The 72089-nt window shown below is 38.0% G+C and overlaps 1 non-coding gene and 1 pseudogene across 1 annotated transcript; one reads left to right on the forward strand and one right to left on the reverse strand.

The window, feature by feature from the left end:
* Positions 1–29908: 29908 nt before the first annotated feature.
* On the reverse strand, positions 29909–59862 carry LOC126947209 (ras-related protein Rab-9A-like; annotated as a pseudogene).
* On the forward strand, positions 49019–49182 carry LOC126947236 (U1 spliceosomal RNA). Its single transcript, XR_007722972.1, has one exon. It is a non-coding gene; the product is annotated as a U1 spliceosomal RNA (small nuclear RNA).
* Positions 59863–72089: the final 12227 nt, after the last annotated feature.

A 72089-nucleotide genomic window follows, 5' to 3' on the forward strand; every position in this document is an offset into this window, starting at 1 on the left:
CTCCTCAGCTGGCAAAAATTAACGGAAACTGTCAAGTAACCAAATCCCCTATTACTCCTGCCTGGTGAATAGATGCCTGGATTGTCTCTGCACCATAATTTGTATTTGGACTGGCTCACAGCATTCCTTTACCATAATTAACAGGTGTATTGCAGGATCTGGACAGCAGTCCGCGATGCAATGGGGATCTTTATTTGTTCCCAGGTGGATCGGCAGATCAAGAAATAATAGACACACAAAAGATAGTGAAAGGTGGGTCTGGGGTATCACCACCTGCTGATCCTGTGATGCTGCCAATGCACTGGGTATGCCAGCATTTATTATTAAGTTTAGTGAGGGCGGGCATAGGATAGTGAGGGATTTAGGATCATTTGATTATGAGGTGAGATGGTCACATGGGAATGAAGTAATTCTTTAACATAACATCAGTATGCAGAAGTACAGTATACAGAGACAAGAATTTAAAATATAGTGTGTGCATCAGCAATTTCTAATGCTGCCTTAAAACCATTAGAAACCACAGTCTTTCCATAACCTATGTCTTTTGATCTGACTCTCCCTTAATAGGTCTAATTGCTGCCTGACATTCTGTATTAGCATTTTCATTTTGTAAGCAAGCAGCTGAACAGTCACTTTACAGGGATGAGAATCTCAAGTAGCCTTTTGAGCTGTATCTTGCAAACGAGTGATAAAATCTGGATAAATCTCCCTTGGAACCTGTGGAACTGAGTTAAAAGAAGGCTAAGTAGTACCTATGTCTTCTAGACTTAGGTTATGTCTAGCCATGGCAAGAGGAGGGCATTTATAGCCCTATCTTATCCATATAAACCGGAGCCCCTCATGCATCCATTTGTAGGTTCTCTACAAGGGCCACATTCCATTCCCAGAGCTATGAACATCTGCTTTTCTGGGAAAGGAATCTCAGTGACGTGAAACCTCCCTGCTGCACGTCCGTTCAAGGCACTCTGCAAGGGGAAGCACATCATGCACTGTTGGCTCATTGTGGTAGCCCAACCTGGCATTCTCTTTACACAATCCTGCATGCAATTTTGTATTTACAATAATCAGGAGCCTTTCATCTTTTATTCCATTGCAATAGTTTCAGGGGGTCTTCCTCCATCTCCCCCTTTTCTCTGATTTAAATGAACCGTAGCAATCATAGCTTGGCATTGATCACGATTGGATTGAAGAATATTTTTTCCAATGTTACACATGAACAATAAACCAATAGCATAAATTTTACACGGAACAAAATTAATGATAGTGGATCCTACCAAGGATTTTACCCACTGAATATGGTTGAGATTAGATAACCCCTCAGAAATACCATCTAAAACTTCAGCAAGAGGTAAAGCAGTTACGTGTGCCTGAGAGACCTCAAATATCTGTTCTTTTAGCTTGCTTATGTCTAAATATAAATTATCTTCACTTCCTTGAAAATGGCGTTTTACTGATTCCCTATTGTGAACAGACTCATTATATTGGAACGGAGGTATACAAAAATTAGAGGTACTCCAAACACATTGCATTCGTAATCTATGTTCTAGACCCATAATTCTATTTCCCATCCATATAACAGTTTGTCTTAGGTCACTAACTTGATTGGCCAGTTTTTGATCAATATCTGACTGAAAATTCCCCATCGAAGTAGAATTTTTTTGCCGTTTATCAACAAAATGAACAGTTTGAATAGACTGACATAATTCAACTCCAGCAGTAGCAGCATTTGCAGTAACAGCAGTCACAGTAACAGCAATGAAGTCCATTATTACTGAAATTAATGGAAAATTAAATCACTTACTCCTTTTAAGAATTCTCTGTAGGATATTATTAACAACATGGATAGAAGGGGAAGATTCCCAAGGACTATGTAAGACTACGGGGAGCCAAATACCTTCCCTTCTCTGGCTCTGACTATTAGAATACTGTAATATTGATTAAAGGATGAATATCAAGTATGCAAGGTAACAACACAGGTTTTTATGTTGGTTTTTGAACTAATATTCATCTTTCCTACTAATAGCATATATGGTGGTTAACACAACTTTTAAGTGCTACAGTTTTGTTGGACTCCATAGTATATATGTTTTGGGATGTTACTCTTTTTTGTGAAGGTAGGGTGGGGGTAATAGCTTGTATGAGAGGGGTGGGGGGACATTAGCAATGGGAGGGGGTATAATTCCTCATTACCTTTACTATCCCATCTTTGAATTGACATTTTGATGCTTGCCGTACTGATATTTTTGGCTGTGTGGAAATAGTACTGTAAATCAATCTGTTGTTTTTGTGTTCAAGGTGACAAGGTGGATTTACTTGTAACACTTTCTCCTGCCGAAACTCTCATACCATTCATAGCTGTGGTTAATCTCCATAAGTCTGAATGTTCAGGGCCTAAGTGGGGCGCAATAAGCCTTTACTTCGGAGGGGCAATCCCTGCCCCTTTCCACTTAAAAGGAAAAAAGGAGTTAAATCTATGATTATAATAAGGATGTGTTGTCACTACTTTCTTGATAAGTAATATTATAGAGAAAATGTGGACAATCTCTGTGACCTTGAGGGCAACCATTAGTAATATGACATTTGGGAGCCCAATCAGCAATAGTGTAGTGAGAAGAATTAAATAACGCAGTTCCTTCTGAACTAACACAATCCTTCCATATTAATTTGCCAGTATTTGAAGACAAGTTGAGAGGACACGCAGGTCCTAAATGCTTATATTGGGATGTATGAATATAATCAGCGATTTATATTTTGATCTGCCTTAGGGTTTTAATGAGAGCCCTGTTACCAAGTGTCCTAAAGGAGGGACAGAGTGACCAGATGGTAGTGTGACTGTCTACATCTGAATATCTAATGAGAGACATCCATTAGTTGGTCCTAGCCACAAAGGTGGATACCTAAAACCTAAAGTGGTACTGAAAGGTGTTCATTCTGAACGGTTGGGCAGTACAACGATCATCTACAGAACCAGGCATCCAAAGAGTATCATTAACATAGACCTCGATAGGAGTGTTCATCCATGTCATGGCTCTAATAAGATAAGGAAAAGGAGTATAGACCTAATATGTATAGTTTTTAACAATCTGTGGAGTGACAGAGGGTAGAAGGATCAGTGTCATCAGGAGGAGGCAGAGGCTGAGCTGGACCTGGATAGATGGAGACAAGTTGTTCAGGATGATTGACTGGATTGTCTGTTGTAAAGGAGTTAGCATGTTTTTTTATTTTTTAATTTTTTTTCCCACTTTGATGGTTGCATGTGTTAGTTGTTTCCTGCTGTGGCATTTCCTCAGGAAATTTCTCCGTCTCGTTTTTGCATGCATCTTCAGGACACAATTTCAGGTGTGTAGTAGGAATCCAAACAGGAGATTGATGTTCACCTGGGGGAACACAAGCATAGCCTCTTCCTCACGTTAAAACAGAAACTTTTGATTATATATTAGACTGAACATCTTTCCACCATACTTCCCTTCCTTGGTTTACCATGGGACAGTTACCAGAGAAATGTTTTTGGCAGCAATAGCAGAGCTAGGTTTAGGAATATCAAGAAAATTTAACATGAACAAAGTCAAGTTTAGTTGTTTGTGATGGGTAGACAACTCCTTATACCCCTCTTTTTGTTTAACTAATTGTAATTTTAAAGTTCTGTTACTTCTTTCTACAATAGCTTGGCCTTGTGGGTTATAAGGAATATGAGTAATATGTTTAATACGCCACTGATCCAGAACACTTTTAAAAGCTTTAATGCAATAGACTGGACTATTGCCTGTTTTGAGCTCACTAGGAATTCCCATAACCACGAAATACGAAAACATATGTTTTTTTTTTTTTTAATGTGAGAAGTGGCTTCTCTAGTTTGACAGGTAGCCCAGATGAAATTGGGAAAAGTGTCACTTGTGACACACACACAAGCTAATTTTCCAAAAGAAGGAATATGAGTAACATCCATTTGCCAGATAAAATTAGGAGAAAGGCCTCAGGGATTAACTCCAGGAACTTGTGTGGGTAAGAGAAGAACCTGCCATTGAGAACAGTATTGTACAATTTGTTTAGCTTGCTTCCAATTTAGAGAATATTTATGTTGAAGACCTCAGGCATTAGTATGAATGAGTTGATAACATTGTTCTGCATCTGTAATGGCTAGAGAAACTAGCATACCAACTTTATGATTACCACTAGATGAAGATCCAGGCAAATTAGTATGAGAACGAATGTGAGTAATGAAAAATGGGTGTTTTTGGTTTCTGACAGTGTTTTGTAACAAAGAGAAAAAGGAAAACAGATTAGTGTCACCAATGTTGTGATGGTAGCTGTTTCTATGGCCTTAGTGGCATGGACTACATAAGCTGAGTCAGAGACAATATAAAGAGGCTGATCAAAATCTTGTAATGCAAAGATAACAGCAAACAACATGGCTTTTTGAGCAGAAGTGTATGGAGTAGAAATTACTTTATCTTTTGGTCCTATATACTATGCATTTCCATTACTGGATCCATCAGTAAAAATGGTAATGGCTGCCTCTAGTGGTGATGGATGAGTAAGTTTTGGTAGAATTCAGGAAGTATTTCATAGAAATTGAAAGAATTTTGACTTAGGCAAATGATTATCAATATTGCCAGTGAAGTCAGGGAGATTTGTCTGCCAGCATAAAGTTGTAGAAAAGGCATTTTTAACTTTTTTTTTTTTTTTTTTGGACAAAGCAACCACAATGACATTTGGATCAAAGCCAGAAATTTTAATGATACATTGACATCCCAACCCAATTAAAGTGGCCATTTGATCAAGATATATTGAAGGAGTTTTAGAGGCTGAATTAGGAAGTAATACCCATTCAACTAGAGAATCATTTTGTACTGTAAGTCCCATAGGAGAGCGGATGGAAGGAAAAACTAAAAATTGTAAAGGCAAATTTTGGCCAATATAAGAGACTTGGGCCTCTCTCACTCTTTGTTCTACAAAAGGCAACTCTTGCTTTGCTGGTTCAGATAGAGAGCGAGGACGGTTTAAATCTGTATATCCTGATAATGTAGCAAATAGATGAGATAATGCATAAATAGGGAATTCTAGGTTTGGTCTGAGATAATGGATGTCACCTAGTAATTTTTGAAAATCATTTAAGGTGTTTAAATTGTCAGTATGAAGTTAGACTTTTGGGGGCTTAATGGAGCAAGTTTCTAGCTGCATTCCTAAGTACAGAAAAGGAGCGGCTTGTTGAATTTTATCAGGAGCAATGTAAAGTTCTGCCTTGGCAACAGTTAATTTTGAAGGGGTAAAACATTGAATTTATTCATCTTTACTAGGAGTAGCAATCAGTATGTCATCTATATAAGTAAGAATGTAATTATTTTTAAAAGTCTGTCGGATGTAACACAGTACCGACAAACAACTGACAAATAGTAGGACTGTTAATCATCCTTGAGGTGAAACTTTCCATTGATATCTAGCTGTGGGAGCTGAATTGTTAAAGGAAGGTAGAGTGAAAGCAATTTTTTCACACTCCCACTTGTCTAAAGGAATATGAAAAAAGCAGACTTTAAGGTCAATGATTATAAAGACCATTCCTTAGAAATCATGAACGGGGAGGGCATACTGGGTTGTAACACCCCATAGGTTTAATGACTGAATTAACAGCTCTTAAGTCTGTTACAATCCTCCATTTTCCAGACTTTTTTCATATAACAAACACAGGCGAGTTCCATGGAGACAAGGAGAACTGAACAGTGTTTGTGTGTAGTAAATCATTAACAATTTCAATTAAAGCCTCCAATTTGTGTTTGAAAAGCGGCAACTGCTCTACCCAAACTGGTGACTCACACATCCATTGAGTAGGGGCAGAGGAAGAGAAGGAGAGTGAGGGTGCTGAGATGCTGACAGGGGGAAGCAGGATTGCAAGCCTCTGAAAGAAGAGGTCCTGGAGTGTCAAAAGAAACAGTAGGCTTAGAAAAGGAGAGAGGTCCAAAAGGATGAGAGGAAAGAGAAACAGACCATTCTGATGGATGCCACATAGCCTCCTCTGGCAGAGAGGTCATTGGCTTAGTAGAGGAAGAGTTAACATATACAGGTTCTGAGATAGGAGACAGACGGAGGGGATCATGCCCATATTCCTCCTGTTGGGGAGAAAAGAAGGAGAGATTGAATTCCTCCTCATGATTAGAAGGAGGACTAGTAGGTGACCAGGTACCCGAGGTAAAGGCTGCAGCTCACCATCCACGTTAACTTGTGGCAGTTGAAGAGGATCACTAAACGGAAAAGGAAGTAAAGCAACACGAATAAGAGCCCAGTCAGTTCAAACAGGAATAGGAAGTAAAACATTACCTTTCATGAGTTGTCAGAGAGTGGCACCAACTCTATCACCGTCTAACAGGTCCATAGAACTTATGTCAGGGAACGAAGGATAATGTTTCTCAATAGTCTGAAATAAGATAATAAGATTATTGGAATCAGCCTTGATTCCACCATGTTTCAGAATAACTTTAATAAAAGACAGATAAGCTTGGTGTTTAGACTGTGACTGTCCCAAAATATCCCTGGAATAATACCAGCCAACAAACCCGAAAAGCGAGTAGAGTTGGAAAACATGTACCCAGAGACCTTACCATCAAGAATGAGGACTAGTCGTCATGAACCTGCACTTGGAGTACACTGAGCCGAAGAACAAAGACCAGGCTGGGCACCAGATATTGCAGGATCTAGCCAGCAGCACACAATGCAATGGGACTCTTTCTCTGTTCCCAGGCAGATCAGCAGGTTGATAGATAATAGACACACACAAGATAGTGAAAGCTGGGTCTAGAGGGGGTCACCACCTTCTGGTCCTGCAACGCCATCAATGCACTGGATATACCAGCATTTATTATTAAATTAGTGAGGGTGGGGACAGGTTAGTGGAAACTGTTAAAGTGTATGAATGTGATAAGTTTCTGCTACAATAATTATATGAATAATTATTACACAATATGCAAAGTAAAAACTAGTGGAAAAGTTAGAGAAATATGTATCAAAATGAATTCCAGACCAAGCACAGTGGCTCACAGCTGTAATGCCAGCACTCTGAGAGGCTGTGGTGGGCAGATATCCTGGGATTAGAATTGGGGCCAAGCCTGGCAAACATCGTGAAACCCTATCTCTACTAAAAATACAAAATTTAGCCAGGCTTGATGGTGTATACCTGTAATCACAGCTACTTCAGAGGCTGAAGCAAGATACTTGCTTGAACCCAGAAGGCGGTGGTTGCAGTGAGCCAAGATCATGCCTTAGAACTCCAGCCAGGGTGACAGAGCCAGACCCTGTCTCTAAAAAATAAATAAGTAAATATATTCCTAATGTTGTTAAATTAAATTTGGATGCTCATGAAGAAATCCAGCGTATCTAACACAAGATCAGGAAACCAAACTCTGCATTTTCTCACTCTAAGTTGGAGCTGAAAAATAACACAAGAAAACCAGGAAGGAAACATCACACACATGGGTCTGTTGGGGTTTGGGGGGCTAGGGTAGGGATAACATTAGGTGAAATGCCTAATGTAGATGAGAAGTTGATGGGTGCAGTAAACCACAATGGCAAGTGTATACCTTTGTAACAAGCCTGCATATTCTGCCTATGTATCCCAGAACTGAAAGTATAAAACAAAAAAGTTTTCTTTCAAATATTGTTCTAATACCCATTGCAGTGGCTCATTCCTGGAATCCTAGCACTTTGGGAGGCCAAGGCAAGGGGATCACATGAGGTCAAGAGCTTAAGACTAACCTAGACAACATGGTTAAACAGTGACTCCACTAATAATACAAAAATTAGCTAGGTGTTGGGGTGGGTACCTGTGATCCCAGACTACCAGTAGGGGAAAGAGGCCAAAAACAGTTATAGTAGGCAGCACTTTAAAAAAGGAAATTAAGCTACTACAATCTTAAAAAAAAATCCTTTAAGGAATCAAGGGTAGGTATCACGACTCAAACCTGTGAATCCACCAATTTGAGAGGTTGAGACAGGTGGATCACCTGAGCTCAGGAGTTCAATAACATCCTGACCAATAGAGTAAAACCCCATCTCTGCCAAAAATACAAAATGTTAGGGAGGTGTTGGGGAGTGCTCCTGTACTCAAACTACTCCTCAGGAGGCTGAAGCAGAATTGTTGAAGCCAGGAAGCAGAGGTTGCAGTGAGGCAAGATGATGCCACTACACTCCATTTTGGGTGACAGAGAGAGACTTCATTTCCAAACAAAAACAAAACAAAAGAAAACAAAATTATTGTGCTAAATTTCTTGTGTCCTTAAAACTTTGAAACATAAAACTTTGGAATAATTACAGACAAAATATAGAAAATAAAAACATATGAACAACACCGAAAGTGAAATCTAACACAAACTATTGAGTCTGAGTGATAATGTCACGTCACGTTAGGGTTATGCATTGTAGAACATGTACCACTTTGATGCAAGATGTTGACAGTGGGGGAGATTGTGCATGTTTAGGAGCAGCGGGTGTATGTGAATGCCCTGCACTTCTCACTCAACTTTGCTGTTAACTCATAACCGCTCTAAAAAATAAAGTCTACTAAACAGACACACACACACACACACACACACACACACACACCCCCAAAGGGAATGTTTGCTGCAATTGTCTTTAAAATAATAAAGTGAGACTAATGTTCACAGTAATAGTGAAGAAATTAAAAGAATTAAAAATGTACTAAAAATAAAAGGAAAGTCTTTTTAATATTTGAGAACATTACATAAGTTTTTAAATTACATATTTCTCACATATAATTACAAAGAAGAGAAACATCTGAAAAGAGTAGGGGAAAAAAAAGGACAATTTAGAGAACTGGGTTTACCCTCCTGCACTGTCACCTAAAAAGTACTTGATTCACCGCTCCAGACTCTGGTTCCTCATCTCTAACACACAGAACATCTACAGTGTGCCTATCACAGTGCCTACCTCACAGCAGACATTCAGCAGATTAGCCCAGGTCTTATTAGACAACATAAAGGAGAGAGAGATCAATTTTAGATGTGAAACATTTAGAGATTCTATATCACAATTTTATAAAAGACTAAATCAGAGGCCAACAAATTAATTTCAAATTTAGTACCCACTTGTTATATAACAAATATATTATGTGCAGTACAATATGAATGAAAAGAGGATAAATAGACATTGTCAATAAATACTTAGGTATAATTCAGCATTTTACAGTCAGCTGAGGAAGACACTGTTAAGAAATAATTCAAAAACGGACAAGGAAAGACTTTATCCTTTCTTTTGCTAAGCCACTTTCTACAAAAAAAAAAAAAAAAAAAAAAAAAAAAAAAAATTGTTAAAGTGAATAGTCGTAGCCACATCTTTGTAAGTGATGGGCCACTAAGGAGTTAGAGCCACCTAGTAAGAGGCAGTTCCTTTCCACTGATGTTAACTGAGGATGCAGTTCTCTATTCAATACAGGGCTCATCAACACATGAATTAGCTGGTTTTGAAGTTGTGTCTAGCAAATAAAGAAGAGAAAAGAAAGACAAGGGGATGAAATTTCAGCAGGATTATCTCAATAGAGATACAGACAGTGATGTTACATTCACTGGAAACCTGCCTTTTATTTTCATAACCCTTCCAGATCCATGGCCAGAAGTTAGAAACCTTCTCTTGCACAGGTGTTATCCCATGAGAGAAGCAACCCAATGGGCTCTAGAAAAAGCTGTCTTTCCCCAGCTTCCAAGTGAAACTGGTGGTTAGACCGACCCACTTTCAGACTCATAATTTTGATTTCCTAGAAGCCCATTTCAGCAGCTTATAATTGGCATATGAAGCATAGAAAAAAATTCTGCCAATTTATCACACCTCTGAGGATTGTTGGAGAAAGTAACCAAAATGTTAAACAAAAAGGAACTGCTACATATATTACAACAATATCCAAACATAAGCCTGTTGAAAGTGAAAATGAGGATTACAAGAAACCTTTAAGGAAACAGGGTAATGCTCAAACCATAACACTGAAATTAAAAAATGATATGTACACAGGATGTATCTACATATTTTAAATGTAAAATATGCTTTTGAAACGTATATTGCAATAAAAACAGGTGGCGCTAAACCTACACCTGGCTGTTAATCCAAATACAAAGTATACTAACAGATATTTGCTGGCCAAATTAAATATTCAGACATTTCAATACATTTAAGGATAAAATTGTTCAGTCCCAAGACTATTACCAAACAGTACAGTGGTATTTTCTATGTGATGTTTAGGAACCTGTTAGCCAGATTTAGAAAACAAGCCTAACCTTATTAAAAGGTTTTCATTATATCAATGCTTCCTGCTTTTATCTTAATGTCACTTTAATTAATTATTTGAACATGCCTCTTTCAGTTGACTCAAACTCACATTTTCTCAATCTTTTTATCTTTTTTTTTTTTTTTTTTTTTTTTTTTTTTTTCCTGAGACAGGGTCTCATTCTCTCCCTTAGGCCAGAGTGCAGTGGTGGCATATGAGCTAACTGCCGCCTTGACCCCAACTGGCCTCAGGTGATTGTCTGCCATGAGCCTCCAGACTAGCTGGGAATACAGGCACACACCACCACAGCCAGCTAATTTTTGTATTTCTTTGTACAGATATATTTCTTATTTCCCCCTGTTACCTAGGCTGGTCTCAAACTCCTGGGCTCAAGCAGCTGTCTGCCTCAGCCCTCCAAACTGCTGCTATTACAGGCATGAGTCACTATGCCCGGCCCAATCTGTTAAACTTAGGCGCCAAATCTCTCGGTGCCTCAGAGTGCCTTTCCTTACAGATTATATCTTTCATCTTTTCCAGAATACAAAACTTCCTTTCTTATAAACTGGTGTTTCAAGAGGCATATCATAGTCCCTTGCACTTGTAAAAACTTATATTTATAGCACACATACTTCAGGTAGAAGTCTGTGGTCTACAGATCCTTGCTACAGTGTCTCTCTTTTCTAGGTAAGTGATATGAGGTCAAACTGGTTTTAGCTTTCCCCGACAGATGCCTCCTGGAAATTTCTACTGCAATCTCATTACGTCCTTTTTCTTCTCGCCACGCTGTATTGTCCTTAACTTACTGCCAACCTTTGTGAAATCTTCTAGGTGTCTGCTGGTGCTATCTGGTCCAGTCCAAGGCAAGTACAACTTACTCCACGAGACACTCAGGGTCCCTTGAGCTGAATGTGCCATACTTTCAGATAAAGAGAATGTTGTCTTTGTGATTTCATGTTAGAGATTTGATAGTTTTCTTATGAAAATATACTGGATTGTATAAGAAATATGATAGTTACATAATTTGTTTATTCCAGAAGCCACATATCTTCACTAGTGTGTGGTTAACAGTGCCAAGCTTCCTGGCATCTTCCTCTACAATGTCAGGTTTCAGTTAGAAAACAAAACAAAAGAAGAATTCTATACTTCCTGTTCTTCATTTTTGACTCTCAATATTGAATGCTAAAAATATGTACAATTTTACACTTAATTAGGAGTCATGTATTGAAGAACATGCCTGAGAGGTTCTAATTTGTAATTATTGGCCACCATGATAATACAGTTATTAAAGTGAATTTTTTTTCCAGCTGGGAAGGTAGAATCCAAAAGTGCATGTGAAACCTTAAATTTCGTAAGAATTTTCATGCCATTAAAGCAATATGATATAATATGATTTTAGAACTGAAAAATATGGATAGATGAGGTAAATGAAATCCACCATAATTAAATAAGGCTTGTTCAGGAATCCCAGAGATGGATAGAAGCCAGCTGGGGAATATCCTTGGAGTTGTTCATCCTTCAATTCAGCATAGACTATTATGACCTCTGGCATTCCCATGATATTCAGTTGTCTATTTCACCCACCATGAATTGCTGCTGCTTAAGATCTTAAACATATAGTTCACCTGTAGCACGTTGCTGCCTTGAAATGCCACCCATGGAAGTCCAGGCAGTTTTAATGAATCATGTTTTTCATCAGGACCTACTGGGTTAGAAAAAAAAAAGACCCTCAGTTACCTTCAGCAGCACTTCCTTGTTGGGTTGTGCTTGCATTCTTCCCTCCCTAGTGACACCTTGGCAACGGACAGGAAGCTCAAAAGCCGCATCAGAGGTGATGACACTCACCTTTCTCATCAAGAATGGTTCAAAAACCAAGCCTGGCCCAAGAACATGCTGCCATTCAGAGTAAACAGAACTTTAGAGGTTTCACCAGAGAAGAGCCCAGAAATTCCAATTTATGTTTATAATAAATGGAGGGTTTGTTTGCTTTGTTTCTCTCAATGCCTCAGCTGGGCTTTGATGCCCTTTAAGCAGTTAGTAGTTTAAGTTAATTGTAATGTATAATGTTCACTATGTGATACTTTTCAACTTTGCAGGTCTTGTCACCAAAATATGATAGGATAATCTGCCAGGTGTTGCTGTGACATTATTTTCTCATACGTTGGGAACACTACTCATTAAAACTTGTTTTGGGTGCTTGTAGCACTATTGCTTTCTGGGATGCAGTTACTTATATACTATTTCTGTGCACTCCACTGGCCTTGTGGTGGACAAAGGAGCACATTTAAAAATACATTGCTGCATAACTTGATTTCAGTTCTTTCTCCTGCCACCACTCATCTTGTTAAGGCATTTTCCCAATTTGCTCCTAATCCTTCAGGATTGATCATCATTGTAAAGGAAAACACTGCTGTGAGCCAGAAGGAAAAACATACTCTCCTCTAAGGATACACTTAGGTTTTTCATGGCAACATGAGTGAAGTGAAACATGATTTAACTGTGCAAGGGATTTCATTTCAACAAACCACCCTAATCCACCCCGGGAATGGGAACAGCCTCCTTAGCAAGGAAGTTTCCTGTGTCTGCTGTAACTCAATACCAGAAATGGAGGGGCTTTGAATAGCAGAAATTTATTGTCTTACTTCTGAGGGCCATTGTCTGAAATCAAGGTGTCAGTGGGGCCATGTTCCCTATGCATGCACCAAAACCAGAATCGGTTCAGCCTCTCTCCCAGCTTCTGGAAGTTCCTTGGTTTCTGGCAACGTAATTCCAGTCTTCTTGCGTCACTTTTCTTCTTGTGCGCATCTCCAAATTCTCCCTTTTTCTAAATACACCAGTGGTTGGATTAGAGGCCCACCCTATTGCACTATAAACTCAATAACCCCATCTGCAATGACCCTCTTTCCAAACAAGGTCACATTCTGAGGTACTGTCACTTAGAACTTCAACAACAACAACAACAACAAATTTCAGAGGACATACTTCAACCCGTAATTGAAGTGTCCTTCAAAAAATCTTATTTCAATCTTACATGGGAGTAAGATTGCATTCCAAGCTGTGAATTCCTTCTTCACATGATAGTCAGACAGTCCGACCTTCTGTTCACTTTAGCCATTTCAGCAAAGGAAAAGGGAACTCCTAGCTCTGACAGAACTGTGACCTGTCATTGACACACAACTACTTATAGCTGGGGCTGAGCATCATTGCTAGCTACTCCCAAGACCCACTTCCATGTAAGCTCCATGCACTGGAAAGAGACCTCTTGTAGCCATTACAAGTGCCATTTCAATGGTCTCTACTGCTTACATGGTGCTACTTTTCCAAAAGCCCAGCTTTCTCAGCTTCCTCCTAGATATTGAGGACTGCTGTGAATAGCACCTTTTCTTCACAGGATATATATGTATACACACATTTTGTTTATTAATTGACTGTTTCTATTCTTTGAGATTTAGATTACAAATTTCAAAATAAAATAGAATATGAAAACAGATCTCTTATGTTTTTCTAGAAAGCAGCAACAAATGAGAAGCAAAACTTTCTCCCCCAACCCCCACAAGAAAAACACCTATACAACTACAGAATGGAATGCTGGAATTCTTTATGCCATACAAAAATGTTAATCTATTGTTTTTCACACTGTCATCTAGTACAACAATCGTGATCTGAACAAGTTTATAGCTCATGTCGCTCTTGACCTCATAGATGAGAACATGTGGCTGTTGAACAACATGTACTTGAAACTGTGGACAAGTTCAAAGAGCAGTTTGTGTCAGTATTCAACACTGCAGACCATATCCGTACATGTTTAGTATAGATAAACAAAGTTTGGGTTCACAAACTAGAAGAACATGGAACAACACTGCAGACCATATCCGTACATGTTTAGTATAGATAAACAAAGTTTGGGTTCACAAACTAGAAGAACATGGAACAACACTGCAGACCATATCCGTACATGTTTAGTATAGATAAACAAAGTTTGGGTTCACAAACTAGAAGAACATGGAACAACACTGCAGACCATATCCGTACATGTTTAGTATAGATAAACAAAGTTTGGGTTCACAAACTAGAAGAACATGGAACACAGATGCTATGCTCTGAGTCTGCAGACTTTGCAGTCAGGCATAAGTGTAAAAGTTTTCATTTATGGGGCTGCATTTCTCTTATTGGGGGAGGGGACATATTATAAGACAGTTAATTATAAAACTAAGTTTTATACACACAAAAAAGTTTATCTGAATCATATCAGCAGTTATTTTACTTTACTGTATAGTTATTTTCTCACTTTAAAAGCTTATGTGCTCTTTACGATAAAACTAAGCTAATTTTAAACTCAGTTTTGTATTCAGTACTTCCATGATGAATATACTGCATGTTTCTAATTTGAAGACTATTGCATCAAGGAACTTTTATCACTCTACACTACACCACAAGACCAGTGGAGGGCACAGAAATTATGTATAAGTAATTGCATCCCAGAAAGTAATACTGCTAAAAGTACTCAAAACAAGTTTTAATGAGTAGTGTTCTCAACATATAAGAAAATAATGTTGAAGCAACACCTGGCAGGTAATCCTGACTATCACATTTGGTGACAAGACTTGAATGTGTATCCTATTCAAGGCCCATCGTTCTTTATTTGCACCCTTGGCCACAGTCCCTACTGCTCTTCTGGGGCCTTGTTCCATCAATTAACATCTCATTTCTGGGATCTTGGGTCAATCCAGTAATAACTGTAGGAAATAGCCACCCAGGAGAATACTTGTAAATGTCACCTCTTGGAGCTTCTGATTTCTCTTAAGGATACTGTTTTTCTGAAAAATGAGGGCTTCAGATTCTTCTTGATAAGCTGTCTCAAAATCACTTCAGAGCATAGCTAATTCCATCTCATACTCTCTTATAACTTCCCCAAAAAACTTCAACTGCAAATTTATTTAGAAAAATAAGAGTTCCAGTCATTATACTATAAGAACAGTAACAGAGTCTCTCTCCACAGCTGGGCTCCACATTAATGATCTGTCCAAATATATTTTATTGTTTTCATCTACAGTTTTATATCATTTACTGTATTTGTATAACTCAATCAAAAGGCATAAACAAATCTTATTAGAAAAATATTGCTATGCACTATGGTAAAATATCGAGTTTTTATTAAATGTTCCAGGTATTTTTTTAAATATACCTAAGATTAAATCTTTAGATGACAAACAAAAACATGACTCTCGTTATCTGTAACAAGATAAAGATTACCTTTTGACACATCTCTTCCAGAAGTTGCTTTTCTATTTCTCTCTTACATTCATTTAGCTTTATTTTTTTTTTAATTTTAAAAAATTTTTTTTTTTTTTTTTTTTGAGACGGAGTCTCGCTCTGTCTCCCAGGCTGGAGTGCAGTGGCCGGATCTCAGCTCACTGCAAGCTCCGCCTCCCGGGTTCACGCCATTCTCCTGCCTCAGCCTCCCGAGTAGCTGGGACTACAGGCGCCTGCCACCTCGCCCGGCTAGGTTTTTGTATTTTTTAGTAGAGACGGGGTTTCACCGTGTTAGCCAGGATGGTCTTGATCTCCTGACCTGAGATCCGCCCATCTCGGCCTCCCAAAGTGCTGGGATTACAGGCTTGAGCCACCGCGCCCGGCCATTTAGCTTTATTTCTAAAGACTCAAAGTTTATATACTGAGGATAAGCATCTGCCAACTGATCATCATCAGTAAGTAGAAAGTTGTCAGCTATTAAAAAGTAACAGGTCAAATTAGAACACAGAAGCATCATGAGGTACATAAGAGCCCAGACTTCTCATTCAAAAGTAAAGAGTATACTTAGGGGAAAGCATAGGTGTCTCCAATTTACTTTGAAATACAAAAAAACAAAACAAAACAAAACAAAACAAAACAAAAAACACTGTAAGATAGATGAATGAATATGTGGACAGACTAAAATGATGAAGCATATATAATACAGATATTTCACTGAAATATCGGTGGTAGGTATCTAAGTGTTGACTAGAATTGTTTCAATTTTCCTATATGTTGAAAATGCTCAGGCATTTCCCACCATCCACCATGCCCAGCTTATTTATTTATTTATTTATTTATTTATTGGTGAGACAGAGTCTTCCTATGTTGCCTGCCCAGGCTGATCTCAAACTCATGGCCTCAAGTGATCCTACTGTCTAGGCCTTCCAAAGTGCTGAGATCACAAGAATGAGTCACTTTGTTTAGTTATAGCTTTTAAGAATAAATCTGAAAAATGTCCTTCCCAAGCATGTTACAAAACCTGGAAGGAATAAGGAGAAATATTTATCAATCTCACTACATAAAAATTAAAAGTTTACATATGGCACAAAATAAAGAAAAATAATACACCGGAAAAAATACTTGCAATAATATGGAGGCATAGCCAGGACTAAAATGATGACCTTTTAATATTGTTAAGCAGCTCTTACAAATTAGTTAAAGCAAAAGAGAACAAAACTGAAAAATGGGGGAAAACATGCACAGATTAGAGAAGAAAATAAAATGTCAAACAAATATGAGCAAGATTATCAGATGTTGAATAAACATGAACAAAATCATAAATTCAAAATAATGAAACAAAGAAATCATTATTTTGCCTATAACACCGTTAAGATTAAAACTTTGATAACGCTAATGTTGGCGATGGAGTGGAAGTATAGCTATGCTCATTCACTTGGTAGAGGAATGTGTCAGTGCTTATATATATTTAAAATGCAAGTGTGTTTTAATCTACTCATTCCAAATCTGTCAATTCACACAGTCGTACTTTTACAATAACACAAAGGGTGCACGCTGCATATTGGCTGCCTCTATTGGAAAGGAGCAGACAATAAGACGACTAAATCTCCATCAATAGGGGAACAAATATTTACTTTAAAAAATAATTAGTGTCAATATACTGCTACAGACAGATATATTGGTGGATAGAAAAAGCCAAACAACAACAACAACAAAAAAAAACTTCACTTCCCTAGAAGCCCATTTCAGCAGCTTATGCTTGGGATATGAAGTATAGGAACAAATTCTGCCAATTCATCACACCTCTGTGGACTGTTGGAAAATATAACCAAAATATTAAACAACAAAAGACTGCTTTTATGTTACAAACATATCCAAAGGTAAGCCTGTTGCCACTAAAAATGACGATTTCAAGAAACTTTTAAGGAAGCAGAGAAATGTTCACACCATATAACTTAAATTTTAAGAGGATATATACACAGGATATATCTACACAATTTAAATGTAAAATATGCTCTTGAAATGCATATTGCAATGAAAACACATTGAGTAATCCTATTGCTAGCTGTTAATCCAAATATAAAGTATGCCTACAGATGTTTGCTGCTCAAATTAAATATTCAGGCATATCAATATACTTTAAAGATGAAAGTGTTCATTGCCCAAACTATTAAAAAAACACACTAGTGTTTTCTATAAGATGTCAAGGTCCCTCATCCAAATGTATTACAAACCCACTTGCTAGTTTAAGAACCTGTAAGCCAGATTTATAAAACGGGCCTAATCTTACTAAAATGTGTTCATTATATAAATGCTTTCTGCTCCTGTGTTTATGTCAGTTCAATTTGAACGTACTCCTTTAAGTCGACTCAAACACAACATATTCTCAATGGTTTCAAAGACACTGTAATGTTTCAGGATTGAGTCTTGAAACCCAAACATTGGATGAATTTAAATGTGAACTACTTGTTACAGGTTACACTTTTAAAATTATGGAACAGATAAAGCTAATTCTGATACTTCGAGTGTGCCAAGTCTCCCCGCATCCTTCAACGTTTGGTGTACCTTTTCTCCTGCTCATCTTGACTCAACATGTCACACACAGGGAGCAAGTTGGACTAGAAGACAAAATGGTTACAGGTTACCTGGTGGGTAGAGGGAAGATTACCTGGCGGGTAGTTTCAGTGAACTACTGAAAAAAGCCGCTGGGGAAGCCCTGAGAGGCTTAGCAGTGAAACGGGTTTTAAGGAACATCAAGGAGACTTCATTTCCACCTGTCCCCAATGAGGTGCAGTTGTGTATTCCTAAGTCATCAGGCGCCAGCCTTCTCCCATCAACAGCTTCCTCCCAAACCTCCTCCTTCCCCCAGTCACGGCCTGAGTTGAATGCCCAGCCCACAATGGACAAGATGAGGAAAATCTCTGCCCTCAGAGCCTTGCCTCTGTCTCAGGGGAGTAACATAGTCACAAGTTTTGGAGATTGGAATGAGGGCATCTTAGAAGAGAGGCCACATTCTGTTTGTTCCCCACAGCTAGACATTTGGAAACGATCCTAGGTTCTCCTGTTGTCCTTAATTTCCCAATTTAATCTACTATCTAATTCTGTGTAGCTACCTCCTCAGGGCCTCTGGTACAAGTGTTGCTTAGAGATTCTTCAAAGACCCCTGTTTAAAGCAATGGAAAAATCAAGCAGACCATGAACACACACTCATGCCAATACAGGTATATCCGTCATGGCAGTTGCTTTATTTTCATTACATATTGGAATCCTAAGTAATACTTGTTCTGTGGGTGAAGGGAAGGTGGCAGTTGTCACAGACATTTTATTAAAAAATATTGAAATTGGGTTGGGCACGGTGGCTCATGACTCTAAATCTCAGTATTTTCAGAGGCTGAGGTCCGCAGATGACTTGAGGCCAGGAGTTCAAGCCCAGCTTGGGCTGTAGGGTGAAACCCTGTCTATACTAAAGTTACAAAACTTACCCTGGCATGATTGCTTGTGACTTTAATCTCAGCTACTCAGCAGTCTGAAGCAGGAGAATTTCCTGATCCTGGGGCGTTGAATTTGCAGTGAGTCAAGGTTGTGCCACTGGCTTGGAATCTTGGATCTAGACCTGTGCTGTCTATTGCATAGCCACTATCCACTTGTGCCTATGCTGGTTTAATTAAAATTCAGTTCTACAGTTACAGTAGCCACATTTTTAATACGCACTCACTGGCTTTCATATTGGACAGCACAGATGTACAACATTTGCATCCTTGGAGAAAGTTCCACAGATTGGACAGTGCAGAATCTCACCTTTGCCCAATACCCTCAAGTCTTTGCTAAGTGATTGCAGCTATTCCCTTCCCTTCCTGTGACAATGGGGTCATTTTCTCCCAGGATGTCCCACTCTTCCTCTTCACCTATCAGTTTTCTTTGCCAAAATTGAACAAAAAATTACAGCCTTCTTGCAACTTCAGCTGTTTACAAAAGCAAAATCAAATTAACAACACACAACAAGCACGGACTGTGTATGAAGTAAGCTCTGTCTTCTACCCCTCTGTGTAGTTGGAAACAGTACTCCAGTGCAATTGTTTTTTGAGTTCCCTTCTGTCCGTCCTCCTGCTGACTTAGCACCATGTTGCTCACCCATTTGTGGCTTCTTAAATAGGGATGAGTGTGTGGATGCATGCTATCTCCCTTACACACTGACACACCCACACTCACACCCACACACACATACAAACCACACACACCCAAACACATACAAATACACACTTGCCCCTCCTTTTTTTTGGCACTGCTGCTTCAATGTTTGTGCTGAAGAAAGTAACAAGCACTTCCTTTGGCAAACTTCACCTCTAAAATTTAGCCCAGCAATAATTCATAATATCATTGTTTACTTTCTTCAGTTTTGAACTCCCCATCCTTTCTCACATCCCATTCTTTGGAGAATTATTACTAGTTCTTCTAGTTTTTCATAGCTGTTATGTCATGTCATTCCTGCTTATCTTTATTATCCCATTTTTCTATATCAATCTGTTTTTCATCTATTTTCTAAAGCAGGGGCAAAGGTTTTCTTTGGAAGACCAGATGGTGAATATTATTGGCTCTGTGGGATACCCTGGTTGCAGATAAAAACTTAACTCTGTCATTGAAGGGTGAGAATAGCTTAGATGGCAGTGGGAAAGTTGACAAGGCTATAGTCCCCCACCTCACATGGTAGTTCTGGTCACATTGCAAGGAAGTAAGAGCTAGATAGAACCTAACTTCGTTGGATTTCAAATCCCTTGTGTCAGAAATACACACAGTGGGCCTGGCATGTAGCTCAGGCCTGTAATCCCAGCACTTTGGGAGGCAGAGGCGGGTGGATCACGAGGTCAGTTGATCGAGACCATCCTGGCTCACACGGTGAAACCCCGTCTCTACTAAAAGCGCAAAAAATTATCCAGGTGTGGTGGAGGGTGCCTGTGGTCCCACCTTCTAGTGAGGCTGAGGCAGGAGAATGTCATGAACCCGGGAGGCGGAGCTTGCAATGAGCCAAGATCCCGCCACTGCACTCCAGCCTGGGTGACAGAGCGAGACTCTCAACGTCTCAAAACAAAACAAAACGAACAAACAAACAAAAAGATACATACAGTGGTGTTACCATTGAGTATAACCATCCATGTTCCCACCCATCCATCGTTCACCTATATTTTGATATTTTATTTATCTGTGCTAGAAGCTGTGGAATGGCTTATATTTTTCCCCAGTTTCTCATAGATTTATTTCTTTTGCAAATCTGCTGAAGTTTTTTTTTTCTTTTTTCTCTTTTCTTTCTCTTCCTTTCTTTCTTTCTTTCTTTCTTTTTTTTTTTTTTTTGAATCAAGGTATTTTAGCTTACTGCCACCTTGACCCCTGCTGTGGTTATGTGATTCCTCCCTGTCAGCCTCCAGAGTAGCAGGAACTACAGGCACACACCACCACACCCATAAGTTTCAGTATATCTATAAAGATGTATTTTTTGTAGAGATTAATTTCTTCTTTCATGTTGTTGCTTTGGCTGTTCTCAAACTCCTGGGCTCAAGCAGTCTGCCTGCGTTAGCCCCCCAAAGTACTGGGATTACAGGCATAAACTATTACACCCACCCCAATCTGTTAAACTTAGTTGTAAGATCTCTCAGTGCCTCAGAATTTCTTCCTTTATGGATTATTTCTTCCATCCTTTATAGAATACAAAACTTTCTTTTTTATAAATTGGTGTATCAAGTGACATATAATGGTCTCTTTTATTTGCAAGGACATATATGTGTAGCACACAGAGTTTAGGTAGAAAGAAGACAAATAGAGCAGAAAGTGCTACATTGCCTCTCTTTTCTAGGTAAGTGACATGAGGGAGAGTTGGTTTTAGCTTCCCCTAATGGATGCCATATGGAAAATTCTAAGGCAAGCTAATTAATTCCTTGGTCTTCTCACCAATTTGTATGGTCCTTAACTTACCATCTACCTCTGTTAAATTTTGTGTCAGTGCTGGTGCTAACTGCTCCAGTCCAAGTGAAGTCCCGCTTACTCCACCAGACACTCAGGGTCCCTTGAGCTGAATGTGCCATACTTTCAGATCATGAGAATGTTGTCTGTGATTTTATGTTAGAAGTCTTCTAGTTTTCTTATGGAAATACATAGGATTCTACAGAAATATCACAGCTTTATCATTTGTTTATTAGAGATGCCATGCCACTTCACTAGTATGTGGGAAATGGTGACCAGCTTAGTGGTATCTTCCAGGTTTAAATTAGAAAGCAAAACAAAAGAAGAATTTTACACTTCCCTTTAGTCAGCTTTGAATTTCAATACTAACTGCTAAAAATATGTACTATTATTTACTTCATTAGGAGCCACATATTGACTACCATGTCTAGGAGCTTCCACTTTGTAATTATTGGCCACTATTATAATCCAGCTGTTGGCATGGAGTCTTTGCCAGCTGGGCCGGCAGAATCCAAACTGCATATGGAGTCTTAAATTTCATAAGAATTTTTATCATATTGTAATAATACAGTGTAATGTGATTTTAGAATTGGATCTGGTCTGAGGAGGTAAATGGAATCTAACAAAATTAAATGAGGCTTGCTGTGGGGTCCCAGAGACTGAAGGAAGCAAGCTAGGGAATATCCTGGGAGTTGTTTATGTTTACTTAAATTCAGCACAGACTACCAAGACCTCTGACTTTCCCATGATATTCGATTCACTATGTCACCCATTGTGAATTGCTGCCGTTTGCGCACTTAGAAACCTAGTCCACCTGTAGCAAGCTGTGGCCTTGAAATGTCATCCATGAGTATGTAGGCAGTTTTCATGAATCATATTTTTCATCAGGACCTACTGGGGTTCATCCATTAAAATTCAGGCAGTTTTCAGGAATCGTATTTTTTCCTCAGGACCTACAGGGTTAAAAAAGAACCTCAGTGACCCTCAGTGGCACTTCCTGTCTGGGTCATACATGCATGCTTTCCTCTGAGTGAGCACCTAGGCCATGCACAGGAAGCTGAAAAGCAGTACCAGAAGTGATGACACCTGACTTTCTTCTCAAGAATGTTTCCGGAAACCAGGCTTGGTATGAGAACATGCTGCCATTCATAGTAAATAGGCCATAGATTTTTGATATGAGAAAATGTTCCCAATACATTGCTGACATGTTTGCACTGTTTCTCTCAAGCACACAAGTCAGCTTTAATGACCTTTAAGGAATTGATATTGTAAGTAACTTACAATGTATAATGTTTCTGTGTGTGATATTTTTCAACTATTCAGGACTTGCTCCCGAAATATGAGAGACAGAATTATGTGCCAGGTGTTGTTGTGATGTTATTTTCTCTTATTATGGAAACCCTACTCATTAAAACGTGTTTTCAGTACTTGCAGCAGTATTGACTTCCGGGATGTAGCTATAATTTCTATGCACTCCGCTGGCCCTTTGGTGGACAAAGCAGCACTCCTAAAAATAATTTGTTGCATACGTTGATTTTAATTCTTTCTCCTGCTACCATTCACCTTGTTAAGGCATTTTCACAATTTGCTCCTAATCTTTCAGGATTAATCATCATTGTAAAAGAAACCACTGCGTGATCGAATCTCAAAAACATCCATTTATCCAAGGATTCACTCAGGTTTGTCGTGACAGCACGAGTGAAGTAAAACATGCTTTAGATGTCCGAGGGTTTTGGGGGCAGTTGGCTACCCTCCTCCAGTCCAGGATTGGGAACAGCTTCCTTGGCAAGGAGGCTGTCTCTCTTTCTTGTGACTGTTGTAACAAAGTACCAAAAATTTAGTCACTTTGGACAGTAGAAATTTATTGCCTCATGTCTGAGGGCCACGGTCTCAAATCAAGGTGTCAATGTTGCCATGCTTCCTATGCAGGTCCTAAGGTAAGGGTCTGTTCAGTTTCTCTCCCAGCTTCTGAAAGTTCCCTGACTTGTGGTATTGTAAGTCCAGTCTTCCTGTGTCATTTTCCCGCTCTGTGCATCTCCAAATGTTCCCTTTTTCTAAATACACTAGTGATTTTCTTAGGGGCCCACCCTACTCTAAAATTACCTCATCTGAAATAACCACATCTACATGTAAACTGTCTTTCCAAGTGAGGATATATTCTGTGATACTGTGACTTAGAACATCAACAAAGGAATTTTGGAGAGAATCTACTTCATCTCCTAACTGGGGTGTTATTTTAAAACTATATTTTTTAAAGAAAGAATTACATTGGTGTAAGATTGCATTCCAAGTTGTGAATATCTTCTTCATATTATCTTCAGAGGGTTCCACCTTCTGTTCACTTTAGCCATTTGAGCCCAGAAAAAGGACACTCCCAGCTCTAACAGAACATTTTTTACTTTTGTTGACACAGATGACTGCTCATAGTGGGGGCCAAGTATCATCTCCAACTATTCCCAGGACCTGCTGCCATGTAAACTCCATGCACTAAATAAAGGCCTCTGTAGACCATCCAAATGCCATTCCAACTGTCTCTACTGCTTACCTGGTGCTACTTCGTGCTAATTTGCATAAACCCCAGCCCTGTCAGCTTCCTCTCGGACCTTGAGACCTGGTATGAATGGCACCAGCTGTCCACAGGATTTATGTGTGTGTGTATATGTATCATTTATTAATTGGCACTTTCTGGTCTTTGAGGTTTAGATATGAAGTTTAAGAATAGAATAGAATGTGAAAACAGATCTCTTGTATGTCTCTTGACGATAACAAAGCAAAATCAAACATTTTTTTTTTCCGCACAAGAAACCCACCTATAGAATTTACAGAATGAAATGTCAGCATTCTTCATTCCATAGCAATATATTAATCTGTTGTTGCTTGCATTGTCATTTATGACAACCATTGTCATGTGCACCAGTTCATAGCTCATGCTGCTCTTGACCTCATAGATGAGAACATGTGGATTTTGAATAACATGTACTTGAAAAGTGTGGACAAGTCCAACAAGTGGTTTGTGTGAGCATTCATTACTGCAGGGCATACCTTTACCTTTTTAGTAAAGATAATTACTAAAGTTTGGGTTCACAAACTAGAAGAATATGGAAAACAGATGCCGGGCTCTGAGACCATATGCTTCACAATTTGTATGAATGTAAAAATTTCCATTTATGAGGCTACTTTTGTTTTATTAGGGGAGAAAATATTTTGTTGAACAGCCAATTTTTAAACTAAGTCTCATACACACCAAAAAGTTTATCTGAATCATATCAAGGATGATGTTACTTTATTTTATAGTTATTTTTTCACTTATAATACTTGTGTTCCCTTTCTGATAAAACCAAGCTAATTTTAAACCCAGTTAAAGTATTCAACTCTTCCATCACAAATTCATGGTGTGCGACTAATTTGAATAATATTGTATCAATTAACTGGTGGCTTTTTGTTTTTTTTATTTCTAAGGAAAGTATTGCTTAGTTTTGTCACATATGAGATTTATTATGCTTCATAGCCTAAGGCAAGAAGATGAAATAAATAACTTCTTTACTGATGTTTATGATTTACATATAAAAGTCAGATGTGTTTTCTAGTTTTTAAAATTTGATGATTGAACAAAAGATTTGATCTGGCCTTTTGAAGGAACTCCCTTAGGCTGCACAGCTTACCTTCCAGATGGCCTTTTCTCACCAGAACTATCTCTGTCAACTCCCTTTGCAAGCAAGTCTTCACAGCCAGTCGGGTAGGTATTTAGGAACACAACTTAGGACAGCTATTTGTAGAATATTGCAAAGGCAATTTGTTTTTATGTTTTACCTTTTATTGTTCATAGCTGATTTTATAAGGGAACCCCAAAGAGAGCAAGCAAGTAGCCTGTATAAGAGATAACTAATTCAAAATTTAATCTGAAATGTTTCCATCTACTTTCAAATAAATTGCTGTGCTGTTAATAGAGACCATGAACTGGCAGGAATTGAGTTTTCTACGCTCAAATAATTATTCAAGAAGAATGGTGCCACTTGTTTATTTGGTTTGTTTACTTTTGATTTTGTTATTGCTGTTTTTTGTTGTTGTTGTGATGAAGTCTTGCTCTATTGCACAAGCTGGAGTACAACGGCATGATCTTGGCTCATGGTAACATTTGTCTCCCAGCTTCAAGTGACTCTCCTGCCTCAGTCTCTGGAGTGGCTGGGACTACAGGTTCCAACACCACGTGCGCTGAATTTTTGTATTTTCAGTAGAGACAGGATTTCACCATGTTAGCCAGAGTGGTCTCCAACTCCTGACCTCAGGTGATTTACCCACCTCTGCTTTTCCAAAGCCCCGAGAGTACATGCATGAGCCCCGGAGACTGTCCCAGGTAGTACATTTTAATGTAACAATCCAAAAATAAATGTCAGAGTCAAGATTTGGTAGATAGATTTAAAACTAACATATTCTGCAGTTGGGAATGAAATGTGATAGCATATACATTCACATTAATTCATTTATAAATGTAGATATGTTATAAAAATGTATAGACAGTCTACACAGCAGTGCTCAAGAACCCGAGGAAACACATGTGCAGTGCTAATTGTCGCATTTATGCTTCTGCCGGTGGCTAGGAATAGTGGTCCTGCTGATTATTTCCTTTCCCTCAGAGAGTAAACCATTGATATTCATAGATGAAAAAAGGTGTAAGGCAGTTTTTAGGAGTGTTGTCAAAGAAAAGCCAGGATTACAATAACATTTGTACTCAGCCTTTTAGATATGTCAAAGATGTCTATTTAAGCCAAGGAAAAGAAATCGAGCAGATATACACTCATATCAATGTAGGTACTTTGGTCACAGCAGTTGTTTTACTTTTATTATATACTGGAATTCTCAGTAATGCTTGTTTTGTGGGTGAAGAGAAGGTGGAGGAAGTTGCAGAACTTTCATAAAACTTTTGGAATTGGCCTGGGCATGGTGGCTCATGCCTGTAATCTTAGCATTTTTGGAGGCTGAGATGATACACCAAGGAGGCTGGGAACGCTCTCTTTGTTTCTATAATAAGATCTTACTGTAAAACAGGTAATGTTCATTGAAAATGAGGTTATACAACCTGTGCTAATGGTGAGCATTTGAACAATTTTGTTACATTCTGAATTAACTTTAAGAAAGTCCTTCTAAGTTTTGTCTTGTGTCCTTGTGTGAAATTGCTCCCATCATTTTTACCCCATTTATTTGATTTTTAACACAGAGATGTTTGTTCCAGATTGTGGTACTTTAATATTCATTTTTAAAGTGCAGACTGGGTGTGGTGGCTCACACCTATAATCCCAACAATTTGGGAGGCTGAAGCAGGTGGATCACGAGGTCCAGAGATCGAGATCATGGTGAAACCCTGTCTCTACTAAAAAAAAAAAAAAAAAAAAAAAAAAAAAAAAAATTAGGTGGGCACGGTGGCAGGCGCCTATAGTCCCAGTTACTTGGGAGGCTGAGGCAGGAGAATGGCCTGAACCCGAGATGTGGAGCTTGCAGGGAGCCAAGATTGTACCACTGCACTCCAGCCTGGGCGACAGAGTGAAATTCTGTCACAAAAAAAAAAAGAAAAAAAAAAAAAAAAAAAAAAAAAAAAAAAAAAAAAAAGGCTGTCCATCACAGCTGTTTTTGTTCTATTTCCCCTACTGGTAATGTCCAAACTAGGATGATGTCTTAACCTGTTATACAGCACTCATATTGAAATAAAATAAATGTCAGAGCTAAGGGTGCAGAAAAAGCCAAGACTCTTCTAGAAATCTGGGAGTAATTTCAGCAAACACGTATATTTTAATACAGATGTTCCTGCCCTCAATGAGTATCTAATACAGAGGTTTCTGATGAAATCCAGACAAGAGCATCAGGGTGAGTGACAGCAGGAAGACATGGCTCAGCTGTTTACAGTGGCACACTGAAAATAGCCTTTTTTCCTTGCTAATGAAGGTGAGATAGCATACTGGGTGTATATTAGTAAAGTTAAGTGCCAAATTTCATGTGTGACTAATTCTTTGAAGGAGCTGGAAGGAGCATTATGCCAGACCCCTAATGTGGGCTGCAGAGAAAACTATTGCAGGTGTGAAGGTGTGAATGAGAGCACTGGGGCACAGGTGTAGAGCTGTCAGCTGATAGATACAAGATGATCATGAGGAAAGATAAGCTGGCAAAGCTTCGATCGGGTAGGTGATGTCCCTTGCAGGCTCTCTAACAAAAGAGCAATGAAATGAAATTAGTCTTAAAATCAGGCTCCCCTTAGCACATGTATGTTGCACTAAGTTGGTTATCTGCTTTAGTGCTCCAGAAGTGATCCAGAAGACAAGTGCATACAGAGTTTTGTCCTCCCGTTATAGCTGGAAACTTCCTAAGATACTTCCTTTGGCATAGACATACATACTCTCAATCTCTGTTTTGTCCATGCTGTACTTGTGATCTTTAACAATTCAGTCACTTCAATAGCTTCCCAATTGTCAGTCCAGAGTTCCAGAAAGCACTGACTGTCCAGACACCACCTATCACTGGGTACCACACAGATGCTTTTCTCTACTTATCATTTTACTAGTCCACATGACATGTTTATTTGAGAAAACTTACATGCTGGTATCATAATATAAAAGTGAAAGCTTCGGTTTATCCAGAAACATAGTTTTGTTTTAAGACAAGAAACAGTAGGAATGTTTTATCTTCAACTAGGAAACTTTCCCCAAGCGTGAAAATTAACAAAACTATTTATTTGAATGGAATGGAACTGTAATTTTGTATCCTCTACTCAGCACATTTTAATTGATACGTAAGTTATTAAATGCACATTTGTCTATTCATCAAGTTCTGTAGTTAGCCTTTTTCTGTAAACTGAGCTCTTTCTATGGAAAAGCTTTGCATTCATAGCTTGAATCTAGCTGGATATATAACAGACTGTATGAAGCAACCTCTGTACCACTGGGAATCACCCTTCCTTCAAACGATGGAGCATCATCTATGGTTCTGTCCAGGGTGGCTCTGCAGCTGCTTCTCACTGCTCCTGCTGCCATACTTACCACCTGCTTTGTTCTGCTACCATTTCCTATCATATATTTTATAAAACACTTCCAGATGAAATACTGGGTGAAACCAGGAAGATAAATGTTTTGATGTAATTTTTAAAAACTCTGCTCCCTATATGAGAGCCACCACCCTCACCCAGCATGTCCTTTGATATCCCCATCGCTCCCCAGTTGCGGGTCTCATCCACATTCAGTCCAAGCTTCCTTTGGCTTTCATAGACTCAGATAGTCATCAACTGCACAGAATATGAACATCCACAAGAGGCCACAATTTGCTTTATCAAGTCTCATCATTACAGGAAGGAGTTTTTTGAAACAAACACAAAAATCCTTGAAAGCAAGTCACTCAACAATGTTCAGTAACAGAGAAGACAGTAAGTAAATACATGGCCTAATAAAAATGTCTTATTTACCCTCTGACAAAGTACAATCCTTCTTAGTATTTCCCCTGAGAGTGATAAATTCAGCTTGTGTCTTTGTTAAAAAGGAGTTGCTTAACTTCAACTAGGAGACTTTCCAAAAGGTTGAACAATGTCAGAGAAATATTAACTATCCCATTACTAGAATTTTAATTTTGTATCCTCCACACACACATTGTCACTGTTAAATCAGTTATCAAATGCAGATTTGTCTTTTCTCCAAGCGCAGTAGTTCGCCTTTTTTCTTAAAAGTGAACTCTGTCAATGGAAAGGCTTTTTATTCACGGACAGCTCGAATTTAGCTGGATGTGTGACAGACTGTATGAAGCAACTCTTGTACTACTTTTGGCCGTCCCTCCTCCTGGGGCTGTGAAACATGATCTTTTTTGGTAGAAGTTCATTAATGGTAAACGAATGATGAGTAATTACTAGAGTAAATCTAATGATATGTAGAATGAAAACTAAGAAAAAGGTTAAGCCATTTTGAAAAGAATAAAGAAGTAAAGTAAATAAGAATGCATTGCAAATACATTAGATTCTAACCTTTCATATCTAACATTATAGCTTTAGGAAATCATTTTATTTCATGAAGAATATGAAGATAATTGCATAAAAATCCTGTACATATAAAAATTAGTTTCCCATTTTTTTCCAGGAAAAAAATCCAAATATAAATTCTAGAGTAGTTTCATTTTAATTATAATTAAAGTGTTGGTCATCTCATTTATAAGATTTCTAATTTGCATATGTAAATCAAAGAAACATTTTTAGACAACCATTACCATTTATAAATGTAAGGTGCCTTTATTGAGAAAATATATTCCTCTATGAGTGGATGTGTCCCTTCTCCCACCAACTAATGACACAGCAATATACACTCATTGAATTTTATTAGTAAGTAACACACTGCTACAAACAATAATTCTCTTCTCCATGTCCGTGATTTTGTGTACATGTGTGAGTTGGTTAGAATGCATCTGCCTTATCTCTAACATTCAAGAGCAAGATGAGCTAGGCTTGGGTTTTCGGTGAAGGTTGACCATGCCTTTGTGCATCAAGTGATCTGACATAACCTCAGATGCAAGAATTTTTGAACCCCTTCCTCAAAGGCTGTGGCCATATTTGTGGCATCTTTTGCACTTGTTACGATGTAAGGATAGTCGCTATTCTCCCTGCATAAGCTTCATTTCTTCTATAAACACCTGCAAAAGGAAAGCTCTCGGGTTCTTCCACATCTGCGTAATAGATGAACTCCTTCTTCCAGTTACTTAAGTTCTGGAAGCTTTGTGAATCGTTGATATAAAAGTAAACAGACAACTGTCAGAACCTCTGTAAAATGACATCCTCAGTCTTTGGAATCTCTCCTGACCTGCCGTGTCACAAACCTTCATGGTAGCAAAATGTCCATCCCTTTCAAGTCTTGTTAAAAATTCCACATCAATTGCATGGAACAGCTGAGTATCAAACGTATTAGTTACATGTCTGTTCATAAACGAACTCCTCCCAATCCTACTATCTCCAAAGAGAATTACTTTTAAAAATGATGAATTTCCTGACACTGTTCATCTCAAGAACTTCAAGAACCCGAAAAATAAAAAGTCAACATAACATTCCTTTTTACCTACTTATTCTTCTGTATAAGACTATGAATATCCACATTTAGTTGAAATAAAACACAGTCCCAGGGAAAAAGTAATAAGACTGGTTGTTTACTGAACACATAGCCATGTGTGGGCTACCATACTTACCATCATTCTCTAAAACAACTAAAAAGGGCTCACTCTTCTCCTTTCTCACACCACAGCTGTCTGTGAAGTTGGCACTTTAGCCTAAATGTGACATAAAAGCTCTTGTTATGAACAGTGAATCTATGATAAGCCCCTCTCTGCTGGCAGTAAGTCAACTTCAATTGATTAGAGCTGGATAAGAGATGAAAGACTGTGTGTTTCTGATAGAGCAAGATTTATACTTTAGGGAGAATGTTGATGACAAATGTAATGGAAGTTAGTGTTGAGAAAGCAGGAAACTTTATAGTTGTATCTGGGCCAAAAAGAAGAGCCAGATTTTTGCTGTGCATGTTGGTTGACACCTGTAATCCCAGCACTTTGGGAGGCCAAGATGGGTGGATCAAGAAGTCAGCAGTTCTAGACAAACATGACAAACATTCTGAAACCCTGTTTCTACTAAAAACACAAAAAATAGTCAGATGTGGTGCTGTGTGAATGTAAACCCAGCTACTTAGGAAGCTGAGGCAAAAGAATCCCTTGTCCCGGGGAAGAGGAGGTTGCAGTGAGCTGAGATCGCACCCCTGCACTCCAGCTTGGGCTACACAGTGAGACTCCATCTCAAACCAACAAACAAAGCAGGTTTAATCTTTTCACGTTATCCCATAGTCCTTGGAGACTTTCTTTGTTCCTGTTTACTCCTTTTTCTCTAACCTTTTCATCATGCTTTATCTCATTAAGTTGACCTTCAGTGGCTGATATCCTTTCTTCCACTTAATCGATTTGGCTATTGATAATTGTGAATGCTTTATGCAGTCTTTGTAGTGTGTGTTTTTCAGCTACATTATGTTATTTATGTTTTTTTAAAATTTATTTATTATTATTATACTTTAAGTTGTAGGGTACATGTGCATAACGTGCAGGTTTGTTACATATGTATACTTGTGCCATGTTGGTGTGCTGCACCCATCAACTCATCATTTACATCAGATATAACTCCCAATGCAATCCCTCCCCCCTCCCCCCTCCCCATGATAGGCCCCGGTGTGTGATGTTCCCCTTCCTGAGTCCTAAGTGATCTTATTGTTCAGTTTCCACCTATGAGTGAGAACATGCGGTGTTTGGTTTTCTGTTCTTGTGATAGTTTGCTAAGAATGATGGTTTCCAGCTGCATCCATGTCCCTACAAAGGACGCAAACTCATCCTTTTTGATGGCTGCATAGTATTCCATGGTGTATATGTGCCACATTTTCTTAATCCAATCTGTCACTGATGGACATTTGGGCTGATTCCAAGTCTTTGCTATTGTGAATAGTGCTGCAATAAACATACGTGTGCATGTGTCTTTATAGCAGCATGATTTATAATCCTTTGGGTATATACCCAGTAATGGGATGGCTGGGTCATATGGTACATCTAGTTCTAGATCCTTGAGGAATCGCCATACTGTTTTCCATAATGGTTGAACTAGTTTACAATCCCACCAACAGTGTAAAAGTGTTCCTATTTCTCCACGTCCTCTCCAGCACCTGTTGTTTCCTGACTTTTTAATGATCGCCATTCTAACTGGTGTGAGATGGTATCTCATCGTGGTTTTGATTTGCATTGCTCTGATGGCCAGTGATGATGAGCATTTTTTCACGTGTGTGTTGGCTGTATGAATGTCTTCTTTTGAGAAATGTCTGTTCATATCCTTTGCCCACTTTTTGATGGGGTTGTTTGTTTTTTTCTTGTAAATTTGTTTGAGTTCTTTGTAGGTTCTGGATATTAGCCCTTTGTCAGATAAGTAGATTGCAAAAATTTTCTCCCATTCTGTAGGTTGCCTGTTCACTCTGATGGTAGTTTCTTTTGCTGTGCAGAAGCTCTTTAATTTAATGAGATCCCATTTGTCAATTTTGGCTTTTGCTGCCGTTGCTTTTGGTGTTTTAGACATGAAGTCTTTGCCCATGCCTATGTCCTGAATGGTACTACCTAGGTTTTCCTCTAGGATTTTTATGGTATTAGGTCTAACATTTAAGTCTCTAATCCATCTTGAATTAATTTTCGTATAAGGAGTAAGGAAAGGATCCAGTTTCAGCTTTCTACTTATGGCTAGCCAATTTTCCCAGCACCATTTATTAAATAGGGAATCCTTTCCCCATTTCTTGTTTCTCTCAGGTTTGTCAAAGATCAGATGGCTGTAGATGTGTGGTATTATTTCTGAGGACTCTGTTCTGTTCCATTGGTCTATATCTCTGTTTTGGTACCAGGACCATGCTGTTTTGGTTACTGTAGCCTTGTAGTATAGTTTGAAGTCAGGTAGCGTGCTGCCTCCAGCTTTGTTCTTTTGACTTAGGATTGTCTTGGAGATGCGGGCTCTTTTTTGGTTCCATATGAACTTTAAAGCAGTTTTTTCCAATTCTGTGAAGAAACTCATTGGTAGCTTGATGGGGATGGCATTGAATCTATAAATTACCTTGGGCAGTATGGCCATTTTCATGATATTGATTCTTCCTATCCATGAGCATGGTATGTTCTTCCATTTGTTTGTGTCCTCTTTTATTTCACTGAGCAGTGGTTTGTAGTTCTCCTTGAAGAGGTCCTTTACATCCCTTGTAAGTTGGATTCCTAGGTATTTTATTCTCTTTGAAGCAATTGTGAATGGAAGTTCATTCCTGATTTGGCTCTCTGTTTGTCTGTTACTGGTGTATAAGAATGCTTGTGATTTTTGCACATTAATTTTGTATCCTGAGACTTTGTTGAAGTTGCTTATCAGCTTAAGGAGATTTTGGGCTGAGACAATGGGGTTTTCTTTTTTTTTTTTTTTTTTTTAATTTATTTATTATTATTATACTTTAAGTTGTAGGGTACATGTGCATAACGTGCAGGTTTGTTACATATGTATACTTGTGCCATGTTGCTGTGCTGCACCCATCAACTCGTCATTTACATCAGGTATAACTCCCAATGCAATCCCTCCCCCCTCCCCCCCTCCCCATGATAGGCCCCAGTGTGTGATGTTCCCCTTCCTGAGTCTGAGTGATCTCATTGTTCAGTTCCCACCTATGAGTGAGAACATGCGGTGCTTGGTTTTCTGTTCTTGTGATAGTTTGCTAAGAATGATGGATTCCAGCTGCATCCAAGTCCCTACAAAGGACTCAAACTCATCCTCAAAAAGTGGGCAAAGGACATGAACAGACATTTCTCAAAAGAAGACATTCATACAGCCAACAGACACATGAAAAAATGCTCATCATCACTGGCCATCAGAGAAATGCAAATCAAAACCACAATGAGATACCATCTCACACCAGTTAGAATGGCGATCATTAAAAAGTCAGGAAACAACAGGTGCTGGAGAGGATGTGGAGAATTAGGAACACTTCTACACTGTTGGTGGGATTGTAAACTAGTTCAACCATTATGGAAAACAGTATGGCGATTCCTCAAGGATCTAGACAATGGGGTTTTCTAAATATACAATCACGTCATCTGCAAACAGGGACAGTTTGACTTCTTCTTTTCCTAACTGAATACCCTTGATTTCTTTCTCTTGCCTAATTGCCCTAGCCAGAACGTCCAACACTATGTTGAATAGGCGTGGTGAGAGAGGGCATCCCTGTCTTGTACCAGTTTTCAAAGAGAATTTTTCCAGTTTTTGCCCATTCAGTATGATATTGGCTGTGGGTTTGTCATAAATAGCTGTTATTATTTTCAGGTATGTTCCATCAATACTGAATTTATTGAGCGTTTTTAGCATGAAGGGCTGTTGAATTTTGTCAAAAGCCTTTTCTGCATCTATTGAGATAATCATGTGGTTCTTGTCTTTGGTTCTGTTTATATGCTGGATTATGTTTATTGATTTGCGAATGTTGAACCAGCCTTGCATCCTAGGGATGAAGCCCACTTGATCATGGTGGATAAGCTTTTTGTTGTGTTGCTGAATCCGGTTTGCCAGTATTTTATTGAGGATTTTTGCATTGATGTTCATCAGGGATATTGGTCTAAAATTCTATTTTTTTGTTGTGTCTCTGCCAGGCTTTGGTATCAGGATGATGTTGGCCTCATAAAATGAATTAGGGAGGATTCCCTCTTTTTCTATTGATTGGAATAATTTCAGAAGGAATGGTACCAACTCCTCCTTGTACCTCTGGTAGAATTCAGCTGTGAATCCATCTGGTCCTGGACTTTTTTTGGTTGGTAGGCTATTAATTATTGCCTCAATTTCAGAGCCTGCTATTGGTCTATTCAGGGATTCAACTTCTTCCTGGTTTAGTCTTGGAAGAGTGTTAGTGTCCAGGAAATTATCCATTTATTCTAGATTTTCCAGTTTATTTGCATAGAGGTGTTTATAGTATTCTCTGATGGTAGTTTGTATTTCTCTGGGGTTGGTGGTGATATCCCCTTTATCATTTTTAATTGCGTCTATTTGATTCTTCTCTCTTTTCTTCTTTATTAGTCTTGCTAGCGGTCTGTCAATTTTGTTGATCTTTTCAAAAAACGAACGCCTGGATTCATGGATTTTTTGGAGAGTTTTTTGTGTCTCTATCTCCTTCAGTTCTGCTCTGATCTTAGTTATTTCTAGCCTTCTGCTAGCTTTCGAATGTGTTTGCTCTTGCTTCTCTAGTTCTTTTAATTGTGATGTTAGAGTGTCAATTTTAGATCTTTCCTGCTTTCTCTTGTGGGCATTTAGTGCTATAAATTTCCCTCTACACACTGCTTTAAATGTGTCCCAGAGATTCTGGTATGTTGTATCTTTGTTCTCATTGGTTTCAAAGAACATCTTTATTTCTGCCTTAATTTCGTTATGTACCCAGTAGTCATTCAGGAGCAGATTGTTCAGTTTCCTTGTAGTTGAGCGGTTTTGATTGAGTTTCTTAGTCCTGAGTTCTAGTTTGATTGCACTGTGGTCTGAGAGACAGTTTGTTATAATTTCTGTTCTTGTACATTTGCTGAGGAGTGCTTTACTTCCAATTACGTGGTCGACTTTGGAGTAAGTACAATGTGGTGCTGAGAAGAATGTATATTCTGTTGATTTGGGGTGGAGAGTTCTATAGATGTCTATTAGGTCTGCTTGCTGCAGAGATGAGTTCAATTCCTGGATATCCTTGTTAACTTTCTGTCTCGTTGATCTGTCTAATGTTGACAGTGGAGTGTTGAAATCTCCCATTATTATTGTATGGGAGTCTAAGTCTCTTTGTAAGTCTCTAAGGACTTGCTTTATGAATCTGGGTGCTCCTGTATTGGGTGCATATATATTTAGGATAGTTAGCTCTTCCTGTTGAATTGATCCCTTTACCATTATGTAATGGCCTTCTTTGTCTCTTTTGATCTTTGATGGTTAAAGTCTGTTTTATCAGAGACTAGTATTGCAACCCCCGCTTCTTTTTGTTCTCCATTTGCTTGGTAAATCTTCCTCCATCCCTTTATTTTGAGCCTATGTATGTCTCTGCGTGTGATTGGGTCTCCTGAATACAGCAGACTGATGGGTCTTGACTCTTTATCCAATTTGCCAGTCTGTGTGTTTTAAATGGAGCATTTAGTCCATTTACATTTAAGGTTAAGATTGTTATGTGTGAACTTGATCCTGCCATTATGATATTAACTGGTTATTTTGCTCGTTAGTTGATGCAGTTTCTTCCTAGCCTCGATGGTCTTTACATTTTGGCATGTTTTTGCAATGGCTGGTACCGGTTGTTCCTTTCCATGTTTAGTGCTTCCTTCAGGGTCTCTTGTAAGGCAGGCCTAGTGGTGACAAAATCTCTAAGCATTTGCTTGTCTGTAAAGGATTTTATTTCTCCTTCACTTATGAAACTTAGTTTGGCTGGATATGAAATTCTGGGTTTAAAATTCTTTTCTTTAAGAATGTTGAATATTGGCCCCCACTCTCTTCTGGCTTGGAGAGTTTCTGCCGAGAGATCTGCTGTTAGTCTGATGGGCTTCCCTCTGTGGGTAACCCGACCTTTCTCTCTGGCTGCCCTTAAGATTTTTTCCTTCATTTCAACTTTGGTGAATCTGGCAATTATGTGTCTTGGAGTTGCTCTTCTCGAGGAGTATCTTTGTGGCGTTCTCTGTATTTCCTGGATTTGAATGTTGGCCTGCCCTACTAGGTTGGGGAAGTTCTCCTGGATGATATCCTGAAGAGTGTTTTCCAACTTGGTTCCTTTTTCCCCCTCACTTTCAGGCACCCCAATCAGACGTAGATTTGGTCTTTTTACATAATCCCATACTTCTTGCAGGCTTTGTTCATTTCTTTTTCTTCTTTTTTCTTTTGGTTTCTCTTCTCGCTTCATTTCATTCATTTGATCCTCAATCGCAGATACTCTTTCTTCCAGTTGATCGAGTCGGTTACTGAAGCTTGTGCATTTGTCACGTATTTCTCGTGTCATGGTTTTCATCTCTTTCATTTCGTTTATGACCTTCTCTGCATTAATTACTCTAGCCATCAATTCTTCCACTTTTTTTTCAAGATTTTTAGTTTCTTTGCACTGGGTACGTAATTCCTCCTTTAGCTCTGAGAAATTTGATGGACTGAAGCCTTCTTCTCTCATCTCGTCAAAGTCATTCTCCGTCCAGCTTTGATCCGTTGCTGGCGATGAGCTGCGCTCCTTTGCCGGGGGAGATGCGCTCTTATTTTTTGAATTTCCAGCTTTTCTGCCCTACTTTTTCCCCATCTTTGTGGTTTTATCTGCCTCTGGTCTTTGATGATGGTGATGTACTGATGGGGTTTTGGTGTATGTGTCCTTCCTGTTTGATAGTTTTCCTTCTAACAGTCAGGACCCTCAGCTGTAGGTCTGTTGGAGATTGCTTGAGGTCCACTCCAGACCCTGTTTGCCTGGGTATCAGCAGCAGAGGCTGCAGAAGATAGAATATTTCTGAACAGCGAGTGTACCTGTCTGATTCTTGCTTTGGAAGCTTCCTCTCAGGGGTGTACTCCACCCTGTGAGGTGTGGGGTGTCAGACTGCACCTAGTGGGGGATGTCTCCCAGTTTTCTACTCAGGGATCAGGGACCAACTTGAGCAGGGAGTCTGTCCCTTCTCAGATCTCAACCTCCATGTTGGGAGATCCACTGCTCTCTTCAAAGCTGTCAGACAGAGTCGTTTGCGTCTGCAGATGTTTCGGCTGTGTTTGTTATTGCCCTGTCCCCAGAGGTGGAGTCTACAGAGACAGGCAGGTTTCCTTGAGCTGCTGTGAGCTCCACCCAATTCGAGCTTCCCAGCAGCTTTGTTTACCTACTTAAGCCTCAGCAATGGCGGGCGCCCCTCCCCCAGCCTCGCTGCTGCCTTGCTGGTAGATCACAGACTGCTGTGCTAGCAATGAGGGAGGCTCCGTGGGTGTGGGACCCTCCCGGCCAGATGTGGGATATGATCTCCTGGTGTGCCTGTTTGCCTAAAGCGCAGTATTGGGGTGGGAGTTACCCGATTTTCCAGGTGTTGTGTGTCTCAGTTCCCCTGGCTAGGAAAAGGGATTCCCTTTCCCCTTGCGCTTCCCAGGTGAGGCAATGCTTCGCCCTGCTTCAGCTCTCGCTGGTCGGGCTGCAGCAGCTGACCAGCACCGATCGTCCGGCACTCCCCAGTGAGATGAACCCAGTACCTCAGTTGAAAATGCAGAAATCCCCGGTCTTCTGTGTCGCTGGCGCTGGGAGTTGGAGACTGGAGCTGTTCCTATTCGGCCATCTTGCCTGTTATTTATGTTTATCTCTTAACTCATTATTCCAGTTAGCATTTTCCCTGACCTTTTTTTGAGGTTCTTAGGTTCCTGGCATTGGGTTACAACATTCTTCTTTAGCTCAGAAGAGTTTGTTATTACCCAACTTCTGAGGCCTACTTCTGCCAATTCCTCAAATTTATTCTCTATTCAATTTTGTTTTTTTGCTGGCGAGGAGTTGTGGTCTTTTGGAGGAGAAGAGGCATTCTTGTTTTTGGAATTTTCAGCTATTTTTGTCCTTTGTGCATTTTTTAGACCTTTGATCTTTGATGTTGGTGACCTTTAATTAGGTTTTTGTTTTGTTTTGTTTTTGTTTTTGTTTTTGGAAATCCTTTTAGTAGATGTTGATACTATGCTACTATGCCTTTCTGTTATTAGTTTTCTTTCTATCAGTCAGGCCCCTTTGTTGCAGGTGTGCTGGACTTTGTTGGGGGTCCACTTCTGACAGTTTTTGCCTGAGTATCACTATCAGAGGATGCAGAAAAGCAAAGATTGCTCCCTGTTGTTTCCTCTGAAAGCTTCATCCCACAGAGGCACCCACCAGGTGCCAGCCAGGGCACTCCTGTATGAGGTGTCTGTCAGTGTCTGGGGAGAGGAGTCTCCCAGTCAAGAGGCATGGGATTCACGGACCCACTTGATGAAGCAGTCTGTTGGAGATCTTCAGCTCTCTTCAGAACCGCAGGCAGGAAGGTTTAAGTCTGCTGAATCTGTGCCTACAGCTGCCCTTTGCCAAAGGTGCTCTGATTCAGGGAGATGGGAGTTTTATCTATAATCCCCTAACTGGGGCTGCTGCCATTCCTTCAGAGATTCCCTGACAAGGGAGGAGGAATCTAGGGAGGCAGTCTGGCTACAGCAGCTTTGATGAGCTGTGGCGACTTCCTAGTGACTTTATTTATACTGTGAAGGGAAAGTCACCTACTCAAGCCTCAGTATTGGTGGACACCCCTGTCCCCACCAATTCAAGCATCCCAGGTTAGCTTCAGACTACTGGCTGTCAGCGATAATTTCAAGGTAGTGGATTTTAGCTTGCTGGGCTCCATGGGGGTGACGTCCACTGAGCTAGACTGCTTGGCTCCCTGGCTTCACCCCCTTTTAAGGGAGTGAATGGTGCTGCCTTTCTGACATTTCAGGCGCCACTGGGGCATGGAAACGAACAAACAAACAAAAAACTCTTCAAGGTAGGTCAGTATCTGCCCAAACAAATTTTTAGTTTGTATTAAAATGTACATTTTTATGTCTTCTTACAATTTTTAACTTTTTACTGTTTTTATATACCTTGCATGAAAATTTATGTTTAGCACTTTCAATTACATGGTATAATGTAACTTTTAGCCATTTTAACTTCAATGCAAAATGTGTTAAGTTTTTGTTTGTTTCTTTGTTTGCTTTTTCTGTAAATGGCAGTAACACTAAACCTTTCTCATGGGTACAAGTGAATGATATATTTACAAATTCACATACTTAACAATTAGCACTTCCGGGAAGCTGGATTTGCTATAAAGATATTTTGAAAAATGTCTGTTTTGTTCTAGATGTCCCCAGACAATAGACAGAAATTTGGAATCCTCTTTATGAAAGAAGACAGTTATGCTGAGAAAGCCCTGTTCATCCCCTCTAGCTTAGTCCCATTGGTCCTTAGACAGCAGGCCAGACTTTCTCCAGTTCCAGGAGAAAGCCAGGAAAAGGTAGATCTTACCAGATGGCTGAATTAATGTTGTATGTTGGATATTCCAGTTGGAATTGGCGGAGGGACTGCCAGAATGGAGCTACATGAGGAAGAGAGAGCAAGAGAATGAGAGAGATAGAGATTGACAGAGAGAGAGAGATAGAGAGTGAGAGAGAGAGAAGAGGGAGCCAGTGGTAGGAAGTGAAATACCTAATGCTGGTGGTCAGAGGTGGATTCCTGAAACTTGAGGGTTTTAGAGCCCTCACCTGAGCCTTCCAGTTCCCTTCAGGTCTGTTGTCCTTCTCACAACACTCTCTTGATGGGTAAAATGAGAGAAAAAAGATGGGGCAGGTGGCCAGAGACTCTCAGGATCTAGGAGTTAACTTAGGATAAACTGCCATGGCCCACAGCTTCCTGGGATGCAAGGGAGCTTGTGCTCCCAACACCAGTCCCAGTTTTCAGCATCAAATGTAAGAATTAAAAAAGAGGAGAGAAACCTGAAGGATGGCTTGACAGTCAACAGAGAGGTTTATTTTGAGTCAAACTGAGAGGGGTGGCTGGCCAGGTTTAGTCAGAGCCACACTCTGTTAGCAGACTAAGAGTTTTTCACAATTCAGTCTCAGAGAGTTTATCAGAGGCTTGGACTGCCTCTTTTTCTCTTTTGTTGTGGTTATCTGACAAAGAGAGTTGTGTTTCTGTTTTCATACATCTTTCTGGAGTTGCAGGCATGTCCTCCATGTCTGCTTCTAGATTCCCTATCTTAGTGCACCTGAAGGCAAAGGAATGTACTTCTTATTGGGAAGTCAGAAGGGAAGTGATTTCCTTGAAATTCATGAGGCTGAAAAGAGAGCTGGAAGTTAAAGTGGCACTGTTTGTTCAGGATGAAGGTGCACCTGCTCTATCACTTTGTAGTCAGGTAGGTGCACAGCTACTAGTTTTGTTGTGTTTTTTGGAGCAGTTATATACCTAGAAGTAAATTTTGTTGTCTGCAGATGCAAATCAGAGAGCTTGTATGACTCTATCTGATGTATTTGCCATACACAAATGCAGGCTTACACACATTATAACACCTGTGATTTTTAAAAATTATTTTATGGTAATTAATAGTGATTACTTGGCACTCTGAAAAACAAAAGTAAATATTATTGTGTATTGAATATTCACATTTTTAAAGGAATTTCCTAAGGTTTATATTTTTAAAATTTACTTTTCTAATGTTGAAATGAATGGTATTTTATTAAAAATAAAACTCTGACATAAAATTAAAATTACTGATAATATAAATAACTAAATGGCTTAAATTATTCTCCTGAATTTGTGGAAGTGTTGTTGTTGTTTTAATTAGAGCAGCGTATAAAATCTACAATAACATTTAACACAGCTCTTTATTTTCTCTCTCAAAAAGGAATTGTATTTAATAATTTTCTTTCTGAGATGTTTGCTCTTTATGAGAACAGAATTCGTTTTATACAAATAGAAGCTGTTTTGTAATCTTGATTCTATTACACCAGTGAATGCTTATTTTTCACAGAAATATAACAACTTGAGCAGGAGTGATCAGATACTAAGAGGAGTATTGAATCTCCAGAGAAGAGAAGATTCAGGGCATAGGGATTAGATTTACAGAAATATAGTTTGTTGTTTGTAATGTATGCCAGTTCAGGTAAGATATTTTAATAATTTTATATCAATGATGTTTTTATTTTTAAAAACTAAATGAGGAGCACATTTTTATAAAGCTATAAAATGAAAAGTGTCCTAAAGTACAATCAATATTCCATATATATATACACATATTAAAATGTACTGCCAATGTGTGCAACTTTAATGTATTTCATATATTCTCAGGTTATTTATGCACTTGTTTCATTTTTCTGGTAATCCTTAAGAATAGATATTGTGTCTGATTGATATTATCTTTCTCCCTCTCTCTCTCTCTTTTTTTTTTTTAGATGGAGTGGCCAGGCGGAGTGCAGGGGCAATATTTCGACTAAACGCAAACTCTGCCTCCTGTGTTTAAGTGATTCCTCAGCCGTGGCCTCCGAAGAAGCTGGGACTGTGTATATATTCATTCTTTTGTAGAGACTGGGTTTCACCATGTTGGTTAAGATGGTCTCAATCTCCTGACCTTGTGACCTGCACACCTCGGCCTTCCAAAGTGCTATGATTACAGACTTCAGTCACTGTGCCCAGCTGATGTTATCTCTTAATGTTGTCTTTTGAAAAGTACTGGCTTCCAGGTCATGTCTCACACTATCTAAACCAGAATTTCTAGAACTTGGAAAGGAATCCATATCCTTAAGGGATCCCAATTGTTTGTTTTTCTTGCTAGGTTTAAAAATGACTTTCATGAGAAACTTAGCATGTATGTATGTTTTGTTTCATTTAAATAAAGTAAAAGATATTTAGCGATAATGTAAATAATTCACTTAAATTTTTTGGTGATATTAGCATAAATTAAGAAATGCAATTTTAAGTAAATCTCTCTTAGGGTAGCCTGATTTTTCTTACATCAACCTATTGCACAGTAGTACTAAAGACATGGATATATTGTCAGAAACACACAACAAAAATATCTGTAGTGTTTTCAGTGTTATTTATATTGATTTTATGAGTTAAAATGAGGGCAAATTTATTACAGATGCTGTTATCCAATTAGAACATCTGTAATTCGCGGTGTTAGTGCAACATTTCAAAATTACTAATTTATGGATATAGTTAAAATTTAATTACTAGTTAATATCTCAGTGATGTTGATAAATATTAGGTCACATTTATATTAATGATTGACTCAGAAAATTAGCCGATCATTTTAAGTAACTTGTTAAATCACAAATATTTTACTAACAAACTAAGTTCTATGGTCACACATTCCTGTAATGAAAATGTTATTTGTATTATTAATATTTACCTTCAAGTGGAAATAAATTGTCCCTTTACTCTTCCTCCTCTGACCATATCTGTGCTTTGCTTTTCTCAGCCTTGTCTCACTACATCTGAGATGCTGGGATACTTTTAATAGAGAAGGAGCATATATTATACAAACATAAATACAATATGTATTTTACATTTAAAAGGATCATACTTAGAACTCACAAAACTTTTGTTTTGCAAACTTTAACTTGAGATTTTAGCTACTTATACACAACACATGATTGGTTTATAATATAACCTGTTTAATTTTAATTAACAAAGTTCAGTATACATTTAGATATCTTAAGGCATTAGACAGTGTGTTTTAAGGTTTAGGAATTTTTGAATTTGAGGAAACTGAGTCAACACACTTGCATCACATTGTGTACCATTCCTTGTAAGTCCCCAAAAGTACCCAAGGATCAAATATACTAATGTTTCTGTGAAGAGAAATGAAAATTCCCTTTAAGGTGAAGGGTACATGAATGCAGACTTAAATAGCTTCTCTCAATTAAGTATATATTACATCAGAAACTGAGTTACCTACCAAACTTATTATAAAAAGTCTTACTTAATTGAGCTTTTTGAATTTCAGATAAATTATTTTGAATCTGCCTTAATTATGATTTTGAAAATGCAGTACGGAATAAAGAGCCCAGGTGAGATACAAAGCATCATAATAGACAGTAAAAATACAAACAGTTCTGCTGTCAATTGTAGGGACTATGTGACTTAGATTTGGAGAGTAAATAGCATCTTGCAGTAGATAACGGTTGCTTTGTTAAGTTTAAAAAAAAAAAGATAGCCAGTGGTTACAGATTTAATGTTGGCATAACTTGGCATTTTAGCAATTATGTGAGATATTCAGTGTGACTTGATAAACCATTAGAGGACCACAAATGACATAAATTAGTAACATCTCATTGGCTATAGCATAGAAAATTTCACAATAGACCACAGTAAGGAAGTATTCAAAATTACCTGTAGAAAAAGATGTGCGTGCTCTATATTAGAAAAACTGGCAATGTAGAACATTTGTGTTGATAGAATTACAAGCTCTTTATAAGTTACAATAGGCAGGTATTGGTACTTGGATATTTGAGGGAGTTGAGTGGTTAAGAGATGTTAACACTATGTCCCGGGTATGATTTGATAAGTTGAGGGAATAGTAATGCAATATACTGATAGAAAAAAGAGAACCTATTTGAGTGGATTGCATTTTAGAAGCATATGGGACACCAAATAAAAAATTGTAATGGGGAGTTGGATACACATGTCCAAACTTTGGACTCATCTAAAAGGATCCATGTGTTACTACAGATGTAATAATGAAAAAAAGTCATAGAAAGGAATGTCCTAGAATGGAAAATTTTAAAAAAAGTGTTAATGTTAAGAAGGTAGATAATATTAAGTTACCCCGAAACAATCCATAGCCTCTAAATAGTTAGTTTAATTGGCATATAAGAAGAAGAGTTTTTTGTGTGTATGTGTGTATTTTGTTTTGTTTTGTTTTTTTGAGAGAGTCTTGCTCTGTCGACCAGGCTGGAGGGCAGGAGTGCAATCTCAGCTCACTGAAATCTCCACCTCCTGGGTTCAAGCAATTCTGTGCATCAGCCTCCTGAGTAGCTGGGATTACAAGGGCCCGTCACCATGCCTGGCCAGACTGGTTTTGAGAAAAATGATAATTTAAAAAAAAAACTGTGGTTATGATAAAAACAGATTTTTAGCCTTCTTCTAGAATTCTTACTTGTGTCATCTGCAGTACAATAAGCCTAAGAATTGCACCACAATTAGTTGCCCAAGTATGCCAGGAGACTTAAAGTTTTATTGTTGTAGGATTTTAGGAACAAATCATACTATGTATCTGCAAACTCTATACACACATGCTCACACACACACACACACAAACACACAATTTTCACTCAATAGACATTCTAATAAGCTCATTGAAAACCTGATGATAAATGAAAGTTATTATAAATCTGTAGAACAAAATGATTAAAGGTTAGTGATAAACTTAAATTTTAAACAACTGAAAATATTAGGTTTTAACAATTAAAATTTTCTAATTGTTCTTTGGTCCACCATCATAAATTTCAAGCAGGTCAATTAATGTTGTACAATTGACATTAAGAGTTCTTATCAATGAGATTTAATTCACGCCACATCTCATCCAAGGAAGTGATTACAGTAAAGTTATACATGTTGGGTTAGTGTGAAAAATAGCAGCTGTGGATTAATGTGGGTTTTATGTATGAATTTATTATTCTCCTTAAGATAAGCATGAAATGTTTCATGTAATTAATATTTAATCTATTCAATAGGCAGCATTAAACAGATATATATCAACATCTGCTCTGTACCAAGCACTGTTCGAGGCAGCAGATAACAATATAGGCAAAGGTAATACTAATCCAAATTGCACATAAAAATATTTGATACTATTGATAATGTGGCAAATGACATGATTTTCACTTTATTATAATTTTTTTCCTTTTTTTCTGTGTATTTTTTTAATTATACTTGAAGTTCTGGGGTACACATTTTAATTATACTTGAAGTTCTAGCACAACACACGGGTTTGTTACATACGTATACGTGTTATGTTGCTGTGCTGCACCCATCAACTCATCATTGACATTAGGTATATCTCCTAATGCTATCCCTCTCCACTCCCCAATCTCGGTGTGTGATGTTCCCCTTCCTGTGTCCAAGTGTTCTCATTGTTCAATCCCTACCTACAGGTGAGAACAGTTGGTGTTTGGCTCTTTGTCCTTGCGGTAGTTTGCAGAGAATGATGGTTTCCAGCTGCATCCATGTCCCTACAAATGACATGAACTCATCCTTTTATATGACTGCATAGTATTCCATGGTGTATATGTGCAACATTTTTTTTAAATCCAGTCAATCACTGATGGACATTTGGGTTGGTTCCAAGTCTTTGCTATTGTGAATAGTGCCGAAATAAACATATGTGTGCATGTATCTTTACAGCAGCGTGATTTATAATCCTTTGCGTATATACCCAGTAATGGGATGGCTGGGTCAATTGGTATTTCTAGTTCTAGATCCTGGAAGAATCACCACACTGTCTTCCACAATGGTTGAACTAATTTACACTCCCACCAACAGTGTAAAATGTTCCTATTTCTCCATCTCCTCTCCAGCACCTGTTGTTTCCTGGCTTTTTAATGATCACCATTGTAACTGGTGTGAGATGGTATTTCATTGTTGTTTTGATTTGCATTTCTCTGATGGCCAGTGGTAATGAATATTTTTTCACGTGTCTGTGGGCTGCATAAATGTCTTCTTTTGAGAATGTCTTCTCATATTGTTCATCCACTTTTTAATGGGTTTTTTTTTTTTTCTTGTAAATTTGTTTTAGTTCTTTGTAGGTTCTGGATATTAGCCCTTTGTCAGATGAGTAGACTGCAAAAATTTTCCCCCATTCTGTAGCTTGCCTGTTCACTTGGATGGTAGTTTCTTTTGCTGTGCAGAAGCTCTTTAGTTTAATTAAATCCCATTTGTCAATTTTGGCTTTTGTCAACATTGCTTTTGGTGTTTTAGACATGAAGTCCTTGCCTATGCCTATGTCCTGAATGGTATTACCTAGGTTTCTTCTAGGGTTTTTATGGATTTATGTCTAACATTTAAGTCTTTAATCAATCTTGAATTAACATTTGTATAAGATGTAAGGAAGGGATCCAGTTTCAGCTTTCTACATACGGCTAGCCTCTTTACCCAACACCATTTTTAAATAGGGAATCCTTTCCCCATTTCTTGTTTTTATCAGGTTTGTAAAGATCAGATGGTTGTAGATGTGTGGTATTATTTCTGAGGGCTCTGTTCTGTTGCATTGGTCTATATCTCTGTTTTGGTACAAGCACTATGCTATTTTGGTACTGTAGCCTTGCAGTATAGTTTGAAGTCAGGTAGCATGATGCCTCCGTCTTTGTTCTTTTGGCTTAGGATTATCTTGGCAACGTGGGCACTTTTTCGGTTTCCATATGAACTTTAAAGTGGTTTCTTCCAATTCTGTGGAGAAAGTCATTGGTAGCTTGATGGCATCGAGGTATTTATGACAAACCCACAGGCAATTTCATACTGAATGGGCAAAATCTGGGAGCATTCCCTTTGAAAACTGGCACAAGACAGGGATGCCCTCTCTCATCACTCCTATTCAACATAGCTTTGGAAGTTCTGGCAAGGGCAATCAGGCAGAAGAAAGAAATAAAGGTATTTAATTAGGAAAAGAGGAAGTCAAATTGTCCCTGTTTGCAGATGACATGATTGTATATTTAGAAAACCCCATCGTCTCAGCCCAGAATCTCCTTAAGCTGATAAGCAACTTCAGCGAAGTCCCAGGATACAAAGTCAATGTGCAAAAATCACAATCACTCCTATACACCAATAACAGACAAACAGAGAGGCAAATCATGAGTGAACTCCCATTTACAATTGCTTCAAGAGAATAAAATACCTAGGAATTCACCTTACAAGGGATGTGAAGGACCTCTTTGAAGAGAACTACAAACTACAGCTCAAGGAAATAAAAGAGGACACAAACAAATGGAAGAACATTCCCTGCTCATGGATAGGGAGAATCGACATCATGAAAATGGCCATACTGCCCAGAGTAATTTATAGATTCATTTTATTACAATTTTTAAGACAGTAAGATAATGAAATATGTACTATAATTGTTACAACAAGCCTACCCATATTATTCTTTACCTGAAATAATTAGATTATAAAAATTACTTTTTTCAAATGAAATTCATATTATAGATGCTTCTATAGTAAAAACAAAAATCCTGGCTTCTAAATTGGAGTATAATATGATTATATTCAGTAAGATACATGGTATAGGGAAAAAACTATTTTATTTATCTGTCATTGTAATGAAAAAAGACAGAAGTCATTTTTGCAATTTTTAATATTGACTCCTAAGAACAGTAAACAGTTGGCAGTCTAAATTTGTTGCACTGCAGTCAGCACTGAAAGAAAATGACTGATCATTAGCAAATCAGGAAAATTTTATTGTTGCCATTGAAAACTGCTTTACCAATCATATGTGTGCCTGTACTATTAGAATTTAAATCAATTTTGTACTGCCAATTTATACCATTGTTTTATAATCACGGGATCCTTGCTTTACATTCTAAACTGTTGTTTCTGAAAAATGAGTGAACAACAAGTTTTTTTTTCTTAAAACAGGTAGTCTTCAAAGGATTCTCTTCTTTAGTAAAAATAAAGAGGAGAGTTGGACATGGTGGTACACTTCTGTAGTCCCAAGCATTTGGAAGGCTGAGGCAGGAGTATTCCTTGAATCTTGGAGTGTGAGGCCTCATTGAGATATCAGCTCTCATCATGCCACTGTAGTCCAGCCTCGGCCACAGAGCATAATCCTAGGTATAGAATAAAAGACAGAACGATGAAAAGTAATATAGCATTACTGTATTTAATTCACTTGTAGTAATGCGTGGATAGTATATTTAGCCAAAACATTTTAAATTTGTAATATGCCAAGAGGGCAGATATTTGAGTCAGATTGCTAGCTACCTCCTCAAATGGCTAAATCTGTAATATTTTGCAAAGCATTTCTCCTAACTGTAATTGATTTTTTATTTGTTAAATGGATTTCCTAATGCTACCCGCTTAGGAAACTAACTCAAGTATTAGTTATATTAACTCAAAAACTTGTTCTGAATGGCACATATTAGGCAGTAAAATATAAGCTACTACTAGATATTACAAATTTTTTTATCTGCTTATTTTTAAAGCTCATAGTGCACATAATAAAATTCCAGAAGACCTAGAATGGCTGTTAAATACAATAGAACGCTCTAAGAGTCAATACCAAAAATGAGCATATCAGTGCGTAAAATGTATGGTAGCTTTATTTAGTAGTTGTTTCATTGTTTACCATAGTGTTTTTCTCACAATTTTGTAGAAGCCTGTGTCAGAATTAAGAAATTTTTTATAAGAGAGTAATCATGGATGATTGAAATTAACATTTTAAGCTGATACTGAAATTTTTAAAAAATTCTATCACATTTATAGTTGTAGTTGTATTTTCGTTCTAAGGAAAATCGAAGTCATAAAAAGAAAATGGATACTTCCCTGCCAGAGGAGATATCATAATCACGATGGTGGCTTTCCCAGGACAAGGCAGATCTATTGAACTCTGGATGTGCTGACCCCTGCGGTTTACCCAAATGTGGGAAATGCAGCTGCATAATTTGTGGAAGTGAAGGACTGTATTTGCATTTTCCCGTGGAAAAATAAAAGAAAAGAAAGAAAAGAAAAGAAAAGAAAGAAATTTGACTCATTTAGTGGATATAGAAACTTGAAAGAAGACCATGTATTGGAAATAATTCAGTGTGCCTACAAATATTGGTCTCCTCCAGTAGAAAAGAATAAGACAGAAAATGGCTATTTCTTAGAAAGATCAAACAGTGCTAGGATGACAGTTACAAATGCTTGAGAACTTTATCTAGCTAAGGGGATTGGGGAAAACCCCAAAGGGCAGCAGATAAATCTGGGAGAAAGAGAAGTAATTTTTAAATGTGTGAGCCTATGTTTATGTATTAATATTGCCCTTAAAATATGTATTTTTATTAAATGGTTAGCATTGGTTTTCTTGGTCTTGAAAAGTCAATTTCCTTTTGGAAATGACTTGTGTGAAATGGACTAGAAACTATGTAGCTAAATAACTCAGATTTTTCCCTGAATAATAAATCATTTGCAGGAGTTGTGAAGATGTTAAAGATGCCGGCTTGTCTGCATTTATTAAAAGTGTATTCTAAATGAAGAAAATTAAATAGAAGGTATAAAGTTACTTTTATAATCAAATTATCAATATTTTAAAATATTTATAATCTGCAGCCAGATGACCAAGGTGCCTTAGATGAGCGTAAGTCCTCTCCAACAGAAGATGCTCCATTATATCCTCATCCAACAGGCTTTATGTATCAACAGGTAAAATAAATAAATAAAGTTTTATTTTTATTTTTCAAACTAATTTTGATCTTTACTTATATGGTATTCAATTATTATTTTCTTATATATTTTGTAACATATTAGCTGTGACTGCAAATTTTTAAAAAATTATCTACGACAGCTTTGACAAGAGGATTAGAGGAAGAATACTTTAAGTAGGGTCATGTTTTATTTTACCTTTGTTATATTTTCTTTGTAATTAGGTACTGCCTTGTCCTAGTTCATAAAAATGTTTGATATTTCAATAAGAGCATAAAGTGACTTATTTAGTCTTTCTCAAAATACACGGGCAGTAAAAATTAACAGTTTTATGGGCTTTAATATGTAGTTTACAAAAAAAAATAGTGACCAAAAATATAAATAATAACCATTTATGAGCACTTCTAAGTTAAAACAAATATTTTTGTTAAAATATTCTGGGAAGATTAGCCACTACATGTGTAATGGAATTTTCTTTATTTCTCTCTCTTTTCTTTTCCTTTTCTTTTCTTTTTTCTTTTCCTATCTTTCATCTCTCTCTCCCTCCCTCCTTCCCTCCCTCCCTCCCTCCCTCCCTCCCTCCCTCCCTCTCTCTCTTCCTTTCCTCCTTTCTTTCTTTCTGTCTTTTTTTTTTCCAATGGAGTTTTGCTCTTGTTGCCAGGGCTGGAATGCAGTGGTTTCAAACTTGGCCCACTACAACTCTCACTGCCGCGTGTTCAAGCAATTCTCCTGCCTCAGCCTCCCAAGTAGCTGGCATTATGCGTATGTGCTATCACACGTGGCTAATTTTATATTTTTGGTAGAGAAAGGGTTTCACCTTGTTATCCAGGGTGGTATGGATCTCCTGACCTTGTGATCCACCTGCCTCAGCCTCTCAAAGTGCTGGGATTACAGGTGGTGAACTATGGCACCCAGCCAGCTTAATCACTTGAAACCTTTTCTTGTGCTGTAACAGTTAGTATGACTTCTCACCAAGTTCACATAGCCAAGGGATGGAATTACCTAAATTACAACAGTTGCCCAGAGTAAAAGCTGTATTGCTCAGAAACCTTATTTTTTTATAATCAGAAAAATATAAAACAGGGGAAAAATATATTTTAAAAAAGCTGATCTTTATTCTATGAGTTCTTCATCTTTAATGTTTGATAGTTTTATTTATTTTTGAGATAAAGAACATTGAAATATTTTTAATAGAAATTCTAAAATATTAAAAGTAATATGCACAATTTTCATATGTCACAATGTGTGACATGGTAGATTGTAATTTTTGTGCTGGGGGCACTTTTGTGGTAGAATTTAGGTGACACTTCTAAAACTTGGCTACATCTAATTCCAGTTAAGTGCATATTATCAGAATGCACAGTACTTGGAAGTACCATTGAACCAAGATTTCTGACTGCTTTGGTAGCCAGTCACAATTTTCCTTGAAAGCAGTAGGTCCCCTGGTTTATTTCTATATTATCTTAAAGCTTTTATTGTTAGATATATGGTTTGCTGAAGATATAAGTGCATTCTGATTTTAAATAATTCATATCTTTTTTTTTCATTCGATGTAATATCTCTCTGTCCATTGTTGGAAAAAATGGGATATGAAATGTGGTGCATAGCATGAGGGGCAGCAATTCGTTTGTTCAAACTGGTTACAATATACTATGTATTTATCTTTTTAGAGTATATAAACATTAGCATCGACCACTATGAATGCAAAAATTCAGTCTACGTTGGTCAAAAACTACAAAGACACTATCAGGGCTACTGGTATTGGTACCTTGTAATCCAACTATGTTATGGGCCTTCCTATTTGGCCTATTGTTATTTGCAGTCTGTGTTTCTCTTCTGGCCTAGACTTAGATTTTGGAATTTCTGTTCCTTAGAGAGTACAAGACAAATAAGTGTAGATTATCTTATCTCTGCATTACTGCTGCACCTCTACAAGGTCGCCACTTCAAGTGAATACATCATAATGTCCTGTTTCTAATCACCTCCCAATCATCCTTGAGAAGATTCTTCAAATGAGAATCAACATGTCCTTCTTTCATGTACTCCTTAAACTTTTACTATAATGTAGATGCCAGGATGTGACTCAGTCCATTGAAAGTCCATGTGTCACATACTGACATCTGTTTGAAAGTCTAGTTTTCTGTTGTTCACGTGGCCAGGACATTGATTACTACTTACTACTCATAAATTCAAACAATTGCCTTTATAAAATAATAGTTTAATGTTTTTAATCCTTAATTTAAAGAAGAGCAGGCAGTTCAATCATAGAGCTAATTTGCTCCTTCCATCTTTAATTGTTTTTTTTCATTTCACAGGTCTCTGTGAAAGCCTGCCAACAGGACATTGTTCATCCACCTTGAAACTGCCATTCGTCAACCAAGCAGGTTGTTATTGTCATTAGAGAGCTCTTCAAAGGGCACTGCCCATGTGATAGTGTGATCCAGTAATTCCTGAGATGGTTCCAAACTCGATACTAGAAAATACCAGGCGACCTGCTCTTGAACAGGATGAGTATTTCCTTGCAATTCCCTGGTAACATTTTCCACTATACAGCCATTTTTTAAATGTTATTTCGGAAGTTTTCTGAGCACTTATCTTTAGGCTGTTTCCCTAGTTTGCCCAACACATTGGAGGTGTTGCAAGTTTTACAATTATTTTACGGTCTTCAGTCAAAGAAGCAGTCTCAACGCCAAAGCAAGATAGGCTAATAATTATCTTTCCAATGGCCCATATTGTTTCGTGGCATCCAGGCGTGCCCTGGACCACAATTTCCAACTAATGCTGAAAAGGGGCATGCGGGGGTTTTCTGCCACGGCCTCATTCTGCCAATGAACATGTTGCAAGTACTTCTAAAATCAGAATTTCAATCACAAAGGCCCATTGTGTAGAGAGAAAGAGCCTTTTCCCATTCAAAAATGGCCAGCTTTAGTGAAATTTCTTATTTAAATACACTACCATTTATTGTTATTTTAAATTGATGCATTATAATTTTACATATTTACAAAGTAGAAGTATTATTTTGATACATGCATCCAATGAGCAATGACCACATTTTTAAATGGCATATTGGTAATTGGTATATTAATCATTTCAGTTGTATATGCCATATTTGTTTAAACAACTTTCCAAATCTAAACTTCTAGTTATTTTGAAATTTATAATAAATTATTCATACCTGTAATCTCCCTTCTACACAATCAAACTTTAGAACCTATTCCTTTTAACCATATTTTTTACCCATTAACTAATGGACATATTTGTTTACTCAATGTCTTTCACAGCCTATAATAATCTGTCATTCTATTCTCTACCTCTATAAGATCAACTTTGTTAATTCTCACATATAAGTAAGAACTTGCAATCCTTGTCCTTTATATTTCCTGGCAATTTCACTTAATATAATGTCCCTTAAATGAAGCCTTTCTTTTCTGAATTGTGTTTAGTTGATGTATTGAGGTTTTTATACAACTGAAATAATCACTCACCTAAAATTTACCTTAACTGTTACCAAAATTCTTTGGGTACATATGGTTGTAGTATGAAAACTGCTAAATGAACAAAGATGTCTTGAAGGCTTCCTAGGACATTAATACTGTATCCTTTTCTATCTCCTGTCTTACTTAAATCTGGTTTGTCTTCAAATAAATAAAAATATTGTAGTAAATAATCTTTGAGATCAACATTAAAGACCAATAAAAATCAGTAATGCACAATTTAAGTTTATAAATGTAAGCAAATAAGTTGAAACAATTACCAAAAGCTACTGAATAAAATGATATATATATATATATTTTATACTCCTAATTTTCAAAGTACTCAATTTACTATTTAATTTTTACTATGATTGCTTATTTCAAACATGGGCTATTATAACTGAGTTCACAGAAAAGTTATCAGAATAGAGAAGTAAAATAATAACATACACTAGAGGCTATGTAATATAGTAAAGTTTGATCAAGTAAACAGGAGTAAAGACAAATGAGTCCTCTGCCACGAGTAACTCTGTGGAATAAGTTACTTAGACTTTGTAGGATTCAGTATCTTCTTTTGAGAATAATGCCTTTTCCAAATTATGTAAGGTTATTTACATGATGAAATCAGAATTATTAACACTCAATAAATATACCTGTTAAATCTAGTTGTGGAAGGAAGGGGAGTATAGTCAGACTCTCCAAAAGTCAAAACATGATTGTAGACATAGAGCAAAATACAGTTGGTTTACAAGTACCTAAGAGGTTTCTGTATGATTTTCCTTGTGTCTTAAGTTTGTGAGGAAGAAATAAACAACACCCAGTTCCTGCCCTGGAGAAGCTCATTGCATAGAAAAAGGAAAAAGGCAGATATGCATGCCACAGTACAGTGCTGAGACAACATAAAGCACAAGCAACCAACTACAAAGGTAAGGTACCTAATTTGAAATTTTATATTCGGTCTGTTTCATTTGCTTCTTGCTGTTGCGATTAACCATGTCTACATGTGTTAAATTCAACACCCTAGGTGTAACATGGGCTATAGTATCAGAACTCCCATTCCAATTTTTCTTCCAATAGTGGCTGTTAACCAAACACCCTAGGTGTAACATGGGCTATAGTATCAGAACTCCCATTCCAATTTTTCTTCCAATAGTGGCTGTTAACCAAACATTGGTGAATATTCCGTATGAAGACTCTACTAAAAATAAAGCTACCCCGACTGTAATGTTTGTATGATATAATTTACTGGATCTAGGAAACAGAATCACAGAAAGTGTGATTTGTAATTTCTATAAATGATAAACGCTGAGACACTAGTAGCTGAAAGACAAACTATTTCTGCCTGCTGAAAAGAAAAAAATGAAGAAATTGCAGGAAAACCATTTACTACAGTTAAACTATTCTGATTTTTAAATTTAGTTTCTATCAATATCTATAGAAAAAAGTAAAATAATAATAATAATAATAATGAGCTGGAGTATAAAGAACACCAAAATTTAGGAATTTCATATTCACCTTTTGGAGGTAAATCCTAAATTGGGGATCTACCACTATAAGCTAACATTTTTACTGCTTTATTTTCAAATGAATACTTTTCATAGGCAGTGTGATGATAATTCTTAACTAATATTTTTTTACAAGTTCATTCAGCTGAATTTGAAGAACAATTTGTTTCTTTAGCAGAAAAAGCTCTCATTTGAGAAAAATACATAGAGAATTTTTTTAAAAGCATAGTTATGAAACACAGATAATATAAATATGTCAGTCATAGTATCTCAGAGATTTTAGTCATATTATGAAAATGTACTTCCAGAATAATTCTTTTAAAGTACAAAAATTTCAGAGAGAAAACCAGTAGCTGCTCAACAGTAGAATCCTAAAACAAAGTAATACTAATTAATAATTAGAATTTACCTCACTGTTCTGCATCTCATCTTTGAAAAACCATTGTCTATATTTTTTCCTATGCATTCAATTGCAAGAATACTATTTCCAGTGGAAAAAATATATATATAAAATATATTTATGTACATTATATTTTATATAAGTATATAGTATATAATATGATATACTATATATTCTTATATGATATATGATATAATAATTTATTATATAATATATAACATAAATAACTGCTGGATCACAGAATTCATATGATAAGTTGCACCAGCATTTGTGAGTCCCACAAATCTTTCTGGTGGGTGAGATCTAGCAGGCAGCAGATATTCCCACTCAAAAAGTGCTTCACAACCTGAAATGAAAATTTAAAAAATGCTTGTACTATGAAAATAATAATTCTGCCCACTCTTCTTTCCGTCAAGTGACAAATTAATATTAACAATTCATTTATCAACACAGCCACTTTGAAAGTGTTGTTAATTTTCATATTAACAACAAATCGAGTGATCATTACAGATTCTTAACTACAGAACCATTAGGTCCATAATTTAATGACATTGCATCTGTTTGTTTTTAAAAAAGTGTTTGTTTAAAGAAATCTCTTTTGAATATACATATATACTATGTCAATTCTATTGTTAATTAAATTAACATACAAGATGTTTTTGAAAAGGAAACTCTTCTCTCTACATAGATCCCAGAAATCCAATAAATATCTGACCTTTTTAGCAGTGAGTTTAGCTAGAAACCCCTACAATGTGCTAGAGAATATATTCAAACAGAGAAAAACATAAACAAATATAATTTCACGTTTATCAATTAAAGATCTGTACAGAATGCTGTTGATAATTGTATTCTCAACCCTCAGGTTTCTGTCGAAATTAACTAAATTTTGTTATCTTTTAATTTACTTACATCACCTCCCACCCCGAGTTGCAGTTCCATGTCAATATTTGAACACTGCTGCTTACTTTGTTGGACTGGCAAGAACATTTGGAAGTAATAAAATGCACTCAAAAGTTCTCTTCTCATATTATGATTTTTAAAGCCATACCTCTCTTAGAATTTAACTAAAATAACGTTAAGCAACTTCAAAGTTTGGGTTATAAAAAGTTTTTAAATGCATACATTTTAAATATAAACTTATTGTACCATTTAACTTGGCTTCTGGTTATTCTGAGTTTTCAGTATTTTTTACATGTGATTCAATAAAACCCACTTTGTTTACCAACACCAAGTATAGGTGAGCACTTAAGAAATATATAGTTTTTTGAAATTTAATATTGTCTGATGTAAATGGTTTTAAATGTATACCTGATGGCTACAAAATGTTAAACTAGTTATTCAAAAACAAACAAAAAACATAAGCTATTTTTTTCTAAATGAAAAAATAGGTTTTCAAAGTAAACTATTATTAATGAACAAAAACAGCCTTATGATTTAAAAACTCACTAGATATTGCTTTGTCGATGTAATATATTGCATTCAACAAATCTACTATCTTTTTGAGTTTATTTACCCAGCCAATAGCTGGTGCTACAAGTACATCAAAACCAGGATTGATGGTAATGAGAGAGCTACAGACTGGAAGAGCTGGCGTGGCTTGCAGTTCTTTACTTCTTATATGTTACAGTTAAACTTTTGATGCATGGAAGATAACAACATCAATTTATTTCTAGTAACTTAGAAAAAGAAATCACATATTATTAGTAGAAAACCTATGGTGAGAAATATAGGTCTTTTCAAGAAAATACTTTTTATGTTTATTTGACACAATTAAACATCTCATCATATCTTAAACAGTTTTGAATATTGTTCCAAAGAAAAATCAGTAAAAAACCCAAGAACAATCGATCTATGTAATTCATCTCCAAAATTAGATATTTGAAGAAATCTCTAAGACCCAAGAACTTTACCCAAAAGAAAAGTAACATTCTATACAACCTACTCTTTTAATTATATATTAATGGAAATAATCATTTTCCAATAAAAAGAAAATGCATTAAAATTATGTTAATTTTCTTGAATTATGAGACATATACAGAAACTCATCAAAAATATGATATAAAAATAAGGTTTTGCAAGATGGATGTTTTCTTAATTAGAAATTCAATCAAAGGCCAGGCATGGTGGCTCACACATATAATTCCAACAGTTTTGGAAGTTAAGGCAGGCAGCAAAATTGAAGACAGGAACTTGAGACAGTCCTGGCCAATACGGTGAAACCCCATCAGGTGTGGTGTTGCTCACTTGTAATCTCAGCTAATCAAGAAGCTGAGGCAGAATAATCACTTGAAACCAGGAAGTAGGTGATTGCAGTGTTCCAAGATTGCACTGCTGTACTCCAGCCAAAGAGACAATGTGAGATTACTTTATAAACATAAAATGAAATAAATTCAATCAACTAGAAAATGAGGAATACTACTTATTTATTTTCAAGGCAGTTTATGGCAACTCTGAATTGTTATTACGAAAAAAGTCTTAAATAAAGTGCAGCATAAACTTCAAAGTTGCTATAACCTCACTTCTCCAAAAGAAAGCTTTTTATTTTTATTTAATGTATTCAATTTTGTTTTATATTAAGTTCCAGGGTGCATATGCAGGACACACTAGTTTATTTCATAGGTAAACTTGTTTCGTGATTGTTCACTGCATCTGTCAACCCATCACCTATGTATTCAGCCCCACCTAAATTAGCTATTTATTCTGACACTCTTTTTTTCCCTGCCCCCTGACAGACCAAGTTGAATGCTATTCCTTTCCCTGTGTCTATGTGTCTTTAATGTTCAGTGTGAACATCTAATGATTGTGAACATGCAGTGCTCGTTTTTTTGTTTCTGTATTATTTTGCTGAGGATGATGGTTTTCAGTTTCATCCATCTCCCTTCAGAGAACATGTTTACCTTCATTTTAATGGCTACATACTATTTCATGATGTATATGTGCCATGCTTCCTTTATGCAGTCTGTTACTGATGGGCATTTGACTTAATTTCATGTCTTTGCTACTGTGATTGGTGCCATAATAAACATACACGTGCATGTATTCTTAAAATAGAATGACTTATTTTGAAGCAGAGCTATACACCAAGTAATGAAATTTCTGAGTTCAGGGTATTTCTTGTTCTCAATATCTGATGAATTACTACACACTTTTCCACAATGTCTGCTGATTTACACTGCAAACGACAGGTAAAAATGTTCCTATGACTGCATTAACTCACTGTCATCTGTTGTGTCCTGGGTTTTTACTAATCTCCATTTTCACTGGCCTCAGATGATATCTCATTGTGGTTTTGGTTTGCATTTCCCTAAAAATTAGTGATGTTGACCTCTTTGAGATGAACAGTTTCTGAAATGAAAGACCCATAACTCTTTTCTTACCCCAATTGGCCTCTTTATATCTGCTAATCAGCATGTATTTCACGTGTGTTTTATCACTACCCTGCAAAAGAAAATGTATTATAGGCTCAACTTATTAGATAGAGAAAATGACAGGATGTTAGAACAGCAGAAAGTTAGAGAAAAATGAGATATCATATGAAATTTCTGCAATTTTTCTTTTGAGACAGACTTTTACTCTTGCCGTGCAAACTGCAGTGCAATGGTGCAATCTCGACTGACTGCAACCCCTACCTCCTGGGTTCAAGCAATTCTACCACCTCAGTCTCCCAAATAGCTGAGATTACAGAGGCCCACCACCATGCCTTGTCGACTTTTTTATTATTGTCACATCAAATCTAGAGCTAAGCATATGAAAAGCTAATTAGGTATCAGAAAAATGAAAATCCGACCACAATGACATACAAATTTATATTGAATAGAATGGCCTGTAATCATAAAGAAATGACAGATGTTAGTGAATGTATGGAAAATTTGGGAACCTCATCCAATTGCTAACAGGAAGATAAAAGAGGGAGTTTATTTAGAAAACAGTCTAGTAGTTTCACAAATAATTGGATGTACATTCAGCATATTTCCCCAAAATTAAGGAATATTTACACCAATTTGTGTAAGAATGTTTGTAGTAGCATTATTCACAATATAAATGTTTCCATTAACTCCTGATGTGCAGGTGGACCTAGACAAATGCTACCCTTGCAATGCATTTGCATCATACATTCACTTACTATATATCTGATATAATTGATGTAAACCCACATATTCTATAATGAAAACACCAAGATAAAGAGTTTGGACAAAATACTGAAACTTTTTTACCTCAGTATGCTTGACTTAAAAATAAGAATAGCAAGCCTGTTGCAGAAATCTCAAGCTTAGGAAACCCCAGCGTTTTAAAGAGAGTGTGTACTTTAAAATGACTAGTGTGATAGTTTGTGAGTTCTCTCTCAAGATGTCTCAATGCCATGTCCTCTTCTGGGAGGGTCCTGAGGTCAGTTCTTTATTCTCACCCTGGATATAGCACCAGGTGTCCTGTAGCAATAGCCACTCCTTGGCAGGTCCAGAAAAGGAGTCTTCATCCTCATAGTGGACGCGACTCCAGTTGTCCCAAAGCCACTGCCACTCTTGGGCGGGTCCTGAGATGAAGTAGGCTTTGTCTTCCCCATAAATGTGGCCACAGGTGTCACGAGGTACCCTGAAAACATGGCCTCTCCCAGGTGTGTCCTGAGGAGAAGGAAGCTCTATCCGAGGCACTGTGAGGAGACCCTGCTCCTCAGACAGTTAGTTTGTGAAATCAGTGCGTCGGCTCCGTACACCCACTGGTGGTAGCCATGGAAAATCTCTGAAATTTGGGGTGTATTAATCCAAGTGATAATTTCAGGAAGTGGAAGTGAAATAGAGCCAACCTTCCCATACCTTGAATAGAGATAAAGAGAAGCAAAGAGGAGGTCAATAGACAAAACTCAATTGATTTTTTCTGTATCAGCAATAATGCACAGAAATAATAGGAATTTGAAATATTAAAACACCATTTACAATACTACCCACAAAATTGAATCCATTAAGTATAAGGGTAACAAAATATGAAAAATTCTTTCAGAACACAATGAGTCACCATTGAGAGAAATCAAAAGAAATATGAGTATTTGCAGACAGGCTAGGCACAGTGGAAATTGCTTGTAATCCCAGCAGTTTGGGAGGTTTTGGCAGGCAGGTCACTTGAGCCCATGAGTTGGAGACCAGCCTGGGGAACATGGTGAAACCCCATCTCTACCAAAAATATAGAAACAATAAGCTGGGGTTGGTGGTACATCCCTGTAGTCCCAGCTACTTGGGGCGTTGAAGTGGAAGAATCTCAGTGAGCTGAGATCATGCCTTGGCACTCCAACATGAGTGAAAAAGCGAGATCTTTCTCAATAGATAAATACAGGAAGAGACATTTCTTGTTCTTGAGAAGTACATTTATTATTATTTCAGCCATATCCCAATCAAATTCAAGGCAAATAAATCAACAAACTCTTCCTAAACCTAGAATAGATGAAATAAGCCTGAAGAAGAAAAAAGCTATAGGACTTCCACACATAGATATGAATACTTACACTAAAGCTAGCTCAATAAACAAGATTGTGGCATTGATGATGTAATAGACAATTAGATAAGTGGAACAGAATAGACAGTCCCAAAACAGACCCAAGTCAACTGATTTTGTCAAAAATGCAAAGAATATTCTTTGGAAATGATAAGCCTGTTCCACAATTCGCAAGAGAGCAGCTGGAAACTATATGGAAACAAGTGAACATAGACACAAATTTCATTAAGAAAAAAGTGGTCAAAATACCCATACATTAAATTTTTTCAATGCAAAGTTGTAATTGGAAAATATCTTCATGGGCTTGGGTTTGGTAATGAGTTATAAGCAAGTTCATGAAACAAACAAACAAAAAGAGGATAATATGGACTTTATTGAAAGTTGAAATGTCTACTCTGTAAAACATCCTGTTACAGTTGGGCATGGCCATTCAACCCTGTAATCTAAGCACTTTTGAAGGTCGAAGTAGCCAGATCACCTGAGGTCAGGAGTTCCAGGTCAGCATGGTAAACATAGTGACACCCGATCTCTACTAAAAATCCAAAAATTTAACTGGGAGTTCTGGCATGTGCCTATAATCCCAGCTGCTCAGGAGTCTGAACCAGAGGAATCCCTTGAACTTGGGAGGTGGGGACTGCAGTGAGTCTAGATCGGGTCATTGCACTCCAGCCTTGGTGACAGAATGAAACTCTGCCTCAAAAAGGAAAAAAAAAAAAAAGAAATCTGGCAAGAGATCTAAACTACCAGCCACAGATAGAAAAATTTAGCAAACTCATCTGAAAAGTAACTTGTATGCACAACATACACAGAAACTCTAAAACTCAAAAAGACAAGCAACCCAATTCCAAGGTAAAAACCTGAGTAGATACATCACTGAGGAAGGTATAGTGATGGAAAACAGGCAGGTTTGGTCTTTTGACATAGTCTTATATTTCTTGGAAGTTTTGTTTGTACCTTTTTATTCATTTTTCTCTATTGTTGTCTTCATGCTTTATTTCATTAAGTTAATCTTCAATCCCTGATATCCTTTCTTTCTCTTCATCAGTTCACCTATTGATACTGGGTTTTGCCTCACAGAGATTCTCCCACAGTGTTTTTCAGCTCCATGTGGTCATATATGTTCTTCTCCAAACTGGTTATTTTAGTTACGAGTTCCTGTAATGTTTTATCAAGGTTCTTAGCTTCCTTGCTTTGGGTTAAAACATACTCTTTTGCCTCAGATAATTTTGTTATTACCGACCTTCTGAAGACTACTTCTGCAATCCGTCAACTTCATCCTCCATCCATCTTTGTGCCCTTGCTGGAGAGGAGTTGGAATCATTTGCCGGAGAGGAGACATACTAGTTTTTTGAATTTTCAGCACTTCTGTGCTGGTTATTCCTCATTTTTTTTTTTTGTGGATTTATCTACCTAGGATCTTTGATGCTGATGGCCTTTGGATTGGGTTTTTTTTGTGTGTGTTCTTTCTGTTGATGTTGATGTGACTGTTTTCTGTTTGTTAGTTTTTCATCTAAAAGTCAGGCATCTGTTCTGTAGGTCTGCTGGAGTTTACTGGAGGTCTCCTTCAGATGCTGTTTTGCCTGGGTATCACCATCTGAGATGGCGAAACAGCAATAATTGTAAGATTTTTCCCACAGTGGTAGCTGACTTTTTCCAGCCAGAGCTCTTCTGTGTGAAGTTACTATTGACCCCTGCTGGCAGGTGACTCCTAGTCATAAGGGACAGGGGTCAGGGGCACACTTGAAAAGTCAGTCTGTCCCTAAGCAGAGCTTGAGCACTGTTCTAGCAGATACACTGCTCTCTTCAGAGCAGGCAGGCAGGAAATGTTTAAGTTTGCTGAAGTTGCACTCACAGCCATACCTTTTCCCAGGTGGTCTGTCCCAGGGAGATGGGAGTTTTACATATAAGCCCTTGACTGCGGCTGCTGCCTTTCTTTCAGAGATGCCCTACTTAGTGAGGAGGAATCTAGAGTCAATCTGGCCACAGATAGTTTTCATACTTCTGTGAGTTCCATGCAGTCCAAACTTCCTGGCAGCTTTCTTATCACTGTGAGGGGAAACCCTTATACTCAAGTCTCAGTAATGGTTGTCGACCCTCTCCCCAGCAAGCTTGATCATTTCAAGTTGACTTCAGAATTCTCTGCAGGTAGTGAGAATTTGAATCTCTGGATCTGTGCTTGCTGTGCTCCTTGGGAGTGGGACCTGATGAGTGACACCACTTGACTCCCTGGCTTCAGACCTCTTTCCACAGGTGTGAATGGTTCTTTGTCACTGGAGTTCCACACGCCACTGGGGTACAAAACCTTTTTTTTTGCAGCCAGCTCAGCATCTGCAGGCTGTGGGTGTGTAGGCACACTAGGCAATCTCCCGGTGTGTGGGTTGCAAAAACCGTGGGAAATGTGTAGGAAGTGGGCTTGATAGCACAGCTCCTGATGGCTTTCCTTGGCTGGGGGTGAGGGGGGTGGGGGAATTTCACAACCTCTTGCACTTCCTTGGTGAAGCAACACTCACCAACCTGCTTCTGCTTACCTGTTGTAGGCTGCACTCAATGTCTAACTTGTCCCAGGTGGAAATGCAGAAATCACCGGTCTTTTGTGTTGGTCTCTGGGAGCTGCATACCAGAGCTGTTCTTTTTCAGCCATCTTGCCAGATGCCCACCATCTTTTATTCTTATTTAGAGGGCACGTTAAAATTACTAGAAGTTTCACTTGCGAAGTCTAAAAGGAAAAACGAAACTAACAGTGAGAAATATTTTAATAAATTAGTCTCTTCAAATGTCAATCAAATGCAGTGCCGTGTGAAAGATGAAGAAAAACTAGCAGACCAAAAACATGTGATTTCACATTTTTGCTCACTTTTGTAAAAGCGGATTTCAGGAGGAAAACCTCTAGAGTTCTATTCTGTATCAAGTATTAAGCATTGCAAAATATGTACTGAAATTGAAATCAAGGCTTTTTTTTTTCAATTCCCACAGAAACTATTTTGTACTCTAGAATTTCCTCTTGCTGCTTTTACATCTGTAGGGGTTCAGTCAGGATGGTGGGGAAAATTATCAGATGCAAACCTTCTTGGAACTCCTGGGGGATTGGCATAAGCCCCAGTAATAAACTTGACTGAAGGCAGACATTTCCCTTTAGTTAAATAAGTTAGAGTGCAAACAAAGGATATGGGGTGTTTACCTAACTAGCATGCACATTCCTGTGGTCCTAAGACTAACATCTGACTTTCCACAGATGCTTAATTGCTTTCTAATCGGGAAGTCTACACTGTCAATTACACCTTAGTGGTGTTGACTCAAGCCTTTGTATATTAATCTTTACTGAATAAATGCAAGTCTCACTAGCTGCTCAGGGCCACAGTCAAAACTGTTTACTACACTCTGCTGGAGTCTGTAAGCAGCCCAGATGCTAAGCTGGACTGGCAAAGCAGAATATCTGTGTGTCAGTGTATTTTATTCATCCATCAATGAGTCAGGGTCTGCAGGACCGAAACCCTTAGATATCTGTAAAGGAATCACTGGGTTGAAAGTGATCTCTACGTAGTGAAGTATCACACTAATTCAGCACATTGTCTCATTAGCTACAGCTTACTATCTCATTTTATAAATTTTTAATTAAAAAAAGGATAAATGGAACATATGTATTAGCATATTTTTTTTAAAATTTTTACTAGAGTTCAGATTATGATCGGTTTTCTGTGGCACAACGCGTGCATACTTCTTTTGGCAGCAATTATGGAATAATGAGAAAATAGTAATAACAAAAAGTGCCAGTCTGAAGATATCACTACTGTACAATTGCATTTCTATGACATTGTAGAAAAGACTACAGAGAAGGTAAACAGACTTGAGATGTATAGTGGTTTGTAGGGGGCAGGGATTTAGTTGAATAGGAATATAGGATGTTGGAAAGAGGTAAAAATGGGCCTGTTAGAATTGGGCTCCCTCTGGTTGATGAGGTTGTGCTATGTCTTTGGTAGAACGAAGAGTGTGTAGTACCAGCATGAATAAAAAGGCCCCTACTCAGCCAGTTGCGATGTCTCATGCCTGTAATCCCAGCACTTTTGGAGGCCAAGGTGGGCGGATCACTGGGGCAGGAGATAGAGACCATCTTGCTTAACACAGTGGAACCCTGTCTCTACTAAAAAAATACAAAAACAAATTAGCCAGGTGTGGTGGTGGGCGCCTGTAGTCCCAGTTACTCAGGAGGCTGTGGCAAGAGAATGGTGTGATCCCAGGAGGCAGAACTTGCAGTGAGAAGAGACCGTGCCACTACACTCCAGGATAGGTGACAGAGCAGGATGCCATCTCAAAGAAAAAAGACGGGGGGGCTCCTACTCACTCTAGAAGACTAGGATCTTCTTTCATTATACATGAAACTATTTCAGAACCAGTTCTCAGGAAGCCTTTGTTGTATGTGATAAAAGAAACATAACATAAAATTTACCAATTTAAATGTTTGTAAGCGTACAGGTAAGTGGCATTAAGTATGTTTATGTTGCTGTGCAACCATCACCAGCATTTCACATTCTCACCAGCAATGCACAAGTGTTTATTCCATTTTCTCCACATACCCTCCAACTCTCTCTTTAAAAAAAAAAAAAAAAAAAAAAAAAAAAAAAAAGGCATTCTAGTGCATATAAATTGGTAATCTCATTGTGGTTTAGATATTCATTTACTTAATAGCTAGTGATGTTGAACATATTTTTATGTGCTTCTATGCATTTAACTTGTCAATGGTTTCCTGAGAGTGAGAGGGAATGCACAGAAAACATAAGAAAAAAATAGATAAATTGAGTTTCATTAAAACAAATACTTCATGCTTCAAAGGACACTATCATAATAGTCAATAGAAAATCAACAGCATAAGACAAAATAATTTCAAGTCACATATAACAATAACGGTATAGTATCCAGGATATAGAAGGAATTCTTACAACTCAAGAGCAAAAACAAAAACAATCCAATTAGAAAAATAAATAGACAAATTCAAAATACTTTTTTCCAAAGACACACAAAAACATGTAAAAAGCTCAACATCACTCACCTCGGGGAAATGCAAATCAAAGCCACAATAAGACACACCTGCACACCAATTATAATTATCATTCTTTAAAAACCATAAACTGACAAGGTTTGACACAGAAAAGGAGAAACAAAAAAGGTAAAACAGTTCAACTGCTGTGGAAAATAGTTTGGTTTTTCTGCAAAAACTAAACAGAATTATTATATAAACCAGCAAATCCAATCCCAGGTACATACACAAAACAATGTAAAGCAGGTATTCAAAAAAAGTGTACACATATATTAATAGCAGAATTATGTATAATGACTTAAACGTAGAAGCAAACCAAATGTCTAACAACAAATAACAGGAAAACAAAATGTAGTATATCCATACAAAGGCCTAATATTTAGCCATAAAAAGGATTGAGACACTCATACTACAATGTGAAGATACTACAAAACCATTGTGATTAAAGAAGGTAAACACAAAATTCACATACTGTATGATTTTATTTATATAAATATCCAGAATAAATAATTTCTTGGAGAAAGAGAGTGGATTGCTAATTGTTGGGGGTCAGAAAGAGGACAGATTGGGTTCCTTAATAGGTATGGATTTTCTTTTTGGGATGATGAAAATAATTTGGAATTAAGAGGTGGTAGAACATGCACATTCCTATGTCACTGAATTATCCATTAAAAAACAGATAACATATTATGGGAATTATACCTCAATAAAAAATATCCTATCCCCACTATTCCATCAGCAGGCTGAACTCTCTTTCCGTGGCGTCCCATTAGTCTGGGGTTCATGTCCCTCCACAGTTCAGAACTGCCTGGGGCCTGGGCAGGAACATTCTGGACACATACTCCAGCCATTGTGTTCTCCAGCTCCCAGACCAGTTACCAGTAGAAGGTAGTTGAGTTACTGGCAGCAAATATCTATGGGTCTTTAGCAATGTGAATTCTTGCCTCCTCAGGTGAAATAATTCAACTCATGGGCATAAAGAAGAAAAATAATGCCGGCCCAAGTTTCACAGCAGGAGTGGACATTTATTAAAAAGCTTTAGAGCAGGAAAGAATGAAAAGTGCACTGGGATGAGATCCCAGTGGGTGACTTGAAGAACAAGTGTGGCCGTTAACCTTCATTCTGGGACTTTATATGCTGGTCTACCTTCAGCATCTGGTGCACACATTTCCATGATTCCTCCCTTAGCGTGGGTGCCCATAGGCAGAGTGCCCTCCTTACCCTTTGGAAGTGAGAATAGGAAATGTGTTTAAGCATATATATGGGTAGCTATCTGAAGCTTCCTCCCTTTTTTTGGTGGAGTGACCCCAGAATGTCACACTCTGTCATTTAGTCTCTTAATGTGCACACCTGGGCTCACTCACCCAATAGCTGAGGTTTTATTGGAAACCCTTTTTCCTCCTCCCTGGAATGTGAGCTTAATTAACACGTTAATGTTACTAGCTGTGTATCAGTAGACACTTGTCTATATCTGGCTCCAGCTGCTAAATTATTACTTTTAGAGAAGCAATATGATAACTGTCCAACCAACATCCAATGTCCCGACATTCCTGGTATGTGGATGGGGAAAACCCTCTTCTGCCCTACTCATGCCTGTTTAACTACCCATAACTGACCCACTGGCCATTTCTAGCTCCAGCTCACTCTTTCTCTGCTGCCTTTCTAGTGATCAGTGATGTCTCCTCAGGGTTTACAAGGTGTTCTGTATCTTGCTCTATTGTAATTCACACCTCAGCACATAATATTCGTGGGTTGTTCCATTTCAATAAAGGGAAATTAACATTTTCTGAGCACCACCATGTTCAGGTGTCTTGCTCAAGTGAACTCACAGCAACCCTGCAAGGTATGGGTAGTCACACATGTAGAGAAAAAGGCCAGGATCAGGTGATTGAGTGGCTCACTTTCAATCACACAGCTTCCAAGTAACTTCATCCTCAGGTTCCAGCCCATGGCCAGGTCTCCAGTTGTCACTTTAAAAAGTTCGTGAGTCACTTGAACATATGTCCAGGCCACAACCAGTCTTCTTTTTATCGTTTCAAGGGGAATGTGTTGTACATGGGTCACAGAAGCCAACTTTAGTGAGGGCATCAGAGCCAGCACATGGTGATTCCAAGTGTAGAGGAAGAGTGGTGTGCTAAGAAGTTATTGCCCTGAAGGGTGAAGGAGACAAGAGGTTAGTATGACTAAATCAGGGGGAGCAAGAGAGAAAGCAGGGAATGGACCAAACACTTAGGACAAGAGTCAATGTTTCCTTAGCATAGTCAATGCATACCTAGCATGACATGATGTGGCTGCTGCACTCCTAGGAATGAACCATGAGAAACAAAGGTAAGTTCAAAGGCTACATACATAAAGAAACATTAACAACATCCTTATGCATAATGGTTCTAAACCAGGAGTCCCCAAATGCCCATACACAGAAGAAGGGTAAACAAGCTATGGCACATCCACCCCATGGCATGTGGTTCAGCGTGAAAAGGAATGGACTATTGATGCACACAGAACAGAGTGACTTTTAAAGTAGTTTCACTGAATAAAATAAGCCAGATCAGAACAATGCACAAAGACCCAAGTGCATACTGTATTTACATGTAATTCCATAAAACACCACTATTTTTTAGTGAAACAGATCTGTGATCTCAGGGTGGCCAGGGAGAGGTCGTCGTTGCTGGGAGGAGGGTACCTTTCCTTGAACTTCATCACACTTGTGGCCTTGCAGTGAATGGAACACTCACATGGAAAAAAAACAGTTATTCTACCTACACATGTACAATTTACCATAGGCCAATCACACATCAATGAAGCTGTTTTTAAATATGGAATAATGATCGTACATAAGAATAAGGATTGGCAGGAGGCATAAAGGTTAGAGGAGCAAGAGGAAGGATTAGGACCACCATGTGGAGAGACTAAGAAAGTCTCAGAGGTCGTGTTGTCTGTGGCAGCCTCTGTCCTGTCATAGTTTCAGTGGTGAATGGAAATGTGAGCCTATCTGCATGGTGTGGGTTATGTCGCAATGTAACTGTTTCAGCAAGCAGAGCATGTGAATTCCGGGACTGCTCGCTCTCCTCTTATATGTCCCCTATAATTATAGTTTCACTGAGCACCTCACTTCAGGCAACTTTGTCTCAGCTGTCAGAAAAGGTAGACCCCCATACCCTGGCTACCTGGTTCTGGGTGCCTCTAATGAAGACAGGACTTCAGGGAGGCATGGAAAGTCAAACGCAATGGAACCCATGTGTGGCACAACCAAGACTGCAAAGTACAGAAGTAGACACAGGATTCAGCCCAGACATCCCAGGCCATGTGAACCAGGCTCACAGACCTCAGTCTCCCTTTGTGAGAACAGAACCATCACAAACATCAGTATAAACAGATTTCCCAGGCTTTCAGAGACCAAAGGAAATTTGAATTCTGCTGACTTCAAATTGTGCTTTCATTCCGGACCTCCAGTGCCAGAGACTGTAGTCAGAGTCTGCAGCTCGCTTCCACAGCCTCTGTGTGTGGGAGGATGTGTAACACATGACCTCAGTCTTCACTTGTGTCTGGTTCACAGAGAGCTTGGCAACCCGCCCTGAGTGATCACCACCTTTTACTTCTAATTAAGGTTTACCAAGATGTCTCTGTGGTGTAAGCTGCCTTCCATTGCGTTTGACTTTCCAGAGACAATCTCGGGAGACCTGTCCCTTTTAAAGACAAGCTACTGTTGATGTGCCCAGCTCTGGGTTGACATTTTGGAAAGCTGTGGCCTGAGAAGGTAGGTTCTTTTCTTTTACTAATCTGTGAGGCTGTATAATGTTAATTAAATTGGCCTGAGCTCAGACACAAAACAGGCCTGAGGGAAAGGCTCACACAAAAGAATGGTCACCTAACACAGTACCCAGCTGCCCCTCTGGACATTTATAGGTCAAAGTGACTTTCCTGTCCACGTGTCTGTTTTCTACTATATCCTCTTTCATGCAGAAGCTTACCTGCCCTGTGATGCAGAGGAAATAATATTCAAGAGGACATTCTGGTTCCATCATAGTAGAGAAACGGGTTGCATCTTCTCTCTTCAAGACAGAAGGGAAAAGTCCATGAGCACAATGTCTACAGTTGTGTGGTCACGTTGCAAGTGGAGGAAGAGCATCGCCATGCTAAGGTGGCAGCAGGGCAACCGAAGGTGAAGGTTTCTGCAGAGGAAACAAGGAAGCTTAGAGATTCCTAGAGGAAATCACCTTTCCCACGTGTAGGCCCCGGCATAAAGGCCAGATCCTCTTGTCCCAGTGTGAAATGATCCTGTGACCAACCCCATTTCAGCTGTACTACTAATTGCACAGGCAAACATAAGTGTCCAACAGTTCGAAAAAATGCAAACAATAAAAGACAATTATGATGAAACAGACAACTTACCACCAGAGAAATGAGTTTTTAAGTTCCTTACTCCTTCTGGCACCATAAACTCTGTGTAAGGAAATTTCCGAACCCATGCTCACTACAATCCCAGAGAAAAATAAAATACTGCATGGATAGAAAGTAACAAAATTTAGGAAGATGATAGGAAAATTCAGAGATTAGGAAAGAGAGCTTGAAATTTTCTTAAAATGTTTAACTCTCAAAAAATGGAAGACAGAATCTAAAAAATATTTCAAAACTGCAAACAATTAAAAAATTTAACCATAAGAAAAGTGGATAGTGCTTTTGGAGACTGGTCTCAGACTTGTAGTAGTGAAATAGCATTTACTACTAGTGAAAACCCAGGGAGGCAATTATAAAAAATATGGGAATGACAGTTCCACTCCAGACCTAGAGAGATGTCGATTGGATAGGAACAGGAAGAAGAAAGGTATCCAGCAGTGACTTTTCAGATGGGAAGTTAGAAATGCTGGGAGATTTTAAGAATGTGATAAAAGGAGATAATTATTTTTAAATAGAAAGAATGAAGAAAAGGCAATTAGAAACTCCAAGAAAACAGAAAGCTAAAGAAAAAATATGTATGTATACACCCATAGAATACTAAGAAATGTAGGTGAATTCACAGTGCCAATATATTCCCTACAAGAGGAAACTCACAATATATTCTGCTGTATTGGTTCAAAAAAAAATGTATCTAAATATATACACTCTACAGCTACTTACAGCTTCAATGATAACTAAGAAATAAACTAAAATCATGATATGGCTACTATTGGCAGAGGGTGGAGGAAAGATGGAGAGTTGAAGAAGGTCAGACTTCCTCTGTTGCACCTGGTGTTAACAGGTAATTCTGGCGACGAGGGTGAGGTGTACATGGTGGCAACTCTTTCTATGTCACTCTTGCCGCACTTCTGTATTTTTCAGTCATGTACATATGTTTTATTTTCAAAATATTTTATTTAATTTATTTATTTTATTTTGAAAATAAAATATATGCAAAATAATCTGTGGTATCAGAGACTCTAGGAAGAGTCTCTTTTCCAGATATACTGGTCCCAAATCTAAGTAAACATCACAGATTCCAGCAGAAAATCCTGGCTCTACCCGCACTTCCACTCCTTCTAACAAGACCCAAGTAATCACTGCATCCAGCTCAGAAACTCAATCTGTCCAAAGCAGATCCACCTGTAGGCATCACCAAGGATATCAATAGACGGAGACACAGTGGTGTCTGCAGTGTCCATCATGAAGTCCAGTCCCTAAATGTGGACCAACCTGCAAGTCTGGAAGGAACCTTCTTTGTAGAATGGTAGTGCTAGGGGCATCAGCCACAATTCAGGTTCAGCCATAGAGGGGTCCAGAGTGTTACTGCAAGCAGCCAGAAGTCAGAGGAAAGGGCCAGAAAAGATGAGGAGGAGGGTGGAAACATCATGGCCAGGCCCCTACTGGTACATTTTGCCATCTTGCAGTGACCAGGGGGACACAGAGAACACCATATTTTGGTAGGCAGAGACTCTCTCAGGCCAGAGTAGTAGGACCTGGGAAGAAACAGAAGCCAAGCTTAGGAATGTGGATTCCTATTTCAGTTTGGCCACTAGTGGCTCTGGGCCCCAGGATATCACAAATTGCAATGGCTTTACCATTTTTCCTGTGGCTGTAAAGACTTGGGTCAGGCTCTGATTGACTTGGCCCCCTTGAGGCACTTAATAAAGCCAGTTACTAGTAACACATAATACATTAGCAGTTTATTTACAATGACCTTCAATGAAGTATTGTTGTCCTGTATTAAAAATAAGAAAACCATGAACAAGAGCACAATGGTTATGTGAATAAATGATGATTGATCCGGAAGAACTGTCAGGCAGCAATTGACAACAAATATCGGTATTTCATGAATGCTCACTGTGTCTCAATGG

This window comes from Macaca thibetana, chromosome Y (assembly GCF_024542745.1).
Source record: "Macaca thibetana thibetana isolate TM-01 chromosome Y, ASM2454274v1, whole genome shotgun sequence".
NCBI lineage: Eukaryota > Metazoa > Chordata > Mammalia > Primates > Cercopithecidae > Macaca > Macaca thibetana.